This window comes from Amaranthus tricolor, chromosome 13, assembly GCF_026212465.1.
Source record: "Amaranthus tricolor cultivar Red isolate AtriRed21 chromosome 13, ASM2621246v1, whole genome shotgun sequence".
NCBI classification, from domain to species: Eukaryota; Viridiplantae; Streptophyta; class Magnoliopsida; order Caryophyllales; family Amaranthaceae; genus Amaranthus; species Amaranthus tricolor.
Window position 1 is genome coordinate 2,466,957 of NC_080059.1, and position 65,544 is coordinate 2,532,500.

The following is a 65,544-nucleotide window of genomic DNA, read 5'->3' on the forward strand; positions in this document are numbered from 1 at the left end:
TTTTATATGAAAGTTATTTGAGTGCTTTGTTGTGTCACATGGTTTTGCATAAAGGTCCTATGGCTATCTTCATGAAGCGTATATGTACAGGGTCTTTGTTTTATCTCATGACGATGGTTGCATGTTGTGTTTATTTGCTTAAAGCGGAGGCTTTGATAAAGCTATTTCTGTCTTCAATATGAAGATCTTTGTAAAACGACCAAAGATTTGTGGTCACTTATGAAGCAAACATTTCAGCTTTTATGCACGAGTGTTGCAGGTAGTGTGAGGTATTTCATGATGCATTTCGCGTTAGAAGTATGTTTTGGCTAATCAGGGAAAGCAACATTGTAATGTGGTAGTATGTTTTGTCGAGGAACTTAATGAGTACTTCAAATGTTGTCTCAATCTTTGTAGAGACAAAGGGGTTTTATTTAAGTTTTGGGACTCGGTTTATGGCGGAGATTTAGAAAATCATATTCAAGATATATAGACCGTTGTTACTTTGGGTAATGCGGTGTTTAGTTGGCTATCTTTTTTGCATGATGTGATGACCATGTCTATGTTTTGAAGCGGTTTTCTCTATGGTCACCGTGGAGACCTTAAAGAAGCAAAGTGATCGAGGGTCTCATAAGATTTTGTGTTCGAGTCTAGATTTGGCACGTGTGTTTTATAAAAAATCCCAAGTGTGTTTTGTTTGGTTCATTGGTAGACCAAACACAATGACATCAAATATCTCTTCATTGTAGATGATATCGAGATGGAGTGGTTGACTTTTTTGGTGATGAAAGCTACGAAAGACAATTCAGTATTTATTGCCAACCAACAAGTTCAAACTGTGTTGACTTAGTTGTGTTCTTTCACTTTAAAAATGGTCTTTTTAGATATTGGGCCGACCCATTTAAGTGGTCTTTATAAGACCACATAAGCTATGGAATGACCCATTTTCAATAACAAATACTTGTGTGAGATGGTCTCATTGTGAACTGCTCGCTGTATATATAAGCTGAATAGCTTAACTAAAATAATTATTAGTATATGAACTTCTTGTTTGAGGTCGTACTACCGAAAGACGGTCGTTTACTAGAGTAACTCATTTTCAATTTGGGGTTTTTTTTGGTTGTTTTCTATATTTGCGGTTGTTATCAATTTGGATTCAATTTTAATCTTAGAGTGGTCAATTTCAACTTAAATTATATAACTTTTAATGGATCAATTAGTACATTTTAAAGTGATAATTTTTGACCCTTAAAGTGTATAACCGTTGAATTATGACCTTTTTAAAATGATTAATTTTGATCTTAATGTGATCGATTTTCACCTTAAAAATATTTTAGTTAAATGATCAATTTCAACCTTAAAGTGATCAATTTAAAAATTATAATGCAGAATAATATATCATCATAATTCACAAGGGCTCTATTATATTCTTAAAGACTATATAATTTTAAAGTGGTAACCTTTAAGTAATAAATTATATATAATTAGTTATAACTCGTAAAGTCATTAATTTTAAATTGAACTTTTTTTTCTGAAGTAATTTTAAATTTAACTTAAAATTGATCAATTTAGCAATGATATATTGTAATAATTGAGATTGAACATAGTAAATTACTTTTATTCGAGAAGTGTCATCGTAAGATGGTACTCCTTTCAATTCAGCACTAACGTTTCATTTACTTTATGCACTCTATCTAATGCACTTATTCAATTCTTAATATCTCTAATTATCCATTATTAAAAATTATGGAAAGTTGATATGAATAATCCTTAAGACGGATCAAACAGGATTCCACATGACTATGTTTTAACTTGTAAATTAGTAATAAAATACAAATTAAGAGTAAAATATAAATAATATTCAAAAGGCAAATAGGACGTTAATGCTGAATTGGAGGGACTATCTTTTAAGACTTGCCGAAAACTCTCAAAGGAGAACTTGTGTTCGAGAATTTGTGTACAAACCCTTTAAACCCTAGTGAAACCCTAACAAATGTAATCTTGAGCTCTCTTTTTTTCTCTCTCTCTCTCACTCTCGGCCGCTTTATAAAACCCTAATCTCCCTATCTGTAACTTCAAGCTTACAGCCATGGTAGTTCTTCATCTTCTTCTTCTTCAGATTTCGATTCGATTAATCTTCATCTTCTATAATGTCGACATTTTAATCGTAATACTTTTTGATTACTTTTTGAATCAGGCGGATGTTGAAGGAGAGGTTGCGGCTACTGGAGTCCCAAAGAAGAGAACATTTAGGAAGTTCAGTTATAGAGGAATTGATCTGGATGCACTTCTTGATTTGAATACTGATGAACTCGTCAAGCTTTTCCCTGCACGAGTTCGCAGAAGGTTTAATCTTAATTTTTTGAATTTAACTGTCTTAATTTCTGTGTGGAGATTAGGGTTTTTGTTTTATTATAATGTTGAGGAATTTTAGGGGTTTTGAATGTAAATTTATTTGCATAGGTTGTCAAGAGGTTTGAAGCGTAAGCCTATGGCTCTAATCAAGAAACTACGCAAAGCGGTATACTTTCTACTCTAGTGCTTATTAATTTTTTCGACTAACAGATAATGAGATAAAGATATTTTTCTCATGGCTACTTAAGTTTATTTTTTCGACTATGAGTGTTGTGATAGGATTAATGGGATCAATTACAAGGTACTTGAGTTTTGGCGAGGAATATATTGTGGTTTGGTTATTCATTCTGTTGCATTTGTTTGATTTTGAATTGCGTTGTAGTGAAATGAAAAATGGAAGTGTTTTTAATAATAACCAATTGGTGTTGTTGGTAATACTGGATTTCTAGATTGGTGAAATTCCGATTGATATGTCTAATTATTGTGCCAAAAATATGAAGAATTAAGATTAGTGCTTTTGATTTTATGTTTAGATTGGAATTGAGTGAGATTGTGGGTTTTACAAAACTGCTCAACATAGAAGATTTTATTGTTTTATGATTGGTATTATAAAATGATAGGTTGTTATTTGTTGTTCTTTGTGTAGTATTAGGGTCTGAAATGATTTAGAGGTACCTAGGTACATTGTAGTTTGTTGATATGTGTGATTTGAGCAAGGTTGACAAGGTTGTTTATCTGCTTACTTTCAACATTTTATCCTCTTTCAAAATTTCTTAAATTGTTAAATTGGCTTTAAAATTTAACATTCCCTCTTCTCCCTTGGCTTTGATGATACAATGTGGATTTGATGGTAAACTATTAGATGATGGGTAGCATTTTGATTAGAATTGACTTTGCAGTGGTGACTCTAGGATTTACTGGAGGGAGCGATGTAAACTTTAACATCAACATCATGAAAAGGATTTTAGTTCAGGGGAGAGAAAAATTTCAAAATTTAGGGTATCCAAGCACTTTGGCGACAGTTACGTAGAGTTATAATTATTTTTGGACTAAATACGACCCTTATATACTCTATTTTCCATGCTTTTACATTGGTTGTGGCTGACCTATGTGCATAGGTACCTTTGCTTGAGCCCTGGAGATTCTGATTGATTTAAATTTTTGCTAATAAATGAGTCGGATTATGAGAATTGTTTGGTGAAACTTTAGCTAAGGTGTTAGGTGTCTTAAGGATGATTGTGTAATCATTAGCTAGCAAAGGTGGTTTCAGGAAGATTGTGTGATGGAGTTGGTGAGTTGGACAAGTATCATGTCAGGTACTGCTTAGGTGACAGATGGCTTATCGTGATTATGTTGGTGGCATTGTCTATGCTTCTGAAAGGATTTTTTTGGTTGCACATTTAGGGATAATCCTTGTTGATTTTTTTGGCTGTTAAGATTAAGATCTTAGGTTTTGGTATAGTTGTTTGTTGGTAGATTCCCGAGTGGTTAGTCATCTGTTTCTTGGTTTCCCATGAGCTCTTTTGAAATATGCTATTTTATTTTAGCTATTTTGTCAATCAAAATATCTTCTACAGTGTTAATTTTTTTGATTCTCATGCCTCAGACTTCTAAATTTCTTTAGGGAATGGTTTTGAAATTTCTTAAGGGCGTGGTATTTTTGTTGCTTGATGGTGTTCAGTAAAATTTTTTAAGACACCTTTGAACTTGTTCATAGCTTGGATTTGGTTTTTGTTCTTTTTGAAAAAATGTTCCTGTTTCCTTTTTGGCACTAATCCTTTTTGATTTTCTTGAATAGAAACGTGAAGCTGAACCTGGTGAGAAACCTGAACCTGTTAGGACCCACCTTCGCAATATGATCATTGTCCCTGAGATGATTGGTAGTGTCATTGGTGTTTACAATGGTAAGACCTTCAACCAGGTTGAAATCAAGCCTGAGATGATTGGCCATTACTTGGCAGAGTTTTCCATTTCTTACAAGCCTGTGAAGCACGGTAGACCAGGTATTGGTGCCACACACTCTTCAAGGTTCATTCCTCTAAAGTGAAGAGATTTTATCAAATATTCTCATCTTGTAGAATTCAACATTCTAGGTTTTTTGTCATTTTTGTGAGCCATGACTCTTCACGATCTTATGGGTTTTGCATAGTCTCGATTACATGTACTTTGTCTTTGACTATACTCAGTTTTGCAGATTAATTTAAGTTTTGTTGGACAATATGTTCTGTTGGCATCAATGTTTTGTGGAGTTCTTGAACTTGACTGACATTTCTGGGTGTAACTTTGATACCTTACCATAATGTGGATGGTGTGGCACGTTCTGACCCATTTTGTCTGTCTTATTGAATTTTGCTCTGAATTTCTAGATTGCCTCCTAATGTGCTTTGATACCTCACCATATATTTACTAATTTGCACAAAAGTTTTACAGAATTCTTGTACTCAGTTCGCTACTAGTGTAGTGCCATTAAGTTGGTGGTGTGGCACAGTCCACCCGCTTTTTTTGGTTGCTTTTAACGAATTTGCCTACCATGTTTGTTGTCCTAGACTGGTACTAAAAAACCTTGAAAATGCCGAAGATTGTATGTTTGTCTTGCTAGTATTGGACCCAATAATCCCAACTCGTCGAGTGTAGCAATTTTAACTGGGGAATGAATTGAATGGTCTGCAAATAAAACTGGGACATGGTGTTGAAACTACTTATATTCTTGCTACTAAATGAATGTAGCCGTGTAGATTGAGCCCCAATTAGAAAAAGAAACTAAATCCTTGATCTTGCTACGTATGTGAGAATGATGTGAAAATTTTATTTTTTTATTCCAAGTTCATGGGGTAGTGTTGCTCAAGATTCGACACTTACAGTTTAATTATTTTTACTTGCTCTAAATGTTAAAAAAGTGAGGAAGTAAATAATGGAACGTGTATTTTGTTGGTAGACTTTAAAAATTAGGATTGAAAATAAATACTATTTCTATTTCACACTTATTTGATTTTTACACTTTTCAATGTGCTATTTCAATTTCAAAAATCTTTAATCGTATATAATTTAAAATTTTTAAAAATTAATATAAACAAAAGTTGCATTGAGATTAAAAAAAAAACAAATTGAGATTGATAAATGTGTAGTATTAAAAATCCAAATGATATAGTTACTCTAATTTGAAGAAAATATAATCATACAATATTATAAAAGAATTGGAAAATTCTTCATGACTATTTTATAAAATTTTGCATTAATTATGATTTTAAGTATTAAAGGTAACTTTTCAAAAAGGTTTTTATTAGATCAAATTATTCAATTATACATCATATAATACTATAAAAAAATTAAAAAATTTTGCAAGGTGAATTTATAGAGTTGTGCATTAATTATGATTTTAAGTATTGAAAATAAGTTTTTAAAAGACTTTTATTAGATTAAATCATCCAATTATATAATACTATAAAAGAATCGGCGAATTGCAAATGAGGATCTTATAGACCTTTATCAAATAATATCATTTTTACAGATTAAAATATGATTGTGGAATGACATACAAAGCATGTTAACTATAATATACAATTGCATCTTTATTTAAAATTTTTATTTGTAGGTATTTTCATACTAACAAACTTCGTATATTGCACGAGGTTATGTACTAGTGTATGATAAAACGGTATAGGGCATTGGGAGTCGCACAATTCTCATATAAACATTAATTATTGTATAATTAGAGGCGATTTATCTTAATTTCAAACTCACTTGAGTTAATGTTTAAGTGAGTTAGATATACGCAATCGTACTCTTGTTAGTGATAAGACTAACAACAATATCGTTTTCGAATGAGTATTGACCTTTAGTAGCGAATATCATGTACAATGTTAACAATGTCGTTTTCAAATGAGTATTGACCTTTAGTAGCGAATATCATGTACAATGTTATGTACAATTTAATGAGTCATTTTTCTTTAATCTATTGTAATTTGGAATCAAAAAATTATACATCTTTGAACCCCATCAAAATAACAAATATAATATTATATGATTCAAAAATTATTTAGTTGCATGATTGAAATGAGAAATCCCATAATTTCATATGTAGTTATTTTTTTTAATTAAAACGTTTTTAAAATGAATTATCAGTCTATAATAATAAAAGCATAAGCATGGATCAACAATTTGAGTGAAAATTAATTTTAAAATTCTAACTTTAAATGTTTCAATTTTAAAAATCTTAATTTTGAGATATTATATCAAATTTCTATCTAAAAGACATTCTTTTATGTAAATTTCAATTTTAAAATATTATTTAAAATTCTTAACTTAAAAAAAAAAAAAAAAAAAACTCTTTATAGCCCGTTAAAATTGATAGCACCTACCTCTTATAGTTGTCATCAATATAACATATGATACCCTTAATTCTAAAGTTGAGATTTTTAGATAAAAGTACGAAGTTAAAATTTTTATAATTAAAATGCTTAAAATTAAAAATTAAATATTTATTTTTTCCTAATTTATAAGGTATTCGTACTTTCAAGATAAATCAACCAAAGTTAGGAGGATAGACGCCTTAAGTATAAGGTCTAATGCCCCTATTAAGGATTAACAGTCATTTTTAGCATTAGGTCAAAATTTAATTGATGTTGATTTCTCACTTTACTTCTACTCAATTGACTTGTAAAGATTAGTCAATACTCTTCTTGAACCAAACCTAATTGTTCAAGTCAGCCTTTCCTTACCTTCTAAGTTCTATACCTTCAACAAAGTAAACATGCTTGATGAACTAAGAAACAAAACATGTTAAAATGTCTCATTCCTTAACCAAGATAATGACAACATATGCATAATAATTATAGGTGTTCTTTCGAGTTATCAGATCAATTTCGAGTCTGATGTTTCGAATCGGTTCAAAATCGAGTCTTATGTTCACATTGATTTTTACATTTTTAAAAAATTCATTTTGAAGTCGGGTTCGATTCTAAGGTCGGGTAAATATCGGATTATCGGATCTGCTTTAAACAACTTTAATCATGGGCGTTTAGAACTCACATGTGTCTAAAGATAGAAAATTAAGGCTCCTAACCATAATCTAGAAAAAAAAGGGGATGAGAAGGAAACTAAGGATGCAATATCATTACTATAAGATGGGACCCATCTTTGAAGATTATAAGCAAAGTTCAAACAATTGATCAATGATAGAAGACAACTCATCTACACAAAAGTCAAAAATCAGATAAGATACAAGAATAGTTAAACAATATCCATCAATTTAAACACTTAAAAAGTCTAACCTCTCACCTTTTAAAACAAGCAAATCCTAACAAGATCAGCCTCCATACATGTTCAATCATGCTATTGTTGCCAAGTCTTCATAAAAGCCAAATTTGATGCCATAAATGGTTAAAACCAATAAACTTCCAGGAAATTTGGGGTAAGCAAAATACAACTAAAACTAAACTACTTATGATCAAAACAACCACTTTCGCAATGATGCGGTAATACGGATTGCTTGCGGTGTAATACCTATTCGGGGATCGATCATAGAACCCTTGCTAGTCAAACAGTTTGTTCGGACCATAAATTGATGTCAATAAAGATTCAAAGAATGAAAGAAAACTCGGAATGACTACAAGTTTTGAACCATATAAAACACCTTCCCAACTTTAATAGAGACAACATGTTATGGAAGATATTTTACATTTTAAACCCTAAAGCCTTGGAGCCTCCTCATACTATGATACCAATACAATATGCCTGCGCGCTCATCCCCCTAATTAAACGAAAAAATGCTCCCACATTACCAAAAGGCTATCCCTAAAATTTTCACTTGCCTGGATCAAAGGAACTATTTACAGGAGCAATTCACATCATTCTATCATGTTCCATAAAAGTCGAAGAGGTTTCTCAATGGCAAAACGCTTCATTGAATCATGTGTTTGCCGATTGTGATGGAAGGCGGGGGTGATTGTGCTCACCTTCATAAGTAACAATGAGCATTGATGGTTCTTCCAAGCACCTCTCAACATGCTTCCTAGCAGGGCATCCTCTTATACTGCTACACTTGTAGTAACCCCTGAAAATCATCAAAAAATAGTAAGAACTCTGTCTTTAGAGTACTATATAACTTTTGAGTCAATAGTGTTGAAAAAAAATAAAGAGGAACATCAAATGCCATATATAAGACATGATTGTGCTACCTCTTTACATCTCACAATGATACATTGGGAAATCTAGTTGTCAATCCAAAAGAAAATGGATCGTTACAGACAGGATATTCGGTGAACAAGAGGAATTACATCAGTGGGCAAGGTGTCTCAGCAACCCACAAGCCCATTTTGCAAACAATGTAAGTTATACTGTGGGAGTCTTTATAGAGAAAAATTCAACAGTAACATCACGCAATCATCCAAATGTCATTTGGCTCCCGTCAAGGCGGGGCTTAAGGGGGCAAACTTATACAGCCTTACACTTCTAATAACAAAATCATTGTTCAACGGTATGAACAATAAATTCAGCACCAACCCATCTTGAATTACAGATTGAAACAATTATTATCTCCTACATACTACTACATCAGTTAAAATTCGTGAATATGGTATTTGTTAGCTTTTTTGACTGATATCATCCAGAAAAAAGAAGTTAGACTAACAGAAAATTTGTGCAAAGTTAAAGTTTAAGAAGCCCAATCTACTAATTCTATAAGAAGTAAGCCGACAAGTGCAATTCTGAAGTAGATTAACTTTCAATAAAGCAATTAAGACCAACTTGATCCTAAACTGAGGAAACAAAAAAGCTTGTTTCAGAATAAAGTGAAGAGATCAATCTAGAATTCAACTGTACAAGGTATTGACATGAGAAATCCATCAAAGTTTACTTTAGTATAATTAAAGTTTGTCCTCTCTTTGAAGGGAATACGGATATGGATTGTCCGTCACCTTTGCTCACCCAGACCCTATTTTCAAGCGGGATATTGGGTTGATGATGATGATGATGCTGATATTTGATTCACATTGTTAACAAAACTTTAAGGGAATTGGAAACTGAAATGAGTCCATTACATTATAATGTAGCGAAGCGGAGTATCAAACAGAGCAAGAATATACCTAGGATGAGGCGAACCCTTAATTGGCTTTTGCCCATACTTTCTCCACGAGTATTCATCCGGAGGGATATCAGCCAGCTTGTTACTAATAGCAGGAACCTTGATTATTCTCTTTACCCTGTGCTTCCTACATCCGCCATAAATGAAACTATCATCAATAACATTTCAAAACCAATGTTTTGAATAATACAAAAGCAAGTAATAAGTTTATAGAGCTTAACCTCTTTTTGGAACAATGACATCTTCCACTGCTCCCACATTTCACACTTCCATCTTCACCTCTGCCAGAACACCTCTTCCTGTGCTGAGTCAATGAATGGTCTGATGACTGACTCACACTAAACAAATTAAACCCATTTCCATCCATATTCGCCACACTTCCATCGACACTCAACGAAGAAATAAACGATCTAGTCGAAGACATTGTCGGGGTACAACTAGAACTATCGAAATTCAAGTTAATCCCACTATTGCTCCTTCGATACAACATCTCAGCGTGTTGTTTTAACCGTTGTTGCTGATGAAATTGTTGAAGCTGAACCTTCTGTTGCTGAAACAACTGATAATGTGGCGACAAACTCGGCTGAGCAAGCTGAAGTTGGGTTTTCCCACCTGAGCTCATTTCTAGTGAGCGATTTCCCCCTAGAGACAAACAACTTTTCCCAGTTGTAGATCCATTTTCTTGGATCAAACTCTCATTCAAGTTGGTTTTGAGCCATTGAAGAGCCTTAACAGGTTGAGTACATGATTCAATCTTAGGGTCATTAGAACTCTCTAGTAAAATGTTTTGAGGAAAAGGGGTAGACCTATTTTTCTTTGTTATTCTAGCTCTTCCATGACCTAATCCATTGCTAAGAAGGGATACAACCCTCTTAAACTTGCTCACAGCGTGCTGAGTTTCAACTGCTAGATTCCTAAATTGGGTTTGTTCTTGTGGTTGAGATATAATACTAAGAACTCTATGACAACTCTCAACAGCTAATTTATTAGCTTCCTCAACTCCTTCCATTTTAGGGAGGTAAATAATGCAACAAAAATGGAAGCTTTAAACCCTAAACTCCCACCCCCAAGAACCCAGAAATAGTTCAACCATTATTAACACTAAAACTCCTCAAATCACAACTAAAATCAACAATCAGAGCTATAAGCACCCATTAAGCTTGAGAATTAAGGGTAATGAGTCAAATTTCAATTAGAATTCAACAGTTCAACTTTAAAGGGTAATACTTTCCTGAACATAAGACTGAAATAGATTTAACTGAAATGGGTAAGCTTAAAAATCAATTATGAAAATGACCCAGGTTTAGATCAAGGAAGTAACATGAAATTTTCAATTTTGTGAAGCGAAAAGTGAAGATGGAACTTGAAAAAAAATTAAAAGAACAGACCTTTGGAAAACTCAAACCCTAGATTCTTCATCCATGGTAATTTTCTTTCTTCAGGATTTGATGAAGATGTGAATGGGAAGACTTGAACTACAGAAACAAGACAGATTACCCTTTTTTTAGTCACTCATTTGAGTTAATTTGACCCCATAATAATATAAAAAAGAATCAAAGGGTAAGAAATGTCATGATTCATGAGGTAGGCAAAGGAAATTCTACACAAGAAGAGAGAGAAAGAGAAAAGAGAGAGAAATGAAAAAATAAGAAGGGTGTGATTTAAATAAACTTTGAAGGTGTTGAGAAAAAAGGTAATGAAACTGCAGACTGTGCGTACAGATTTTCAGGTGGACCCCTACTCATAGTGAAGACCTTTGTAATTTTGTAACTTTTATATTACACCCTTCCATTCAATTTATTATTTTGATATGTTATATTTAATTTGCATTATTTTTTTTAGTAATTTATTATTTTTTTTAATCTCATTCGTATATTTTCACATTCTTTTAATTTTATCAACATAATTTATACTCTCTTTTTATTTATTTCTACTTTTTTAACAATATTCATCTTTCTCTTTGATACAAATCAAGGAGTTCCTATCAAAATTAAATCAAAGAGAAAGTAAGAATTTTTAAGAAAATATAATAGTAGAAGTAATAAATAAAAAAGAAATAATAATAATTGTAGATGAAATTAAAAGAGTTAAAATGTGTAAATGAAATAAAAAAAAGTGATAAACATTGTGCAAAGACAAAAATAATACAAATTAAGTAGGACAAATAAAACAAATTGAGCGGAACAAAGGAAGAGTTCATTATTTAGGTTTTCAAAGCTGTCAAATTTATTCATTTAATGGTCAATATTTCTTATTATACTTAATGAAAAATTATTTAATGTTGATATTAAAACTTTTTATAGTGAGACAAATTAAATAAGGTATTACTCGAATATAATTTAGCTTATAGATTAAAAATAAAAAATTAAATTAAAAGTAAAAGATAAATAATATTTTAAAAAATATATGACGTTCTTATTAAATAAGATGGATTATTAAAATAGCATAGGCTAACCAAGGTATAGGGCAAAAACAGGAGTATGGATTATAAAGGGCAGGAGGACTAGGGATAAAAAAAACAAGTCACTACAAATGAAATTAGTAAAAGTTTCTCTATAAATTTGGTTCATATTGTTTTAGTAATTTTAGTGATTTATTTACTTACAATTATTAAGAAGAAATACGTGTTATTTTAGTATGCAATAATTTTAAAATATATTAAAAAGGTTGGTATTTTTACTTGACAAATACACTCAATGGAAATATCTACTATTATTAGGTTGATATATACTAAAATAATATGGACCAAGCCTATACAAGACTTTAATACCCACTCTTATATTCTCCAATTGAATAAAAATATTTATTATATAAGATTGTAATACTTCCTCCTATTTACCTCAATTACCTGCTCGTAATTGCTGATTTGATTTTGACTATAATAGTTGGAGCAATTTGTTGTAAATGAGCAAATTTATAATAGCACGTTAGTTCTACCATCTAATTTAACAAATACTAGCATTTATTTATTCGATAAACTGAAGTATTTCAGAAGCTATTTTATTAAAAACATGTAAAATTCCCCAAACCAATAATTCCTCTTGAGTGCCCTATACGACATATTAGATGCTGAACAATTTTTATATTATATCATAGAAAAATTATTCAGAATAACTCAATTATTTAGTAGTTTTCTTATAATAATCTCAATTTTTAATTAAAAATGAATAATCAAAACCACAAGGAATAGTGTGAATATATACGAGGTATATAACATTACATTTTTTTTAAAGTGCCTTTTTATTTAGAAAAATTGTTGTGAATAATCCAACCTATTTACCATTACCTGTCTATAATTCTACCTTTTGAAATTTTTTTAATAATCTAACCTTTGCTTTCAGTTTGTTGCAATGGACCCTTCAGAAAATGACCTACTATATCAGGTTACGTCTCATCTTCTCCTTTTTTATAATAATCCAACCTATTTCCCATTACCTGCCAATAATTCCACCATTTGAAATTTTCTTTAATAATACAACCTTTGCTTTTAATTAATTGCCAACGGACCCTTCAAGAAGCTAAATAAAATTGTTATTATTTGCCACGCTTATGAAGTTAACTATTACATAAATAGTAATTATCTTTACATACATATCCCATAAACTAGGAGTGTTCAAAAATTTTGATCCGCTTGAACCAACCCGTCGACCCATGTCCTAAATGGCGGGTCAGTTTTTCTAAAAATTAATATAATCTGGGTCATGTACCCAACCCGCTTGAACCAGGTTGAATCATGGGTCACAAAATACATTAAGTCGGGTACTATTATCTTTATCAAGTTGAAATTTACACGTAAAAATTTAATAATTAGTATAATTATAAAAATTAAATTATAGTCGTATGTTTTTCAGTTCCCTTCAAAGTATACTGCTCCTTTAAATCATTGACAAAGAGAAATTGAGTATTTAAAAAATTGTGGATTTTTTGTTAAAGAAATTAAAACGGGCTTAACATGATGGATGGGATAAGTTGAATTATTATAAAATAGTGGCAAATAGAAATTGAGTATTTAGCTTTTTGAAAGGTCTATTGGTAACAAAATGAAAACAAATATTATATTATTCAAGAAAAATTCAAAAGGTGAGATTATTGACATGTGATAGAAAATAGGTTAAATTATTTTTAAAAAAAAATAGGGAAGATCAGAGATAACCTGATATAATATGCCATTTTCTAGAGGGTTCATCGGTAACAAACTGAAAACAAATATTAAATCATTAAAAATTTTCAAAATATAAGATTACCGAGCAAAAAATAAATTGAATTATTCACAATAATTTTTATTTTTTTATACCAAATGTAATTCATTCGCTAAAAGTGGGGTCCACTTCGTAGGAGCCGTTGTGGAGTAAAAGCAGCCAATAGGACAATGACAGGGCGGATAACTAACGAGATTAAGCAGTACATGTAACCCGATGTTTGTTGACTGGTTCTGGTTAATCACATTTATTATTGAATACCACTTTTGCTAACGTACGCCACGGTCATCTTTATGAGTGACTGCACATGTAGGTCCCTACGTTAATGATATTCGTTGACTTATTGGCGTAATCGATCAACTGGAATATTGTTTTATAGTCTCGGTGCGTCACATTACTCACATACTTCTATGTGCAATATTCTCAAGTGTCATGTCACAGTTCCATTTTAATTCTCTCACCCTTTTTAAAATAGTCGCTACATAACGATTTTTTACACTACTTATTATCAAGGATTATTTTATCTATTGCAGTTAATGTGTAAGAAATAGAGTCAAGTAGAATCTTGTTTGAATCATCTAATCGCATCCATTCTCATTCAATCACGGCGGGGGAACAAGTCAAAATAGAAAAACTCACATTGAGTTTAGGGATAATCAGGCTCGAACTGATGACTTTCACCACATCAAGGACTTTCATAATATTAAGCTTTATAATTTTTAAATGTATATAGTTCAATATATAAAAAGTCAAATGTAATAAGTATAGTGAAACAAAAGAAATAATTTATTAATCATTAACTAAGATGTTTAATACTCTCTCTTTTCCTCTGATTTGTATTATTATATATGCTCCCTTTGTCCCTTTTAATTTATACTTCATTTCATACTTCCTCCGTTCGATTATACTTGCTACATTTGACTTTTTACGCAATTCAATGTGTTATTTTATTTATTTATGTGTTGAATACAACACATCTAAAAATTAAAAATTTAATTATATGAAAGTATGCGATTAGACGATTCAAACAAAATCCCACTTGAGTATATTTTTACTTATACATTAACCGCAATATATAAAATAAGCCTGAACGATAAATAGTGCCCTTAACTAAAATGTAGCAAGTGTTTCAGAACAGAGGAAGTATTAGTTTTTCTTATTTATTTTACATTATTTTCTTTCAGGTAGTGGTCCCACAGTAAATTTTTTTTTCTATTTCATATTTATTATCGTTCTCTAACCTAACCATTCCTTTTTATCATTATTTTTTTGTCTTATTCTCTAACTCAATTCCTATTTCTACTAAATTTCATCCAAAAAATATTAAGTGCATGCTCATAGGGACTGAGGGAGTCAAATTTATAAAACTCTCACATAAATAAATTTTATGGTACAAATTAGAGAGAAGGAATATATTTCTCTCCCTTTCTAATTAAATGAACATATATATACGTACCAAAATTTAAATTATGCTTTGAAATTAGCATGTGAAAAAGTGAGAAATTGATTTGTATTATTGAATCTGAAACATGTTAATTACAAATGTATAAGGGTCAAGGAGTACTCCTTATACAAGAGTTTTATGTAACAGAAAGGATAAACAAGAAATAGTTAGTTACACTGTGACAGCTTTGTAACAAACTTCACAATATCTAATAAACTAATAATCAATACAGCAACTAAAGATACATACTAGAACCTTTTCTTCTAGGGAATTATTATTCATCACCACTCTTTTAATTTTATCGTCACCCTTAATAAAATTATGAATTTGCTCTTAGACTTAAAACTTATTTAACAAATGTAAATCACACTTAATAACACTATTATCACTTAATAACATTATTATCGCGACTCTATATATATTGAATTTTCAGAGGCGTTCTTGTAGAATATACGAATTCAAATACGGTACTATCTCTCTAAAAACTCTCTAAAAACGTTCTTCGATTTTAAACAAGCTGTTAGTTGGAATCGATTAACTATGGCTAACGAAAGCGACTATGAATCGGATCCGGTACGTACTTTAATCGATTTGAATCAAAGTATTTTTTTTCAAAAAAAAGTCGCAAAAACTGGGCGAGTAGACCACGGTTCAGTCGCACAAAACGTGCGACTGAACCACGATCCAGTCGCACGTTTTGTGCGAACTGGTTTATTTTTTTATTTTTAATTTAATTTACATTATTATTGAAATTATTATTATTAATATTATTATTAATATTATTATAATATTATTATCATTAATAATATTATTAGTATTTTTTTATTATTGTTATTATTATTATTATTATTATTATTATTATTATTATTATTGTGAATGACCAATGCCTAATGTAGTGGCCATTGCTCTAATTGTGGTCCTCTTTTCAATTGGTACAACATTAAGCAAATTCATGTCAAACCCTCTTGGTTTCCTACCAACTCTTCCCCTTTTTCTACTATTAATATCAATTATAATGCCATTTGCATTGATGTTTTGGCTGATTCCCACAGCCTTGCTATTGTCCACCTAGATGTGTTATGTTGCAATGCAATTGTTTTAATTGTACCTCGTGGCAAACGTCTATTTGGTTCTTTAGACAAATTACTTAACTGTTGTACAATTAACTTTCTGGTCTGAACTGGTAGTTCCCTCTTACTACCTACTGGTTGCTGTCTTAATGTTTGCTGTTGGTTCGGTTCACACTACAAGAAAACTTGTTTTTAGCAACAGAAAAAGTCGTTGCTAAAGACCTGATTTCGTTGCTAAAAATGTTTTTTGCAACGAATTCCATTGTTGCGGGTACAGCCGTAGCTAAAGGTTTTAGCAACGACTATGGTGGTTGCAGAAGGTATCTGTTTTTTGCAACGAGATCTATTGTTGCAAAAAAAATGTCGTTGCAATTCCTTCAAACGTTTTTAGCAACAAAAAAGCTCGTTGCCAAATTTCCTGCATTTTTAGCTACAACTATTTTCGTTGTTAAATTTCTATTTTTCACAACAATTTAAGTTGTTGCAATACATGATAGTCAATCTTTTGCAACGACTTTACTGTAGGAAAAACAATAAAGTAAAATTTGTTATTAATGTTTTTAGCAACAACTATTACCGTTGCAAAAAACATACACATTTTTCGCAACTATTACCGTTGCAAAAAACCTGACACATTTTTCGCAACAACTATTACCGTTGCAAAAAACATACACATTTTTCGCAACAACTTTTACCGTTGCAAAAAACCTTAACATTTTTCGCAACAACTATTTATCTTTTGAAACAACCTACAATAAACTAGACAATTAAAATAATAAATAATTTAAAACCAACTAAACTAATATCACCGATTATCATTATATATTAATTCGTATCCCAAAATATCACACGTCCCAAATATTATCGTGTGTCAAAAATATACGTAATTCATATACATGTAACGGATTGGATAACCAATTTTCCAACATAATTCTCCAACCATACACAAGTTTTTATGCAAAAATTTACAAGTGATCCGCACTTTGAAAAAGTCCAAAAATATACAAGTGCACATATAGTTACTTCATAACCCAAAACATCGCGCATCCAAAATGCTTGTAGCTATCACCAACTTCGTCATTGAGTACAAAAAATTTCCAATGAAGATATGTTTCCCTACACCAAATAATTTTGTTAGTTATTAAGAATCAAATGATCCCCAATATTGAGTATTCACAATTAAACCATACCTACACTTTTTGTTGAGACATAATAAGCAAAGCATTTAGCATGATATTCACTAACAAAAGCATTACGTGTATAGGGAAAGCATTTAGAATTTACCATCAAATTCACAATTAGACTAAAATGCCAACCAGCTAATGCCATTGTAACTAAAACTACAACACAAGCCACCAATACTCCTAATTGGACTAAAATGCCAACCAGCTAATGCTATTGTAACTAAAACCACAACACAAGCCACCAATACTCCTAATTGGACTAAAATGCCAACCAGCTAATGCAATTGTAACTAAGAGGAAGAATGAGTAGCGAATTTGGTTTTAAGAGGAAGAATGAGTAGTGAAAAAAAGATCAATCCCTGACTTGAGCCCTGCAGACACTCATGATTATATTTTGTGATTTTGCAGAGGAGCTAATGCAACTGGAAATAAACGTGATAATGTGAATCACGAAAAGAGCTAATGCAGAAGAGTCAATTTTTACAAGGACTTACCAGTTGCAAGGTAACTCTGCTCACATACTCTTCTGGAGGCCATGAGCTTTTCTTGCAATGAAATATTGTTCCACTGACCATTTTCTCTTTCTCAAAATTTTGAAATCTCTTCGGTTTTCAGTCAAAAATAACTACCTGGAACACTCATTGAAAGTGCATTTAATGCAACACCAGCCAGCAAACCTGCCACGACCAAATTCCTTGGGAAGCTGAAGGCCTGATGCTTTCTCTATTAAAAAGTAACAGGAGCTTGCTTCATTGAATATTTAAAACAAAATTTACAGTTAATTTTAATGAAGGCACAATGCAATAATATTTACAGGCCATCCAAAAATCAACCTTCTACTTGATGCCTCTCCCCTAACAGCATACATTGATACAACGAAGCGAAACCCACAAGGTATCGATGACTAGGGGAAACAAAGAAATGATGTGTGATGCAGAAAATAGACAACCAGTACAATACCAATATGATAAGATAAATCGAGCCATTCTAGTTTTCCTTGATCATTCTTACGAGTGTACAGCTAAAAGATTGCAAAATGAGAATTCAGAAAATCCAGCATCAAGGGTAAACCCTAAAAGAAAACCCAGTAATTGAACAATTGTAGCAAAGCTAAAGATTACAAAATGATAATTCAGAATCCAAAAAACTTTCAGATAGAATATGAAGTTAAGAGATAGAGAATTACAGTGATGTAATCAACTCCACATCCAATTTTCTTTTCATATTCAGGATGGTAAGGAAGCAATCTCTCCAGAATTGTTCTCTCATGCTCAGCAGACAATCTATCTCCACTTTGATATCTATCACAATCAAAAAATACCCAGAATTCAGAACAATTATCAAATTTAATAGAAAAAACAAAGAATCAATGAAGCTTACTTTTCAGAATGAAGAATCAAGGAAAACCTTACACAGTGAAATCATAGGCCAAAAACTTACTTTCGCTTTAATCTTATCATCTAGAACTTCAATTTTGAAGTAACTCCATCAATTTTCCTTAGCATTACTTTGAAAGAATCTCACATTTCAAAACGCAAGTAATTAGAAAACGCAAGTAAATCCAGAAAAACGCAAGTAATTTCCAATACACATACATAAATCTTATTATAATTAGAACAAAGCCCAACAAAAAGGCGAAATCTTGTTCCTTCGCAGAGCCAAGACCGAAAATCCGTACAACCGAACATTTCAAACTGATGAAATACACATACATTAATCTGATAATTACAAAAAAGCCCAAGAAATTCAAAGAACAACCCATAAATTGAAATCAACAAGAAACAAGAACAACAAATTTAAAGAAAACGAAAGGCAAAAAAAAATTAAAACTACCTGTCGTGGGTTTAGAGGCGGCTGAAGGGCAGCGTAGCGGCAGCACCGGCGTGCAGAAGGCGGCTGAAAAAGCGGCAGAGGCTCCGATGTGCAGGCGGCAATGGCTTACCTCCGGTGTGCGGGATTAGGGCTTGTGAGGGAATCGGGTTTGTGAGGAAAGGGGTATGGGCGCCGTATGGATTCTGAAATTTTGAAGGGAGGGAATGGGATTATGAGGGATTGGGGTTTCAGTTTTGAGAGGGAAATGAAAAAAAATTATTAATATAAGGTTTTTTGCAACGACTTTATTGTATCTGTATATTCAAATATTTTTCGCAACAATATATACTGTTACGAATTATTTATTTAATTTTAGCAACAACATTGTTTGTTGCAAAAAATTGGGTTACACCGGAAAATTATTAAAAGGGGTGGGAAATTTTTTTTTTTTTTGGCAACGATTATTTAGCAACAACAACGGATTTTGCAACAACTTATATTTTTCGCAACGAAAAAAATTTAGTCGTTGCTAAAACTTGTTGCTAAAAACAAGTTTTCTTGTAGTGTCAGTTTCTGTTTCCTCTTGTGTTAATGATTGAATATGGCTTATGGGTTCCTCTAAACTCAAACTGACATCTATGGTTCCATAATTCTCACTTGTGTACTCATCATAAATGTCATATTCAGAATCTATATTAAGGTTTTCAAAGTAAGAAATAAATACCTCAATATCAGGATTAATGAATTTCTCTTCTTGAATTTGAACCTCAGCCATTGCTATTTTTGATTGCTTGTTGTTGGTTTTGTAGAATTGATGAAAGAAATAAGATTGGATCCAAATTCTTATGAACAATTTAAAAGGGGAGGACAACAAATGAATAAATTGAAATGAAGAAGTGTTGATCTAGTTTCATACACAGTTTGATCTATTTATAGACAGATCAAATGTGTTGAAAAATTAATGTTGACTTTTGTGTAAAAATGTTTACTTTTGCTGAAAATTTGTAATATTGAAGGGAATTCTAATATTTGGGTGGGAAAATCTTTTTTGGGGGGAAATGAAACTGAAATCTAACTTAATTTGAAATTATGTTTATTATCTATACTATTTTTCCTTTTTCTTTTAAAATTAACAACAATAAAATATTATATCCTATAAAGTGAACAGTAACCTACATTGTAGGTGATCAGAATCCTTAATATTTGTGCCCATGCTAATGTAGCATGTAATACAGAACAGAGGAAGTATATAAGAAATTTCAAGTCCAGTGGCAAACTTGTGATTTTTTAAAATTCAAAGGTAAATTCGTAATTTCATTAAGGGAGAATGGCAATAAAATAAAAAAGGTGACGATGTTTAAAGATTAGATTTGATGTACTGAACTTTTCTTTTGCTGAGATGTTAGCCAAGTACTGATACGCAGGTACTGATTGCATGTTTGTCGTCCTGGATGTTGTAGAGAAACAGGGTAAACATAACAAGAAAATAATGAACTATAATTGCTGATGACAATTAGGAAAAACCGATTTGACTTTTTTCTTCAAGAATGTCTTAGTCGAATTTTTACAATTATTTTAACCAAATCACTTGGACCCGCTTTTATCTAAATATTTTCTAATAATGTCCTAATGGTGTATGTCGAGCTTTATGAAAACAAAGCACCCAAACTTCAACGATGCTCCATACAAACATAACAAATATGATCATCATGGTATCAAATGTATCTCGTTCTTAAAAAACTATGATTAGAATTTGAGGAGAGAAAGAAAGTGACAACTTATACCACAAAGGAGAGCACGATCAAAAATTTCTTTAACTTAAAAAAATCCACAAATAAATCATAAAAAAAAATACAAGGCTTCAAACTGCCTAGATTCTTGCTGGTTTTATTGGTATTTTATATATGCTTTCATAGTTTTAATAAGAAGCTTAATATACTTGCTCTCATAATTTAGTTTCCATTAGTCTAACTTGTATGAACTGCACCTACAAAAGCTCTCTAATTTCGAAACATCTATAAAACTGTCGACATATATTTATAACATAGTTAGAAAATTACACTTGACTTAAAAGATATTAGGTTTCCACTTACAAACTTAATACAATAGCACTTTGTAAGAAAATTAGTTGAAATAATTTGTTTTTTCAATCATCCATTATTTGTGGACGTTATATATGTAGAATCAATTAATTAAACCTAAAAAAATTTAATGCCGATTTATATTTTGACAAAACATTAAACAAGAACAAGCTTGTAATATGGTATGGTTATGAACACTAGATCATGGGCTCATCGCTTATTATTTAAAAATTCAAAAATGGATCATTTTTCTGTTTATCCTAAAATCCAACTCTTAGAGTGACATTATGCAAAAGGGCCATCTAACTTTATCCATATTTAAAATTTTAAATATACCAAATAAAGTAAAAAATCTAGAATTTTATTTAAATTTGTTGGACCTTAGCAATGGTACATTTTGACATATAAGTTAGAGGGGTCTATATTCATATTTAAACATAGGCCAATATTAGAACTTCTAATTTTTAGTTAGAAACTATATTCATAACAACCAAACACATATTTATTATTGTAAGGCGTATTTGGATTTACACTTTGAATAGTGTTTACTTGTACAAGTATTTGTTTTACTGAATATTGTAATTTTTAGCATTTTAAAAATAGAAATAGTGGGTTAAGATTTTTTCTATATTTATAGTTATAATCGAACAGTTATCATAACAATTATTTTTAAATTTCAGCGTAAATTTAATTTTTATTTATACAGTTATTTATATATTCATATATCTAAGAACTATGATTGTAATTTGTATAACTATAGGCTACAACCTCAATTACCGACATCTATAGTTACTTAAATCCTTTACAACTACCCACACAATTATGAACTATGTATATATTATTAGCCAAATAATAATAATAATAATAATAATAATAATAATAATAATAATAATAATAATATTGTGTATTGTGACACAAAGTAAAAAAAGTTACTTATTTTATTGAATACAATTACCTCTATAATATGGAAATTTTGATATTTATAATTTAATCTTTTTCCTTTAATTTATTTTTAATAATCTATTTTTTATCTTTAGTATGTTGTTCGCATATGTTTTTAATTTATATTAATTCAACTTTTGTCTTTAGTTTGCCACTAATGTAACTTATACTTCTCTAATAGTATAGTGACAGAAAACTAAGGACAAAAAATAAAATGTGAAAAAAATAATTAACTTATTAAATTCAAATAAAAAATTATTTATAATGGATGGAAAAAGTTATTATTAATTTCTATCTTTTCACCCTAATTTTACTGATTTCACTTCTAAAAAATATCGTGATTATAGTTTTTGGGCGGTGTTGCTTTTCTTAGGCCGAACAATTGTTGACGCCGCCTCATTAAAACCAGATCGTACTCTACGTCGCCGGACCATTGCTCGCTGCCGCCGGTGCTCTTCTTCTCCTTATTTGCTTTACTCTGGTACTCTCTGCTTTCTTTTAGATCTGAATTTTTGTGCCTAATTTCTTCTTAATTCTTATATTGGTTTCTTTTAGTTTAACAATTTCATTTCGTGTAACCTAAAAGTATTTCTTTTTGGAGCAATTTTTTTTTTGTTAAGTTTTATTCGATTTCCATTCGATTGGGTCTAATTAATTAGGGTTAAAGATGCTTCTTGTTTATGTTGCGCTGGGGAGTCCTAATTACCCTTCTGGCTGAACTGGATACGCGATTCTATGAGTTTTTGGTTGAGTTTTAATTGATTGCTGTATTCAATTCGGTCGAATTTCATTAGCTTTCTTTTATGTTAAGCTGGTGAATGGTGGCTTACCTTAGGAGTTGCGTACTGTCAGATTGAATTGGATATGATATTGCTATCTGTCAATCAAGGTGATTATTGATAATAGTGAATTGGCTATAATTGATTGTTTAAATTCTTGTGAGGTTTAAGTATTTTGGTTATTGATATTAGGGATTATGTTAAATTAATTGGACTTTTGCTGACTTGTGAGTTGTGGATTCTATTGTGCTCTCTGAATGTGAATTGGGTATACCGTGAAATGAAAGGCTAATGACCTCTCTACAATGAAAAACGAGAAGAAAATTCAAGAGAAAATAGAGTATAAATCAATGGATATAAAACGAACAATGCCAAAACACAAAGATTTTTAATGAGGTATCTTAGATATCTCCTCCCTAAACAAGATTATATTTTACTAACTAATCAACATTACGTTAATGAAATAACCCTTAGAAGCCTTGAGAACAACCTCTCATGCTCAAAGATTTCACCTTTAATGAAGATCACACATAATCTAATACAAAGCGCTCTAGGTTTTCCAAACCCCTTTTCCCTTGTATTAGCCTCCACACTCTATTCCCAATATTGATTTAGTTTCTTATATAGATCCCGAAATCAGAGTAATAAACCCTAGGAAAAATAGAGAACTTGCCTCCAAGGATCATGCAAAACGGAAAGTTGATATTGGGCCTGCACTGATGTGTTCGAACGAGCACTATATGTGCTCAAACGAGCACAATTCCAATTCCATTTACAGTCTTGTTCTGTTGGCTACCTCGTTCAAGGTACCTTCTTACCCTTCCTTGCCTCGTTCAAGATATAAACCAAGACTCTTGTTGTCCACCTTCTTGTCTTGTTGTTCAAGGCACTCTATATGCACCTCCTTGATCACCTCATAAAGTAATCCAAACCTAAACCTCCCATACTTCTCTCACACCCAACTTCCTCCTCCATTATGCAAGCCATGGAATGGGTTATGAGATGATCAAATTTATCTTCTATGCAAGGGAAATTGGCACTTGCACTAACATTCCATATACAACTTTTTGTAATTGGTGAATTTGAGGTTACATAGGATAGTTGGAGATTTGATCATTTGTAAATTTGACTGATTTTGGCACAAAATGACTTTGTGTTGAAGTTAGTAGCAAATTCATTAGGACATTCAAGAATTTGTATTTTGTGATAGGCTCTTACTTAGGATTTTGGAATTTTAGGTTTAAATCACATGCTAAATGATCTTTGATTCAAGTCTAAATAGCAAACGGAGAAGACTGACGATTACTGAATCAATGGATGCGGATTTAGCTATGGCTAAGTTAAAAGCTGCGAAGGAAAAATATGGAAGGGAAATCCGTGTATTTGAGACGGTAACAACATCTCAAGAACCATCAGAAGTAGCAAAAAATGAGGAAACTGATGAGTTTTATGAGTTTACTCCAGAGGATTACTACCGCCTCATGTCGACCAAGAAAGAAGACAAGTACTTAAAGACGAGAAAAATACGAGAAGCCGAGGCGGCAGCACGCAGGTCAAGATTTACCAAAGCTGTTATTAGGATTCGGTTTCCTGATGGTTACACATTGGAGGGTACATTTCACCCTTCAGAGTCACTACAGAGCATATTTGATCTTCTGAAGAAAGTGCTCGCTAGACCGGAACTTCCTCATTACCTATATACTACTCCACCAAAGAAGCTGGTTAAGGACACGAGTCAAGATTTCTTTGCTGCTGGTTTTATCCCGGGTGCAATTGTGCATTTTTCATATGACATGCCGAAAGATGCTGCTGCTGATTCTGTTCCCTATCTTCTTGAAGATGTCATTTCTTTGAAGGGCTTGGATCATATACCTGAAGCAAAGACAGAACCCACCGAGTCTACCTCCCAAAGTATAACAAATGATCCGCCTGTTGTGACCGAGCAGCGCAAACCAGTCGACAAAAAGGCAGCCAAGCCAAAGTGGTTAAAAATGTGATTTGAGTGTGTTGTGTTGCTATCTTTAGCCTCTATGCTGGTTTCAACTTGTTTCACTTTGGTTCATTTGTGAAATGTAATTATGGGCTTGATTTCAGAGGTTCAAACTTTCAGCTGTCTATTACATTACCTCTGATTAACCATCTTAGTAACTACAAAAATTTTATTATCTCAATCGTTGTGCTTTCACTTCGCCATTTATAAATTGTTTTGGAAATCTTCCATTGATAAGTTTTATGAAAGCAATAGCTTGTTCAATTCAAACATGGCTTGCTTCCTTCTAAACAATATGACATATGAAAAGTAAAAATAAGAGATACAAGTAACAAGGAGCTGCCTGATATTATTGGTTGATTTTTGACTTTAAAGTGTTTTGGTAAACAATTTTAAAGATACTTGAGATGCTGACTACTAAGCCAAAGTTAAATAGCCACTAAAACGTATTTTTCATTTACTTTTGGTATTTTGACCAATATTATCATCATCATTATCCTCCACAGTATATTCTGCTCATAGAAAATTAAGGGTAGGGTTTGGGTAGGAAAAACAGCGGCAACTTATACCCATAAAGGAGAGCACGGCTAAAGAAGTCCCCCGGCTCGAGGAAGATAAAGAGACGTGATTACACGTGCAAGATAACTTAAAGGCCTATAAAAAAGTAGAACCACTACAAAAGAAAACAAAGAACTAATAGAAAGGAAACGATAAGAGCAAGAGGTTAAGGATACTAAAAGGTAAACTAAGCGGACATCAGTAATCTAATACATGGATATGGCATCTCCAACTGCTCGTATCCCTAGTTAGGTCCGCAGAGAGGTTTAACTCATGCAAGTAAACTCTTATTTGCTCATCTCAAATTCTCCTGGGTCTTCCTCGACTTCTCTTACCCTCTACTATAATGCTTTCTACCCTCCTCACAGGGGTGTCGAAAGTCTTTCTCTGCACATGACCAAACAACCTCAATCTATTCTCGTGCATTTTTCTAGATATAGAGGCTACCCCTAGTTTGTTCCTAAACTCTTGGTTCCTAATTCGATCCATCAATGTGTCCCCACACATCCACCTAATCATACGCATTTCTTTAACTTTCATCTTATGTTCGAAAATCTTCTTTACAGGCCAACATTCGGTCCCACATAGTAGAGCAGGTCTGATTGCCGCCCGGTAGAATTTTCCTTTTAACTTGTTTGGGAATTTCCTATAGCATGACACTGCGGTGGCTGCTCGCTACTTGAGCCAACCCGCATGTATACGATGATTTACATTCCCGTCAATCTCCCCATTCCTTTGAATGATCGAACCCAAATACTTGTATTTGGTTATACTCTTAACAACTGTTTCATCGATGGACATCTCTGGTTCACCAACCTTTTCTATAATAAATGTGTTATATGATTTTGTATCGGTAGTGAGAAATACATTTATCGTAATAAAATTGATCTTAGAGATCGATGCTGGTAACACATAAATGACAAGCCATTGGCATGACACGATCTGTCTCGTGTTGAGGCACAACATACCTGATATGACCTTACTCGTGTAGAGGCACAACATGAAATAAGATACAAAATACTAGGTTATGAGAATGTTGTGAACCATTTTTGAAGTCTAGCATGGCCTGATAGGCAACCTACTTTTTGACAGGAATTTAAGTTTTAATATTTATTAATTAATATTTCTAGCTTTTTAGAAATATTAACACCTTTTATATGTTTTAATGTTTAATAGGTCTAGTTTTCAAAAAGTTTTTAACACTTTATTTTCTTGTTATTCAATGAATTATTTAACTTTTAACATCTTTAGTTGTGAACATTTAAAATTTATAACAATTGATATTATGAAAATATATGCAATTAGTTATAAACAATATTTCACTTGCTGCTCATTTGTTTAGTGGTATTAAATGGTGGTAATGGGAATGACTTATAATGTAAAATTTCATCAAAAGTTCCATATCATTCCCATAGTAATAAAAAATTTTGATCACAAAAAATTTTTTTTGTTTACAAATTTCTATTACCACCTAATACCACCTCTCATTGTGGTACTGCATTGGAATGGATTTTATAAAGAAAATGAGATGATTGAAGTTGGACAAACATGTCCATCAAGGTAGCCAAGAAATTTTTCAACTAAAAGTACACTAATTTTTCATTCCTATTACCATCGTTTATCACCATCTACCAAACGGGCAGTTGAGGAATTCAAATTCTATAAAAGACACTATCTATTTGTATCTCTTCTCACAAAATCTTGTAACTCTGGCTTCTATTAATCTTATATAAATTTATAGTTTCTCAAAAAAAGAAAAAATTAAATATCTTTAAATATGAATTATAAGCAATAAAAAAACTAAGTATGGATATTACGGTTTTACTGTTATGATTTCAAATCAAGTCTTAAAATAACATGGCTTATAGTTTCAAACCAAACCAAAACCTATTTTTCAGACTATAAACCGAACAAAATTGATTATTATTTGTATTATTTTGATTTGCAGTTAAACCAACTTTATTAACCTTTAATTTAACCATGTATCAAGATTATTAGTTTTTATGGAGTATTATTTCTTTGATTGCCTTTTTTACATTGTGTCCACACAAAATATAATCATTACTCTAAAACTTACTTTTAGATCGTCTTTAACCCTAACTCTCGTGTTAGGTTCAAACTAGTAGTACACTTAACAAGTGATACATCAATCCCTTCCCTACCACCTGCACAAAACGCCATGCAAAATTTGATGATGACCACCAAACATCCCATTCACAATTCACAAATTTGCAGTGTCACATTTAAGATCATTAACCATTCTTTTCAGTTTTCTAATCCTCTCATTTTTTTTTCACCTTAACCTTACCCACTTTTTTCCAATCAACATATTTTCCACCGCCTAAATTCCAGCTTCTTCAACTATTATGCTTCTTTTTATCAATACCCAATTGTTCATTTGATTGAAATTAAGTCCAAAATGTCCTTAAAAAACATTACTTTAGTTTCTTGTAGTTGGGTATTGTTCAATTCTGAGGGGGACAGCAAAATTTTGGATTTGGATAAGTATTCTATTCTAAAACGTTTGGGAATCCATGCCAGAGATTTGAGGATTTTGGATCCTTTATTGTCATACCCATCAACTATTTTAGGTAGAGAACGAGCTATCATTATAAACTTGGAGGTATTGTTTGTTACAATTTGTGTAATTTCGAAGTTTTTTTTATTTTTTTTAATAATTTTGTTAAGCTTTTTTGGAGTTAATTTTGACTCTTGTTTATGGGTTTTGTGTTTTTCAGCATATCAAGGCTATTATCACAGCAGAGGAGGTAATCCTTTTCTTATTATTGCTAGGACTCATTTAACATGATTCGCTAGCTAACTCGCCTTTTAAATTTGCAATTGGCTTAAATTTGTGTAAGAATAGTCCAAAACCAATCCTAATTTACTTTTCGATTCGCGAGAAGATTAACGAATATGTGCGCTGGCCGAGGCCATTCTAGTAGATGACCTAGGCCATTGATTAAATATAATTGTGTAACATGTAGAAGTAACACATAAGAATAACAAATGATTTGGTTCAGTACAAATATAAAGATAGAGTTTTCGGCCCATTCTATACTAGTATGCTGGATTCGCCACCTAGCAATCCTACCATAATTGTATAAATGATTAATTTGGGAAATATTTTTTTCTATTTTTGTTATTTATTATGAAAACACTACTTATTATTGCTATTATAATGCTGGGTTAGGTTTGGCTTAGGGACCCATTAGATGAAAATGTGATACCTGTGGTTGAGGAGTTACAAAGAAGGTTGGCTGTTAAAGGTGCCCTTTTTGAAGGTTTTGCAGATGAGGATGAACAAGCTGCTGGTAATTGAAAGTTGTTGACAGTTATTTTTGTTTTTCTTTTGATTTCTTGTGAAACAAACGGTATATGATGACAATTATTGATGATTTTAGACACATTAACAGTAATTAATGAAAGTTACCACTGATGTATATTTATATTTAATATTGATTAGCCCCAGGTATCTTATATATTCTAACACAACCCCTCACATGAGAGCCCTTTGGAATAGAAGTGTGGATGCAGCACATGCTATCTTCATACACGGCGCTAAATATTCCACTTTAATTGAGAGGTGGTTGAGATTCGAACTCGTGACTTGTTGTCACGTTGGCTTCTGAAACCATGGCAAGAAACCAACTCAACCAAAAGCTTAAGCTGATGGTTGAGGCCTCAGAATATGTGATATACTTTAACATTGACTTCACGACTGTTGTAGAGACTAATAGCATATTTGATAGTTTTGAAAGTTTTGATTACTAATGGGTAGAGAATATACTAAAACATAGATTTCCCATTCGAATTTCGGGCACTTGAAGTCATGCTAGAAGCGATCTGTAGCTATCTCGATGCTCGTACCACAGAGTTGGAAACTGCAGCCTATCCTGCTTTAGATGAGCTTACATCTAAGGTAAGCTCACTACCAAGCTCTGCTTAATGCAAAGTTTAATGTGTACTTGAAGTTTAAGATCCTTAATGAGTTTGTATGATAGGGTTACCTATGGCTAATTTCATATGCATTTTGTGATGCGGTTTTCCTAACTAGAGAATTGTGTCTTTGCAAAACTGGTATGATAGATTAGCAGCCGAAATTTGGATAGAGTTCGTAAATTGAAGAGTGCAATGACAAGGTTGACAAATCGGGTCCAAAAGGTGTGGTGCTTGAAAATACCCATTGAAGCTTGAAATAATACGAGCAAATGATCATAATATTATTTAGGAAAAATTACCTGAAAGTATCTAATAATTTATTTTTTTTCAGAAAGTACCTACTAAAAAAGTTTTGCCAAAAAATACGTAACAATTTTTTTTTTCGAAAGAGTACCAAGTAGCGACTTCTGTTAGTTGACCATTATCTTTTTGCTTTGACTTGCGCATGACTTGCACGTTAGCTTGTTGACTGGCTTATTTCCCACCAAATATTCGTCCTCCTCTCACTCCTTCACCCTTCTCTCCTCTTTTTACATTGTTCGTAATTTTAAACCAAAAAATTGAAGCTTAAATCGATTGTAGCAAAACAAAAGATGACGGTCAACTAACAGCAGTCGTTAGTTGGTGCTCTTTGGAAAAGAAAAAATGTTAGTTACGTATTTTTGGCAAAACTTTTTTTTATTCAGTACTTTTTGAATTTTTTTTTATTAGGTACTTTCTGGTAATTTTTCCTATTATTTAAGCACTTCTTTAATATATTCTGCAACTTGATTGGATGCTAGGTTAGGGATGAACTTGAACAGTTTCTAGATGACGATGAAGATATGGGAGATCTTTACCTTACGAGAAAATTATCAAGTCATTCTTCTCCTGTAAGCATCTCTTATGCACCAAACTGGTGTCCCGTCTCACCGACTGTTCAATCAAAGGTATCCAGAACAAGTCGAGCAAGTGGAATATCTATTCACGAGGAAAACGATGTCGAGGAACTTGAGATGCTACTAGAAGTATGGATATTACACTCATTATTAAAAATTATCTCGTAGTTAAAAATGTAGAATTAACCTTAGATTACGTGTTTGTCGAAAACCATTTCAGGCTTATTTTATGCAAATTGACAGCACAATGAACAAGCTGACCACTGTAAGTCGAGGTCGTTTTATTAATCTTGTCCGTGTTTATCATTTGACGTGCAATGATTCACGACTCTGCTATGAATTTCACCGTTCCAGCTCCGTGAATATATCGATGATACAGAGGACTACATTAACATACAAGTAAGGAATTGAGGAAAATCAAATTAGTCTTGGACGGAATCTACTTCCGAAAAGAACATGTTTATTTGTTTGAGTTTGCACAAATACTGATTAATCACCTTCCGATGCTGCAGCTGGACAATCACAGAAATCAGCTGATTCAGGTATCGACATTCCCGGAAAAGTCCCTTAAATATTGGTCATTTTGGAGTGAGCATTCTTTAAGTATCGAGTTATTTATCAGGATCCTCGATATATATTGGATATTTTCCGTGTTTGATTTGATGCAGTTAGAGCTTTTCCTTAGTTCCGGGACTCTTTGCTTGTCTGTGTATTCCTTGGTAGCTGCAGTATTCGGAATGAATATCCCGTACACATGGAGGGAGAACCATGAATACTTATTCAAATGGGTGAGTTATACTCCTATTAAAAAGTATTTAGCTATGTACTTGGTAGTTGGCATTGTTTTTTTCCTCTGGCTGATAAAATAATAAGGAAAAATAGACATTAATAATCCAACTTTTCATCCATCTGCTGTGAATAGCCCCACCATTGGTTATTTTCTAATAATCTAACATTTGCCGTACATTTGCCCATAACATACCATACTACTAATAATAGGTAATAATAAGGTATGCTGCCAGCAAACTTGAACAAATGTTGGATTATTCACAGCGAATTAAGGGCAAATATTGAAGGTGGGGATCATTCCCAGCGAAAGAGCAAAATGTTGGATTATTAATGTCAATTTTTCCTAAAAATAATGAAACCGTACACATGTATCAGGTTGTCATCCTAGCAGGAATGGCAAGTGCATCAGTATTCATATGGATAATGACTTATGCTGGTCATAAAGGTCTTATTGGGATTTGAACAAAAAAAATAAGTAACCGACTGCCCGGAAAATCAAAGGGTGCCATTCGAACAAGTGTGTATCAACTTTCATCGGATTGAAGGATCACGAAAATCTGTAAGCTGTAGAGATAATGTATAGAGCGGCATCATGAACTAGACTAATTACGTTTTCATGTCCTTGATAAGAACTTGCATTATGTATGTTTGCAATCATATGTTCAGTCATCAATGATAACAGTAACCCCTATATCACCATTCGAATTGTCACGATAACTTTATCGTTTTGGCCAACTTTGGTACACAGCCGAAGAAAAACAACGCTCCCTTCCGTAAATTTAGAGATTGTATGAGAATATTACTGGCAAGCTCGTCTAGTGTTCTTTTGGGTAAGATTGCGAGTCTGCTTCTCTCGTTTCTCTTTGTTGTATGGTTAATGGCAGGACTTTCGATATCAGGTGATCAAATTGTGCAAAACAATGGCAAGATGGCTTCATTTGTTAGTTTTTCTTGCATAATGGTCGGCCTGGGAAGAACCGGGTAAATATTCTTGTAAAATTGTTAAGCATTGAACACAACATGTAAGAGTGATAATTTATAGCTAAATTATACATCCGTTTGAGTACCACATGTAAAGATCATACATCCGTTTTTTAGATCATCAAACACACCAGTGGTCTAGTGTTAGAATAGTCCAGATTTGTACTTTTAGACCCCTAACATTTTTAATCCTGTAATCAACAATTCTAGCTTAAAAATAGGCATGGTTGGTCTGATCAAAAGCATAGCATACGCAAGGAAAATAACCTTCTTTTTTCTTGATGCTGAGAATTTGATCCATATGACATGTTGCGGTCGTCATATTGTCAAATATCGACCTAAATTGTGAAATATCGTCACATAAATGCCGTTTTTTACACCTTTATGACTTACGATGTGGTTAATACCATTACGGTAAATTTGAAAACCTTCAAGATGCAACCTTATTTTTGCACTATGATCCATACTTCGATGATTCACCAAAATTAGTCATTTCAAAGCTGTAAGTGTATATTGGGTTGATTTCACTGTGAGGCCATCTCATTTAAAAATTTGTGTATAAGCAATTAACAGGTGACATTTATTAAACAGGCCAAACACAGATACACAACTACTTTAGTAAATTGTTTTAAAGGTATTGGTCCATTTAGCCCAGGCCCTAGTCTACTCTTGGCCCAAATAAGGGACCTATTCTCATTTAATCCATTACTTAAGTTTGATCGGCTTATACTTGTAAAATTATTTTTGAATAAAACATCTCACGTTTAATTTGCCTTAATCATGTAGTAAGTTGTTATTACATAATACAACTAAATTCTATGTTATTTTTTAATTGTAATATTTTCTTCAAAAGACTTGTATAATAAGAAAAAATATCACTATAAGAATAACGTATTCGCCATATTATAAAGATTTTCAAATTGCACAATATTTTTGTAGCTCCTTTGAATATGAGCTACCGACCCTAAAATACACATTAGTAAATCTAAACATTCCTCCAAAAAATTAAATCCACTTATATAAAACATCTTTTATATTAGAAAAGAAAGAAAAAGAAAAAGGAAGTACCTATTTTTATAATTTTATATTGTTATTTTTTCTTAGACGGTTCTATTGATTATTTTTTCACTTTATCTCATTAAGTTTAAATTGATAGTTCGGACTTATACTATATATTCTAATAATATTTGATTCTTTATTACTTAGTTACTTTAGTGTAAAATAATATGCACAAGTTTGCAGTATTTGAAATAATAAATAAAGTATAAAAATGAATTTTTAAGGCACTTTAATAATCGACCCCTATGTGTTAAAGCGCTTTGCACATGCTAATTGACGACTATAACCTTGCATAAAAACTCTTACACTAAAAATTTAATTGTTATATTCTTAATAGGACAAAAGAAAAAAATATCGTAAACTTGCCATCATCATTGAAGGCTATATCATTTTATTTGAACCATCTCTTGCCATTATTACAACCTCACCCTCTCCATCTACATCTACATCTACAGTCTACACAGAATTAGTATTAGTTTTTTTTATTAATTATAAAAAGTGGTAATATTATTAAGAATAACTATTCAAAAAAAATCTCTTTGTACTTTGGAAAGTAGAACACATGCCAATGCTGAACCAATTGGTACTATAAAATGCTGATTAATTCATGTTATTTGGTAACATATGCGTACAATCATAACCTACCATTATATGGAGCAATGCTAAAATTACTGGGTTTGGGACCCTCTACTTTTTTAGTCATATACTTGTCTAACATCTCTAAATTTGTTACACTATATTTGAAAAATTGTAGAAATATCAAAATGATAGAAAAATATTTGTATTTACGGGTGTAATTCCATATATAGCATACAATGGTACCAATTCTATCAATTATCATATACTCCCTCCGAACCAATTTAGATGTCCCATTTACTTAGGCATGGTTATTAAGAATGATGTGGGGTCCATTAAAAAGGGTAAATAGTGAAGGGTAGTTAGGTAAGTAAGGTATATGGGGGTATATTCGTAATTACGTGTGTGAACTAAGGGTATTTAGGTAAAAAAAGATTGACAAAAATAGAAATAGGACAACTAAAAAGACTTTGCCAAATAAGAAAATAGGACAATTAAATTAGTTCGGAGGGAAGTATAATATATTTGCACTAGCTTTATTGAAATAAGGTTGTCTATCAAGCATCAATATAGATTCCATCACAGACTAGGTCAATCCCGAATGCATAAGTATATAATACTTCTCCTCCATTAAAAAAAGCAATGTTAACGATTCTTGACTATCCATCTCAGTTAACATAATCTTAGTTCTCATGTTATATATATATATATATATATATATATATATATATATATATATATATATATATATATATATATATATATATATATATATATGGTTTTGACATATATAATTTTTCTCTATAAAACTAAATGAAGTATAAAGATTGAGTTTATGCCCAGAAAGTCAATTAGTGCACATACCAATTAATAGAAGTATAATTTATAATTTAATGTTCTTAATGACATAGATTTGCTAAAGACTTAGTTTCTCTTCGTATTTTGATTTTATCTCATAGACTATTTCAATCTATTCTATTGAGTTTGTTCCATTACTAATCTGACTAAAATTTACATTTTTTTTCCTACCATCCTGCTCAAGAAAATAAATTTACCTAAAATACTCGTATATCTATTTTTTTAATCTTTGTGTCATCTACTAATCAGCAATCTTAAGGACAAATGAGTAGTATTTGATACTCTCAAAAATTTATTGATAATATTTTAAGTCTTTACAACTTTAATTTGGGCCAACAGAAAAGCTGTTGGTTGAGGTTTAACGGTCAATCGATTTCCCAGAGCCCAAAATATGTCATTATCAAATATCATTCCAATTTCCACCCCACCATCAAAATTTCTTCACTTATAATCTTAAAGCTTCCATATTTCTCTGTCTTCCCTCTTCCTCCTTTTTCGCTCATCTCGATCCATCTTTCATCATTCATACAAGGTACCCTCTTTTTCTCTTTTCCTATTTTATATTTTCTTCCAAAATTATATCTTTCCTTGAAAAAAGTTTGCATTTATTTGATAAGAATCTGATTGATTGTATGAGAATAATCAGGATTCTTACCTTTTTAATTTGATCATTCCTGATACTACAGCTTTGTGGGCATTCTAAAAAGAATTATCTTTGATAATTCTATTTATTTTCTGGGTATTGTTTGAAAATTTCCAATGGTAATATATGAGTAAATGGGTATTGTGTAATATTGACTTTTTGCACTTTTGATGAATTGGGTATGTATCAAAATGTTATTTTGATGGGTGTTATTGAGGTGGGTATTAATGGCATTTGGGTGTTTGTGTTAAGAAATTCAATTATTGGTAAAGTAATTAATTGCTTAATGTAATTGTAGGTACAAATTTTTGATAAAACTGGTATATGGAATGTGAATTTTGGCATTTTTGGTGGTTTTAGGGCCTAAATTTGAGATGGGATCATCAATTTTGATCTTAAAACCTTGGAGATTAACTAGAATTTGTGGTTCATTGTAAGAACCCTTGTAATATGGAACATATGGCTACAAAAGGAGCCTTCTCAATCAAAGTGGATAGTAATTTACATGGTTTTGCCTATGCATTGAAAACAGCTGCTTGTGAGTGGCTATTGCTGTTTCTTTTGCTACTTGACGCGGCCTTTTCGTATTTCTTAACAAAATTTGCCGAGTATTGTGAGTTGCAATTGCCTTGCATATTGTGCTCTAGGCTTGATCATATTTTGGGAAAAGAAAAGCCTGATTTCTATAGAAATCTTCTTTGTAGTAACCATAAATTGGAGATATCATCTTTGGTTTCGTGTCATAACCATGGTAAGCTTGTTGATGTTCATGAGATGTGTGAGGAGTGTCTATTGTCATTTGCAAAGAATGTATCAAGTGAGGAAACATACAGAATTTTAGTGGGTAAATTGGGTTCAGATTGTTTTCAAAAACCATTACTTAGTCTGAATTTGGGTTCTAGCTCTTTAATTACAAAGATTTGTTCTTGTTGTTTTAAGCCATGGAGATCTAGGCCAAATGTGCAAAAGCTGGTTCAGTCAAAACCAGAACCTTTAGTTGTTTCTAAACCTGATATCCCTATACCAAAATCACCTGGACTGAGATCTGTTAATCACCTAGAGGGTGGGAGGAGGAGGAGGAGGGATCGGTTTTCAGGGTCGACTACACCTCTTGTCCATGGAAGCACCGATTTTGATTCATTGTCTCATGTGGGATACACCGAGGTAAAGATCAGTTCAGACTCGGACTCAGATTTCCCATTTTCTGACGATGATGACATTATCTCTGTCCCTCGGAACCAAAGAAAGGATGAATTCATATCCCAACAGGGTTCTAAGTTCATCCCAAAGAGGCAATACGACGATGTTTTTCCTTCTGTACAATTCCTGAAACCAATATCTGCCATTAGCAATCATATTGTTCCGAATCTTGAGCCTGAAAAAGGTGAAACTACCACTCCAACATGTTCTGTATCTAATGGTGATATAAGGCAGGGTCTTGGTGAAATCAAGTGGTCACAAGCTATCAAGAAAACGGGTTCTGCACCATCCGAGTTTGTGTCATTGGATGATATTCCTCTCTCGTCTAGTGCTCCGAAGGGTTCACTTGCTGCACCAGTAGGTGAGGGTGAAAAAGATTCTCTATCACAGAAGTTTAGTGCTTCTGATTATTCAGATTTTATTTCTCATAAACCTCCTTTACTATCCAGAAATATGCAACTGTCTGTTAGAGCATCAAAGGAGAAGTGTAAGTTCATATTTGCCCATTCCTGTCCATTTTGTGTATTTTGATCTTTATTTTTCCCTTTATGTATTACAGCATAATGAAATCTGTACCTTAGAGTTTAGCCACCAAAGTATTAAAGTTTACAGGTTTAGGCCAAAAGCACATAGCTCCGACCACTAAACCTAAAATTCTAACCGCCAAAATAGTCGGAATTCTGTGTTTTGGCTTGAACCTGTAAACTTTGATATTTTGGTGGCCGTAATTCACAATAAATAAATATTAAGGCTTTAATTCGCAAAAGTGTTAAACTTTAAGACTGTGCATGATCTTAGATTAGCCTCTTAGGTATTTTGCCTAATTTACTGTCTAATGTACAGTTTATACTTTATTTATAGTTTTATACCCCCTTCTTGATTTGTTATTTGTTGTAATAAAACTACATTCAGATATCGAAATTAAGGAAATTGGCGATAAGCGACATGCATCTGCCATGAATAATTGGGAATCCATTGATTTGAATAGCACCTCAACTGATTCTATAAATAAAGATGGTGCTTTCTTGTTTACTAATAGTTCTTCCGTTGGCACAAGAGACCATGCCTTGGATACTCCTAAAGACGTCAAAGTTTCGAGTCCCTTATCAGAACAACTTGGCACGAGAGCTTGTAATGGTATTGGACCATCTGAGGAACCAACTTCATCGAAAATATCAGACCCTCAAACAGATTCATCATCTACCGATAAAAATCACACTGTGCACGCTGATGAACACACTAACAAGCCACAAAAGACCGAGAGTCCTAGTTCCGATGAATCTCAGATGCCTCCAAAACCCCCAACAATGGAAAGGTCTAACTCCCTTGAATCGCTAGAAGAAAGCGTTGGGGAAATCGAAGGTGAAAGTATTGTTGATAAGTTGAGAAGACAGGTTGAATACGATAAGGAACTCATTAGAAGTCTGAATAAGGAGCTGGATGAAGAAAGAAATGCAGCCGCCATTGCTGCTAATCAAGCCTTGGCTATGATTACTAAGTTGCAAGAGGAAAAGGCGGCTCTTAACATGGAGGCACTTCAATATCTGAGGATGATGGAAGAGCAAGCTGAGTACGATGTGGATGCGCTCGAAAAGGCTAACGACATGATTGCTGAAAAGGAGAAAGAAATACAAGACTTGGAAACCGAGCTTGATTATTTTAGAATAAAGTATCCAGAAGACTTTCCAGAAATGAACAAGGAAATTTTGTTCGAACAGGATGATGCACAAGGTTCATACATTGAAGACCTTGAAAACGAGAAGTCTTAGTAACGAAATTCAATTTAAACTGCACATCCTTAAATGTCCAACGGGGTCTGGAAGCTCGCAGGGTATAACTTTTTCTTCTTTTGGTTCTCATTCCTTGATTCTTTACCTATTTTTCAATGTTAGGTGGAAAACGAAATGAGATACAATTTAGTTATTTTTTAAAGAATGTCATTTATTCCAGACCCTAATCATAGTTTTCTATGAGCGGAATACACTGGGTATGATGATGATGATTAAAGAATGTCATTTATTCCAGACCCGGATCATAGTTTTCTATGAGCGGATATATTGAAAGAATGTCATTTATGCTTTCAAATTTCAATATATATATTGGATACTATATCAATCTGTTATATGTCAAAATGATTAAGCTACGTAAAGATATTATTGTTAATTGTTATGTATATTCGGAGTTTGCTATCAAGGGTCAATCAGAAACAACATCTTTGTTATCATTAATAAGGGTAAAGTTATGAATATCTGACCCCCAAATCTCGTCTAGGTGGGGAGCCATTAATGGAAATTTGTTGACTGATATTCAGTTTTTGCTGCAAACAGATCCTTGCTAGAAGCGATAGGAGTGAAATGTCGAAAGCATCAGCTTGGAGTTGTCTTCAAGAAAGAGAGGAGGCCGTGCCACTTTTCACCATGTATTTAGAGGCTGAGATCGATTACCACGATAAAGGTTTTTAGATAAGGTATCTGTTCAATACCCGATAAAAAACACTTAAATCGAAGTCAGCATAACCCTGTGCTAGGCTGCTAGCCTCTTGCAGCCTTATGTTTTTCGGGGGGTGTTATCGTCTTGCTTGGTTTCTTCTCTGAAGCAGCGGCTACATTTCTTGTAGATATTCTCTGAACCGAATGATATCAGACTGTAAATTGGTTTGCAATTTTTTGTGATATGTTTTTGATTGATTCTCGAGGTTGAATCCAACGAGCCAACTCACACTTGCTTGCGGCTGCCTATGAAATTTAGGCCGAGTTGATTGTGTCTGTTTTGTAATCCTTTTACAGCCTAGAAATACAACTGTTTTCCTGCTATAAATACTTGTTATCTCAGTCTGTTATTGCTGCCCAAGCATGTACATACATACATACATACTGATAAGTGCAATTAAATTGCACTTATTATTATCATTTATACGCTCTTTTTGGGTGTTTAGTGGCGTTTTAGGATCATGTGGCTAATTTGTGGGAAAATAAGTGAATCGAGCCTTTGAATTTATTGAGCTTCACAATGTAAAGATCAAATCACTACGTTTTGCAAAGAATGTGTCTCCAGAAGGTAAAAGCTGAGTCGACTGAGGTGGGACCTTGAGCCTCGACGACTCGGCAGTGATAAGAAAGATCAAGAGTTTTTTTCAGTGATAAAAGCCGACTCGGTTGTGGGTGAGAAAAGATGACCGCCGACTCGACGGTATATGCTGGATCAAATGACATTTTCCAGAAGCTACAGCCGACTCGGCCGAGGATGCACAATCGAGAACGCCGACTTGGCGGGTTGCCCGGTTCAGTAGTATAAATAACCCCTAATGATTAGGCTTCTTCTTCTCCCTTTCCTTCATTAGTATAAATAACCCCTAATGACTGATTAGGCTTCTTCTTCTCCCTTTCCTTCCATTAGACTTAATTACTTTTTCCATGAGTTTACTTTAAATTTCAGCTTTTAATTTAGTTTTTCATTAAGTGCATCATTAATCTTCCTTTAAGCATTGTAAATTTTCTTTAGTATTTAATTTTCTTAATCTTTAATTTCTTGTATTAGTTTTAATTTTAATTTAGTGAACTTTAATTATTGTCATTAATCTTTCTTCAATAAAACTTGTTATTGTTCTTCATTTATTGCTTTTTGATTTAATTTTGGTGTTCTTGGTATTTAATTATTGATTTTCTTGAATTTGTCATTTATTTCATTCTTAGTCATGTCTAACATCATCTTAGGGTTTGTTTTTATTGCTTTTATCATGATTAGTAAGTAAATTCATTTTCTAGGGTTAGAGTTTGAACCTATAATTCAAGTATGATTTGATTATTAAATGTGTCTATGAAATTAGGATTAATGTGATTGAATTGTGCCATTAACCCTAACTTAAATATGCTTTGTTGGACTAGTCAATAGAACTAGTGTGTGAGATTAGGATCAACATTGCTTTAGGGTAAATTAGGATCAACTATTGTTTTACACTATAAATAGTGTGTTTTTAAATTAAGAGGCCAAATTTTAATACTTTAATCGGACTTCTAAAATATCGAAAATGGCTCCGCTTAGACATGTGCCTAGGCTGCCCATGTGTTGGCCAGGTCCACTTCCAAACATGAAATGGGAGAAATAGAGAATTTTAAAAAAATTTAAGCGAAAAAATAAAAAAAATGAAGCAAATAAGCGAAAATCTAAACTTTTCCCAAAAGTAAGCGTCCGAACCCCAAAGCTGTGCTTTGGAGCTATTCGCAGTTAGTAACTGCGAACAGCTATAAAAGACAAAAGAGCTGTTCGCAGTTACTAACTGCGAACAATTATAAAAGACAAAAGAGCTGTTCGCAGTTAGTAACTGCGAACAGTCTGTTTTGTCTTTTATATCTGTTCGCAGTTACTAACTGCGGACAGCTAATTAATTTTTTTTTCCTTTATTTTTGAGTTGTTGTTTGTTGTAATTGCACTAGAGACATTAGAATAGGTAATTACAAGTCGATGTATTTTTAAGGCGACATGATTCATCGCCAAAACTCCGATCATTCATAAGTCAAAGTTTGGGGCTTATGATAAAGTAATTAAACATGTATATACAACAAAATATACACAAATGTTTGAAATATACAAGTCAATTAAAATATATATATATATGTACATAGTCGAACCAAATACACAAAAGGTAATCGTTAACGCTCACGAACCCTCATCTACCTTATCCAACTGAGTTGGTCTCCTTCGCCTCCTACGATAGAAAGAGGCGTTCGCGTGACGCTCTGGTAGTGGAGGGGACTGGTACTGTGATGGCTGTGATGGCCCAGCCTGCGAGGTCCCCGCAGCGTCAACGGGATATGAATGATCAATCTCCTCCAAATGGTAGTCATAAGAAGGAGAGCATGCCATGTGCGTATGGGAGATAGTCGGTGAGTGTTGTGCAGCGACTTCCGGTATGAAGTGCTGGAACTGCGAGCCGACGAGCATGCCATGCGCAATCTCCCTCACCGACTCCTCCTGGCTGTACCGAATCACGTTTGCCGCACCTTGTGCCTGCAATTAATATTTAGATGATGTAACATTTTATTATTTAATTGGCAACTTAATCAAATAAATGCAAATGAAGACTTACAAATTGGGTCATCGTAGGCGCAGCAGGTGCGTAATGTGCTGCTTCCAAGATGGCACGTGGTGTCATCCATCGGCGCGTGATGGAAAGGAACCACGGCATATAGTCAGGTGTAGTAGGTGCGCCGACAACATCGATCGGCGCACCTTGTGCCAGCAGCTCAAGTCTATGATCCCAACGAGCGATGTGGCGCCCGTTGATCTCCATCCAGTTAGCCCCAGCTTGATTTCTTCGCGAAATTAGGTGCAGCCGGGGTTCAGTGTCACAAGGCGGTGGAATGCCCTGTACCAACCCATATTGGCGCATTACGCGCTCTGGTAGATGTACTTCGACAATGTCGAAGCATATGAGTGGCACAGAAGCCCTCCACGCCCCGGAATGAATCCCCGAGTGTTCGGGTACAGCTGCGTAGGCTTCCGCTGGGTATGGGTCCCACAAAAACTAAAATACATGTTATGAAAAAGGTAAGTGATATGTTGATTAAATTGTACTAATGTTAATGAGTACTGAAATGTTTACTTGGTTGGGTCGTAGTAGGTCTAATTGATCTCGGTAGAATCCAAGACCGCTTCCGGTGTGCTTGCGCGTCCGGCGGGCAAAATTCCACCTCGAACCGTACGCAACATCTGGGCCTGGTTGTGGTGGAGGAGCAGTATCACCACGACCAACGGTTCTGTAAGGTTGGCCGATAAGAATATGCTCCCACGCCCACAGCTAACGATCGCAAATGTTATTAATATGTTATTAACCAAATGTGGATGAGAATGAAATATTATTGTTATTACCTGTAATATGACTAGTGGTCCTGCAATCTCTTTGACGTTCTTATGGGCAGCACCACAAAGCCTCCTGTACAAGTATCCTAGGGCTGCGGAGCCCCAGCTATACTCGGCGATGCGCTCCCACGGGTCGTCAAGTAATGTTAAGTATAGGAGCTGTATTTGGTTGCTTGTTTTATCGGCAAACAACACAGCACCTATCAATATTGAAGTATAAATAAGTTACTTGTATGTACGCAATAGTAAAATGTAAATCATAACTATCGTTAACTAACCTGGGCATCCCAAAGAGGAGTACTCCTGTGCTCATGCTGCATGGTTAACACACTAGGGTCTAGGGGTCCTGGAGCTGCTGGATCCATCTCCTCTACTGCTGTGTTCGTGTTAGTTTTAGTTAATATTACTATTATGTAATAATATAAAATATATATAACATATTACCTTCAGTTACAGATTATTATTGTAGAATAATATATATAACATATTACCTTGAGTTACAAGTTCTAGTGTTATGACCTTCGCTCCCACAACGACGACAATTAGATCGATATGGTCTAGCCTCATCCATTTCGTTGAGAAATCTCTTAGACTTAGGCCTTCCTTTACCCCGAATTTGATCGGGATCGTGTCTAAGTTCAAAGCCCGTGTATTGCGGCCATGACCTCTTATCGATCATTGGCATGAAGTAATGTTCGTATGTACTTGCATAACTTTGACTAGTATAGCACGGATCCACGAACCTCCCAAATGAAAGGTGTCGTTTCATGCACACAGCAAGTATGTGTGAACAAGGAAGGTGGTATATCTCAAGTTTGTTACATGTGCACTTCCCTTGATTTAAGTGAACTTGTTGAATCTTCCCCCCCTTGGACGATCCTCTAGTACCCCTCCCGGTCTTAACTTCAAATACGCCACTACTGTAATCAAATGCGATTATCTCATGAAAATTTGCCTTTTCAGTATTTTTATTGATAATTCTAGTGGCATGCGCCGTGTACATGTGTCCTCCAAGTAACCATGCGCTTGCACGTTCACGCCTTTGAACAAAATAATCGTTAACCCGATAGAAGGTGAATTCAACTAGTGTTGTCAAAGGTAAGAAACGTACACCCTTCATCACATAGTTGAAAACTTCAGCTAAGTTCGTGTTAGTAACGCCATACCTATGACCTCCATCATGACATAATGACCACTTAGACATATCACCCACGTCATCAATCCAAAAAATTGCCTCTCGTTTTGCAGTCGCAATTGCCTTTAGACCATTCATTAACTTAACTTGTTGTCTTTGCTCAGCTGTTTTACCAAACAACTTCTTCAACCGAACATTACCCATAGCACGATTAAAGTTGCTAAGCAAATGGCGTAAGCAAAACCTATGAAAAGCATTAGGTGGTTGCCACTCCGGCTCTTCCATGGTTGCTAAAATACCAGCGTGTCTATCAGAAATAACGCATAGCCCCATCCTCTGTGTGACATGCTTATGAATACAGGACATGAACCAGGACCACGCACTTATGTTCTCCTTCTCTACCAATGCGAAGGCTAATGGAAAGATTCCCTTATCACCATCTTGGGCAATGGCAGTCAATAAGGTATGTCGATATTTACCATACAAGTGTGTGCCGTCAATGGCAATAAGAGATTTACAATAATTGAAGCCTTCAATGCAAGGTTTAAAGGCCCAAAAGACACGTTGGAAAGTCCTAATATTAGGTCTCACATATACACCAATGTCATTGTCCTCCTTAAAATACCACTCAAATACTAACCCCGGGTTGGAATGTTGCAAAGCTTCTAAAAAGCGTGGAAGGAGTGAGTAAGAACCTTCCCATGTCCCGTAAATGGATAACAAAGCTTGTTGCTTTGCACACCACGCTCTCTTATAATTCACATCCACACCAAAGCGATCTTTAACCATCTGACGAACGACAGATACCTTAATGGATGGGTCTTTAGCAACACAATTTCTAATAACATTGTTAATGACAGAAGATGTTAGGTGAATGCGTCCAGCCGACACATTGTCACTACCCAATACACAAGAACCGTGCTTACCCTTATAGGTAACAATACGCCATGAAGATATATTAGAGTCAAACGTAGCTCTAAGTTTCCACGAACAACCCCGCTTGCACTTCAAGGAAAGGACAGTTTGGTTCGAGGTCTCCGTTTTGTACTCCACATTTCTCCCAATATGATACACTCTGATAGCTTCCAACAACGATTCCTTGTTATCAAACATCATACCCTTCTCAAACTCTCCCTGTTCGGTGTATGTGGTATCACAAGCCCAAGTCCTCCATGAGTTGTCCTCCGCATACTCGTTTAAAGGTGGACAGAGGGCATAAGGTGTAGGAGGAATGATTGTAGGAATGTTGCCTAGAGTCATGTCATTTGCTAGCGCATCCTCATCGACATCCACATCGTCCTCAGAAGGATCGTCAATGAGCTCATTACTCTCATTTCCATCATCCCAAGGTCCCATCTCAGCAATTTCTCCTAAGTTAACCATTGAATCAATTGGAACTTGATTCGTAGGGGGTTGAGAAACGACGGGATTTACAGTTTCCTGAGTTACTATAGGCATAGGGGTAGGAGTAGGATTAGAAGCAACTACATTCTCTAATGGTACTTCTTCTACGTATAACTCCAAAGAGGGAATTTGGGTGTACTTTGAATGCTCCCACATCGCATCTATAGCCTCATCATCCTCAACAGGAATTGCAATAAATTCTCCACTCAAGGCATATTTAAAGCTTATATTTACGGTACTTCTAGTAGGGTCCAATCCAATCTTAGAAGATATAAAACGTCTAAAGTGATTCAAATCCATGTTCGAATTGCAAGCAAACAACTTACGTCTTCCCCCAACATAATTACTTTGCCATTATTTTCTCTAATACAACCATTCCAAAAACATACTATAGTGACGCGAAATGATGTCATTTTCTACATTAACACAAAGAAAATCAACATCAACATCAACTCATGCCCATACAAGTACATTATATTCATTTGATTATAATCTTTTTTGGTCTACAAATTATTCAAATCCATAATGTAGCTAAGTTCATACATATATAATACACATAATCCAAATAATAAATCAATTCATAAGTTCACAAACAACATTTCTAATACCAACATCAACATCAACATTTTCTAATAATATTCAACTAATACAACAACATTACTTCAAAATCCAACATAAAGCTATAAAAACAATTAGAAATTACCTTCAATGCTTATGGATGATTAAGATTAGTCTTGATTTAACAACTACAAACCTACATTTGAAAAAATAAACAAATTTGGTTAAAACCCTAAAATCCAAATATACACCAAAAAAACACAAAAAAATTTACCTTTGCGCAAGCTATAGTATCCCACACTAATTTTGAAGTGCCAAATTGAAAGAGGATTGCACGATTTGATGGAATGAATCAAAGGTTTTAGAGGGAGAAGGTGGAAATGTCGAGAGAGGTAGGGTTTGAGAAATGGGATTTTGCGAAAAACAGAAACTGATCTGAATTTGTATATCAGGTCTGTGCGCAGTTACTAACTGCGAACAGCTCTTTTGTCTTTTATAGCTGTTCGCAGTTAGTAACTGCGAACAGCTTCAAAGCACAACTTTGGGGTTCGGACGCTTACTTTTGGGAAAACTTTAAATTTTCGCTTATTTGCTTAATTTTTTTTATTTTTTCGCTCAAATTTTTCTAAAATTCAGAAATAGATACCAGGCTGTCTCAGTAGCACGTAGTATAAGAACTTGAACAAATGGACGCTGATTTCTGCTGGCATTCCACGCCCCCAAAGCGTGGGCCTTGATTCATGCATAGACAGGGCTTATATATTTATGTGGACTTCTACTACCTAACATGCTCCTGGATATACACACTAACACACAGATTGAGGCATGGATTTCTTGATGAATAGGCAAGGGTGCCCAGGTAATAATTCTACAGCTAGTCTCTTAAGAGACTTTTTTTATGAAATATGCCTCTTAAGTTTAGCCTATTAAAATTATAAGAATTTGTGATATATAATTATATCCTTATTATAAATTTTTAACTCTATACAAATATTATTAGGAGTGTTTTAAGTTGTTTATGGAGATGTTTGGTAAATTTACGTACTACCTATTGGAGTTTGTGAGAGAAAAAGTGGGCTAATAAGCCAAAAGCAAAAAAAAAAAAACTAGAGTAATTCTTATATTTTAGATTAAAAGTCAGCTTTTTAGCTGACTTAAAAATCATTTACGAAATGTTTTTTTACTGTTTGACCAACAAACAAGTTAAAAACCAAAAAGCTAATATAAAAGCGAAATAATAATGGTTAAACCAGTCGGAAAACGCAGTTACGAGCCCTTTAGACTGTACATTGTGTAAACTTCCGATTTGTGACCATACATGACAAAGAACTACAAACGGTTAAACCAGCCGGAAGCTGACAGACGACAAATGTCTCTTCCTTGATTGGAACTTAAGACCTCATGGAAAGAAGATGTTCGTCTAACTAATTGAGCTACCCGGCCCATTCTGGGCTATTTTTATATTTTTAGTATTTACAGTTGTCGTGTATTTCCTACTATATTTATTATTTTAATATTTTTTAGTGTTTGTATTACCCCTACGTTTCTCACCTAGTTTACAACTTCATAAACTAATATATTTGTTATCTATCTCATTATTACTCAAAAACTCATAAACATAGGAATTTCTTCTTTATTTTATACTAGTATATATAAATTTATTAGTATAAAATATATAAAAATATAAATTTTAAAAATAGTAATACACATACATGAATTTGTTAAAAGCAAAAATTTAATATTGATTTTTTTAAAATATCATTTATCAAATATATCTCATTTCCATTCAATTAAACATTTAAAATTTAGGTTAAATATATTGAATTTCCATAATAAGTTATATTATAAAAAAATCAGATTCTAAATTACATAAATATTGTTACGTAAATAACTATTATTTCACTAAAATAATTTTATTTTAAGATTTGTGATTTCTAATCTTTTTGGAAGTAGGTATGAGTTGTTTTAATATGTGAAATAATTAATTAATGATAGGGAAGCAAGAATGGCCAGAACTTGTGGGAGAATATGGGTACAAGGCAGCTGCAATAATCGAAAGAGAAAACCCAAACGTACGCAGCATCGTTAAGCACGAACACAGCGCTTTTACTAAGGATTTAAGATGTGATCGTGTTTGGGTTATTGTCGACTCTACTGGAGTTGTGGTTCGAACCCCTCGTGTTACATAAGCAGCCTCATAACAATCATTTCCTTAGTTTTTAAAAGCTTGGCGATGCAATATTTGTTCAATAAAATCATTAACTTTTAGAAACGTAAGGAAGTAATGGGCCGGGGTGAAGTGAAACTACAATAAACTTAGCTTATCTATCGTTGAACATAGCTAGAATTAATAAAACGTACGTGCATGTTATGAACTTTTATTAGTCAATAAATTAAGTACATTTATGTTATGTTCTGTAATAAGATTGTTATTTGTGCACGGTAATATATTGTTGGTTTATGCATGCATCTTATCCCACATTGAAAAAAAAAATAAAAGACAAATAAAAGATGATATGTGAAATTTAGTTAAAAGAGATCATATATATAACTATAAGAATTTATATATGAGTTGATTTCTAATATTGTTATTTTTTATAAAGTTTTTTGCCAATTACAATCATACAGTCATCGAGTTTAAGTTTTTTATAAATAATAGCTTGGAATTTTTTTTTGCAAACAATATTCAGATGAGATGACCTGTTAAATGACTATTGACTAAGATATCGGCCTTTAATTTGACTTTTAATTTAATTTCACTTAATTCACCTAATTACCTCAATCATACCCCTCTTTCTCAATCTCTCCCTCCTCTCCAATCACCACCATTTCCCCACTTCAACACCTCCACCACCACCTACACATTTGATATTATGAAAATACATGGAACAAATAAATCAAGATCTCATATGACTATATTTTTTTTCGTATGATTGCCGAAGTAAGTAAATTACCATAACATGTGTTAAAGTAGATTTGGTGTAAGTAATATAAGACGGAGGAATATGGGCAGCATACGTTGGAGGATGAAGAACCCGAGTGACAAAGGTTTTATCCTTGAGTCTCCAACCGTCAACCACCAATTCACGAGGGCATTATCCTAAATCCATATTTTTTTGAAGTTGCTACTCTTGCACGTCACTTAAATACCCTTTGCCCTTGGGAATCACATGATCCATAGTTTGTGTTTTTAACTATTCCACCTGTATCTCGTGTTCCAAAGGATAAACACAAGCAAAATGGAGTTGATAACACCAAGTTTAATTCCCCTCAATTATTTATTGGAGTAAAGACTGAATTTTTGAAACCCTAGCTATACATGAACATCACCCAATCCCAGAATTAATAACCTTTTGTTCAAATTATGTTGTAGTTTTTGCTGATTTTGAAGAAACTTCAATCCCTTTTCTCAGGTAAATCTTTTTAAACAATTGTTTGTCTAGCTTTGTAGAGATGATTTTGGGCTAAAATTTGCTAATTGCTTACTGGATTTTAATTATGCTACAAATTTAGAGATACCCAGATTAAAAAATGTGGATTTCTTTAGGTTAGAATGAAGTAAGAGAGACCCAATTAGTAATTAATCTTTACTTTTGAGATTTTGAATCTTGGTAAGTTTCAATGGAAGTAAAATGTGAGTTTAAAATGGAGGATAAGGTTATTCTAAAATCTGTGGTGGGAGTTGAATCATGTGAGTTTTTGATATCTAGAGTTTATAAAGAATTTCTTCATGAATTTAGACCAACAAGTTGTAAACTGAATCTTCAGCAAGGGCTTTGCCAAATTGTTGATAATTAGACCAACAAGTTGTAAAAGAGAACTCTTGAGAAGCTAAATGCTTGTTTTTGTGATCAGAGCAGGATGATTTTGTTGCAAAATTGGATAGTGTATCAGATATAGAGATGTTGTACCTTATTTCAATGTATTATTGGTTCTTTTTAGACTCTTCTTTGGGTCCTGCTAAATGTTTTGCTAGTGGGAAACCGATTTGGGTATCCGATGGTAAAGGGTGTTCGGATCACTACCAGTTGCGAGCACATTTAGCTAACTCGGCTAGATTTCAGACCGTTGTGTTTGTACCTGTGAAGAATGGAGTATTGGAGTTGGGTTCTATTTGAATGGTCTTGGAAGAGCAGGATTTGATGCAGATGGCGAAGCATATATTTGGTGAACCTCGTCTTGTGCAGGCTAAGGCGGTTCCTAGAATTTTTGGGGGTGAGCTTAGCCTTAGTGTACCTAGACCACAGTCGAACAACTTGAATCTTACCCAAAAAATTGGAAAATCATGCTACGTTTTCTGAAGAGTCTCGTGTTGGTGGAAGTAATGCGAGTGATGTGCGTGCCTATGGATCATCGTCTAAATGTGGGGGTTTGGAGCAAACTAAAGAAGAAGTATCGAAAGCTAGTGAGCCAAAACCGAGAAAAAGAGGTAGAAAACCGGCTAATTGACGAGAAGAGCCATTGAACCATGTTAAGTGGAAAGACAAAGACGAGAGAAGCTTAATCAACGATTCTATGCATTGAGAGCCGTTGTTCCCAACATTTCCAAAATGGACTAGGCGTCACTGCTCGGTGATGCTATATCTTATATCACTGATCTCCAAATGAAAGTTAGGATGCTTGAAGCTGAAAAACAGCTGGCTAATCCTGTGCATAAACACATAGCTATCCCCGAGATTGATTTTCAGACGAGGCAAGACGATTCACTTGTGCACGTCAGTTTCCCTTTGGATCTTCATCCTGCTTCACGGGTTGTAAAGACACTCCGGGAAATCAAATTACAGCTCCGGAAGCTAATGTTTCGACAACAGATAATACGATTGTTCACACGTTCACGATCCAAACACAGAATGGATTTGCCGAGAATCTGAAGGAGAAGCTGCAGACCACTTTTTCGAACTGATTGAATGGACTAGTATTCCTCCTGGAGTCGGGATAAAGGCGATATTTTTGTCTCGAGAAATTCAGCCTTATACAGGACTAGTCCTTAAATGAAGGACCTTACTGCAAATAGACAGTAAAACAGTCTATAACTGACTTGTGGGTGAGATATGAAGATGTAACTTGATTATGAAATGTAAATGCTGTTGGAATTTAACAATTATCTTCAAAGAAATTTCTTTTTCATTTAGTAATGTGTTCTATTTTTTGTTATTTTCCGAGTTTGCTATTCTGAAGCTCGTTTCGAAATGATTTGATTATAACTCTTGATCATACAGAATACGTTTTCTTGTATAATCGGTGTAAAAACCGCGATGGCAATGATTCTGCAGGTACAGAGAAAAGATCGTTTCACTCATCCGAAAAACATTTGTGATATTTTAGGTATATCTAATGGTACAAATTTTATGTAGTATTTTTGAATGGAGAAGATGATGAAAGATACATGCATCATGTCTTGTGAAGGTATAACCATGCCTTAGTTGTGCAGGGTTTTACTTGTTGGTAACATGTTATGATCTGTGAAACCAAACAATTGAGTTTGTTAAGCAAACATGCACATATGAATGTTCGATCCATCATATAGTGCCATAGTGGTATCTTGAAATCTATACTGATGTATTATAGAGTTAATTTTCATGAAATATATATTATTTTCATTGTAATGAAGTATTCGTTATTAAGTAATTTTTTTTTTTATTGCATTATGAATTTTGCAAATTAAATAATAACTAGAGTAGAATAAGCATGATTATGATAATGATTTTTGTTCGGTAATAATTTTTAGTTAAGTTGTGTTAAATTTTCATTTTTATCTATATTATTTAATATCAAGTGGAATTTTATTTAGAGACACATGAAATTTGAGTCGGGTTAGACTTTAACATAATTTTTTTTATCATTTCATAGCTACAAATCATATCATGTTCGGCTATGAGCGAGCCATGCCTAGATATATATTGATCCAGCATATGCTCATATCCAACTAGGGATGCAAACGGGGCGGGGCGGGGCGGGGATTGGAATTTCCATCCCCATCCCCATCTGTTAATGCAATATCCATCCCCGTCCCCATCCCCACGGTGGGTATAATTTTTTTCCCCGTCCCCTCACCGATGGGTTTGTACCTAAAATCATCCCCGCCCCACCACCCATCTAGGTATCCATCCCCGTCTAATACCCATTTTTCCCGCCCCACCACCTGTCAAATCCCCGCTTAATACCCATTTGTGCCACATATTTATATTCAATCATTTGGGTCTTAGAACCCATAATACATATCCAAACTCCAAAGTCTCAAACAAACACACATCCAAGGTCTTATTACATATTTTTTTAATACTTATATTAACCGAAATGTTACAAGTACAATGTAACATAGTACTTCCTCCGTTCCATTATACTTGCTACATTTGACTTTTTATGCAATCCAATGTGTTATTTTGTACATTTTATATGTTGACTTATGCACTTCTAAAAATTATAAAAAGTTAATATTATGAAAGTATACGATTAGACGATTCGAAGAAGATTCCACTTAACTATATTTTTACTTGCATATTAGCCACAATATACAAAATAAGCTTGAACGATGAATAGTGCCCAAAACAAAATGTAACAAGTATTTCAGAACGGAGGAAGTATGAAGCAACTTTTGCCGCCACAATTAATGTTCACTACTAGAGTTTGCAGTACCGTACCGATACTTTTAGAAATTTGTTGAACTACATATTCTTATAGTGTACAGTTGTCTCTTTTTTGATCCACATCTGACCGACCAGCAGCAAATAGTTACTATTCTTGTACGAGTAAAAAGCCAGCAATTCATGCTCCATTTTCAAAAACAAATAGAGCGAACGTGTTTTAAACATATATCATGATTTGATATTTATTTGATTTTATAATTAAATTTAATTTTAATTTAATTTTAAAAATATATTTATAATTATTGGTAAAATCAATATGGATACAAAAATTAATTATAAACTGACCGTAAACACCTAATTTGAAATCAACCCAATAAATACCTATTATTTACATAATTTTGTGCGTAAATCAATGCTTACTGTTAGAATGTTAGTTACAATATTTGTAATATGAACATAGAACAGATCATGCTTTCCCCCTCCTTTTTGTGACTAATAATAATTTAAACAATGTGATTGTGTTCAATCTAACCGTGTATCATATATTTGATCTATTCCACACTGTTTATTTTATTTTTAAACTTTTCAATTCAAGCACCCTTTTAGTTTTTATTGTCAACCACTTCTTTCAAAAGTCAAAGCTATCTTTTCCCATTTGTTCTTATACTTCAACTACTATATAGTACAATTCCATGCACTATATATATACACCATGACTACACATAATCTACTTGCATTTTCATTCTTTAACCATTATAAAGAAGCAAAAGAAAAACCACACATTTAATCGAAATTCGATCTTAATTCATCGCGTTTTGAGTTTAATTCTGCTTTTAACAACATAAGTGGTTTCTGTTTAGACGGGATTTGATAGAATTTTCTAGTGATGGATTTTTTGCAACGATTGTCAAGAAGGGGTAACTATGTAACGTTCATGATAATGGTAGTAATTTTGTCTACAAGTTTTATTGAAATTGAAGCAATGAGGCCTTTAAAGGAAGACCAATTAGCAAGGCAAAACTGGTTGTTTTTAGAATCATTGCCTAAGCACAACTCAGCATCGCCATCGCATACAGGTCCTAGTTCGTGCACATACATACCCAAGAGTAGCAAGGGACGTTGCACCATGGAGATCAAAGTTGCCGGAATCGGCAAGGGTTTGGGTCCGGTGGTTGCTCCACCGGTCTCAGTTAAGAATGACATTCAAGTTGTGCGTTCTAGTAAGTCTATTGTAAAAAATGATCAAGTTTTGCATAGGGTTTAAAGTGAAGGGAACTTTTTTTTTTTGGCTCTTGGAGTCAAATTTTGGTCAACAATTGTGAACAATAAGTGATTCAATTCTTTTTGAATTTTTCCCTAGCTTGGTGACAAGTTGGTTGGGGGGTGTTGGTGAATGATGTGATCCTTGTAGTTGTATATTAGTAGTTGTGTCTATACTATAAATGGAAACATGATGTATAGGCTTTTAAGGAAAATTGATTATTAATATCACATTCTTTTGTTGATTTCGTGAATAATTTCAACAATTAATAATACGTTAATATTTAAATATTTCAGTGTTTTACTTATAAATTATTTGACTTTTAAATGTTATATTATAAAAAATATTTTAATTAAATAAGATAAACTCTATACTATAAAGATCTTATTTTAAATTTCTTTTCATGGAAAACATGATAAGTTCGTCATTATTCCAAGGATTGACTATGTTGTTAAATATTTTGATTTTTTTGTTAGTCTTTGATTCAAAAGTTTACTTTAAGAAAAAGTATTTTCAAAACAAATTAGCTATTATTACTTTTATTTTTTCACTAGAAAAAATTACTCTAAATATTTTAATATTTTATTAATTTTCATATATAATTTTAACTTTTAATAAAATATAAATAATTCTAGTTTATTTTGAGGGGGTGTTTGATAAGAGTATGTACACCCGAGTGACATTTGACTCGTAAAACATGTTATTTGCAAAAGAAACAAAACATAATAAACAAAGTTTAATTTTAATAAGATTGAAATTAAAATTAATTAAATAAGTAGTTTTATTATTTAGATATTTTTTATTTAGTTTCAAATTTTCAATATTTATGAAATTTTATTTTATTTTTTCTTTTTTATGGCTATTAACAATTAACATTTGGACAACAATATTATTTGGTACGTGAAAGTTGAATTATTCTAAGCTATAATTTATACTCCCTCCGTTCTTTTTTGATCTTCCACATAACTATAACGGGTAGTTTCAAAAGTTCTTCCACTTTAGAATACTTTCTATTTTTAAAAAGTTTTTATCCCACTTTTACCCCTTAAAATCCCTCCTTTTCTTTTATTTATAATTATTTTCTCTCACATACTTTCAATACAATCATTACTTCACACTACTATTTAATTAAAATAATACTCACTACAACATCATACTTTCAATACAATTATTACTTTACACTACTATTTGATTAAAATAATACCCACTACAACCCAAAGATTCTATCTTCCTTAATATGTGTGAAAAACCCAAAGTAAAAGATCAAAAAAGAACGAAGAGAATATTTAATAGCTTAGAAATTATTACTATCAGTCAATATTTTGAAATTTTAAAAGAGGAAAATAATTACTAAGTTATTTTGACCAATATGTCATTAACTACTCATATCTGTTCAAGAAAAACTATTATTTTAAAGGAAAACTAAACAACGACTTAAATTTTGGTGTAAATGGATCTAAATGTGAGATTACAAATTATATATTGATTATTACATTTTAATAAAAAAATTTAAATTTGACAAAGATAATTTATACTTTTATCATTATTTAACTACTAAACTTATTTTTATATATCTCTATACTAACAACTTCATATATCGCATGTGTTTCTAATTTTTATTATAGTTTCTTTATACTAATAAGTTTACAAAAAATAGTTTCAATCTATTTTTATTATACTAAATGTTAGAAAAAATAACCCACATGTAATTCGATATCGAATAATTAAAAGGAGATTGACTAACATATAAACTTAATGGCTATCCTCTTATAACCAATTAGTTTTACGATGGAACCTCATCCGTTTTATATGCAGTCAACTTTGCATGTTGTATGAAAATGTTGAAACTTAGGAGCAAAACTAATTAGTAATACAAAATTGTTAGAAAAATATCATAATTTTTATAATTACACAGGGTCTTCATTGAATTTGTTAATTTTTACTCCATCCACTACTACAAAAAAGGGAAAAGAGAACGCCTCAAATATGCCTAAGAGAACTCCTCAGGAGCGTTCTCCATGTCACAGTTCTCTTAGCCTAAGATAACGCCCCTTTTTTAGTGTTTTCTTAAGTAAAATAAAAGAGAACATGTGGAACAAATAGGCGTTCTCATTTCTTCACATTAAAGAAAACTTGCACCTTATGGAGGTGTTCTCTTTGCTATTTGTAAAAAAATCTGCCACCCACCAAAGAGAACACCTGCTTTAGGGAGGTATTCTCTTTTTCCTTACCAAAGAAAACTAGCAATTACTGGAGGTGTTCTCTTTGCCCCTGCCAATAACTACTAATAAAAAGCCGTACAATTGCAATTTTCTTTTATTTTTAAACCACCATTTATATGACAAAAGACCTATATTAATAAATAACAATACCAATACGATATAATTTGTACTAATCCATATATACCATTAAATATACGCGTTCATACATGCTATACCAACAGCAAAAATTATAAACCATTTCATCATATAATTAGACTAGAATTCAACTATTTAATTATCTTATTCCAAAAGTCAAATGTCATCAAAATTCTTCATGAATTCTAATCTTTAATAATTTCCATTGATATGATCTTATAACACATCATTTAAATCTTCTGCTTCCTTCTCCAATTTTTGTTGCCTATATTTAACAACGTAAGAAATCCATAAATCTCGAACTTGATCAATTATCCCTAATGAGTAATATTTAGAGGTGGTGTGTATTTAATTAATTTGTTGTATTTATAGGCACTGGTATATTAGTATTTTTCCAGCTGCATAAAAATAAAGACTTGAGACTTGGACCATGAAAAGGTCAAGGAATTTGATGCATATACTTTTGTTATTTGAGAAATGGTAAAAGAATTTAAGTTTCAAGTACACGTAAATAGTGGGTTTGACTATACCCTTAATAAAGATGCTAGCTCTTGCATACAGACATTCTTTGTCGTGAAATTTAGAGACAACAACAAACATGTACAAGTATTAATGTATTACAATATACTATACTTGCAATAATTTAGTTGTGTATATTAATCGTTTAAGTTTATTTTATATATTGTGATTAATGTGTAAGTAAAAATATAATAAAATAGGATCTTGTTTGAATCGTTTAATCGCATAATTTCATAATGTATAAGTATAATTTAACATATAAATGAATAAAAAAACACATTAGATTGCGTAAAAAGTCAAATATAGCAAATATAATAGAACAAAGGAAATATATCTATATGTATATGCTGACATTCATTTACTTCATACTACTACTTTTATAGTCAACGTGTCGTCAAGTTCATACAAGGGCTTAAATTCAAAAAATGAATAATATAATTTTAATATGTTGATTTTAAAATGGGTATAACATTCAACAATTAAAAATGAGTAATTAAGGTATGAAAGTGAATGTTTGTGTTCTCTTTATGACAAGGCACATGTTTAATTTGAGTATATCCCACCTTTCGCACTATTTTTTAAATTATACAATGGTAATAATTGCATTCTCTTAATAATTGTAATTAAATCTATAAATTTATTTTCCCACCTCATTTCAATCAGGGATGATCATGGATCAGGACGGATCTGGGTAGGTTCCAATTAAATTCGGATCCAAGACCCATTAATTTATGGTGGATCTAAATCCAGAACGAACCCCTAGAGTATGAAAATTTCGGACCCGAACCCTTAGAGTATGCAAATTTTGGATCTAAGCCCAAACCCTTTGGGTCTGGTAGGTTTAGAGTCCTAAGTCCTAGCTAGGGGGTGTTTGGTAATTAGCTATTAGCTGTTAGCTGTTGGTTTTTTTAGTTGGCTTGTTTGAGCAGCTGAAAATGTTGATGTTTTTGTTTGGCTTTTAAGCTAACTGAAAAAGCCAGTTGTTTATGGAGATGTTTGGTAAATTTAGGCATTAGGTGTTGGCTATTTATTAGAGAAAAAGTGGGTCCATATGAATGGCCAATATAAAAAACTAACTGAAGTAACTTTTTAATTTTAGCTTAAAAGCTAGCTTTTCAGATGGTTTAAGAGTTGTTTACCAAATACTTTTGTTGGCTGTTTGACCAACCCACAAGCCAAAAGCCAACTACCAAACACCCCCAGATCTCGATTTAATTTTTCATATTTAAAATTTTTTTAAAGGTTTTATTAGTACTAAAATGGGTCATTAGGTTGTATGTATAAGTCTAAATTCAATCCTAATGAATGTATAAATTAAATAAATTTAGATCCAATTTAAAATTGTTTTGGGTTGTAAAATAGGTGGGGTCTGAAACAGGTCTAGCGGGGTCAAATTCTTAAATGGGTCCAGAAAAAGAATCTGATCAGTCAAATCTAGGATTGAAAATCCTAAATTTAGATGCAAATTCATTTATTTTTTTAGATTCAAAATTAGACCTGAATATTGGATCTCAAAAATTTAACCCAGACCCTTAAAAATAAGGGAAGTCTGAGGTGAGTTGAATAGATCCTTGGACCAATTACCATTTCTATTCTCAACTAGTAATTTCTTCGTCCACTTATGTTTTATTTATTCTATTCTTCAATAGTAAACTAATTTTGCATCTAAAAAAGCTGCAATTTAATAAGTATGATATCAGAGTATTAGAGAAACCCAACAGAAGTACCAAAGCAATAAGCATGCATACTAATAATTAATGATTAATTTTTGCTTATTGGCTGGGAAAATGATTTTAAAGTGGAACGCCCAATTATTTTACTCCTTTTATTGAACTTAAATGGTCTTATTTATTTTAATTTTAACATTATTTATCAATTTTTTTTAATTTGTATTTTACTCTTAATTTAAAAGTTGATATGTAGTCAATTAAGATTTTTTTTCAATCTTATTAATGCAAATTTTATTAAAATTAATTTTTTTATAATTTTAAATTATGTATAATTAGAGATTTTAAATTTATTGAAACTTGATACACTGAACAGAAAACAAGAATGAAGAAAAGCAATTGTTATTACTGTGATGTGTTTCTTACACTTTATTACAATAGGACAACAAAGTTTGTTTTCAAGACAGCTAGTTTGTTAATGCAAATGTCTTATTTCCTTTATAGGTAATTTAACCCTAATGATCTCATTTATATATTATACTTTCTCTGTTCTGATATTGTTGCTACATTTGCATGGACACGGAAATTAAAAAAAGTGATTGACCTATATTGTAGCTGATTGTTTATTTTATAGAATATATTATTTTATTATTATTAATTGAAAAAGAGAAAAAAAATAGGTTGTTAGGTTACTTTATAGAGTATAGTATAGTATTTTATTATAGAGTATAGAGTATAGAGTAGGATAAAAATAGGGGTAGGTAGAACTTTCAATGATTGTTTTATTACTAAAAACGGAAATGTAGCAAGTAATATGAAATTGCCAAAAATAGAAAATAGCAGGTATTATGGAACGGAGGAAGTATCTGTTTATTGTAACATTTCTCACAAATTTCAAATAGGATATTGCTTTTGATTGAAGGGAGTATTTTTTAGAAATTTTTTTTGGGAGATATTGATACATTATCATAATCATAATTTAAAAATATTGATACTGTTTCGAAGTATTTCAAGATACATGTTGATATTGCATCATATTTTTAAAGGATACTTATGCGGTCTCATATGTTTAAAGATTGTGATACATTGGAAATGACTCTTAACTAAATGGACCATCAAGTAACGTTATACTACTATTTCATATTACCTTTTGTAATTTTAAAAAAAAATTATTTGTGAATGTCCATCTTTTAGTACAACAACTTTCAAATAAAAAGAATATATTCTCATAATTTATATTAGTTATTTTTTAACTTTTGTATGGGCACATCTTAAGGCTGTCTTTGATATTTCAAAGGCCCTGAGTAAAATATAAATTATGGGCCCCAAAATCTAATATTACGCTCTATCAATTTAATTTTGCTACATAATACACAAAAGTCTTAATTTTAATTTTAACCATATAGAAAAAATATGAGCCCTCTTAAATCGAGGCCCTGAGCAATAGCTCATGCTGCTCCCCCATGTTGCCGGCCCTGGCATATCTCAACAGTAAGATCACCTCATACAACAATTTATGAAAAAACTAAAATTGTTCTAAAATTAAAATCAATTTTTGAAAACAACTGTAGTTGAATATATAATAGCTTTAGTACGTACCAATATAGAAAAAAATAATAAAAAATTATAATAAGTTAGTTTAGCTAGTATATCAAAAAGATCTCAGCAACTTGTTAAAGATATCATATCTTGGGGCATCAACCATCAGCTTGAGTTTTTGGTTGAGTTGGTTCTATGACATAGTATCAGAAGCCAGCGTAACAAGAGGTCACGGTATCTAGTCTCAACCATCCCTTATTTAAAGAGGAATATATATTTAGTGCCAGGTATGAGGAGGTTATGTGCTTCATCCACATTTCTAGCCACAAAGGCTCTTGTGTGAAGATGCGTGTCAAAGTATATAAAATATCTTGGGACCTCAACCATCAACTTAAGTTTTTAGTTGAGTTAATTTCTTGACACAACTCAACTATCAGTTCAAATAACTTACCTTTACAAAATATATTATATCTATTCAAATATTATTAAATAAGGAATATATATTGAGAAGAGGAAGGATATAAATAAATTATATATGTATTAAAATATTATTTTCATGAAATAACTTAATAATAATTAATTGGAAAAGATTCAGTAAAAATATCTGATTATCGTATATAGTATATAAAAATGTAGGTCTAACCCATAAGATTATGTTAATCCAAAAAGATTCATATTATTATAAATACATTGATTATATTTCTCTTTCTTTAAAATTATATCAAAAACATTACATATATACTTACAAAACCAAGTTTTTTTTTTCTACCCATAATATTATACATTGATTCATCATAAAAATACATACAATAAAACCATCAAAATGAACTTCCTAATTAAAGTAATGAAGCCTTTCATAATCTTAATATTGTTGCTTATTAGCTTTCAAGTTAATATGCAACATGCAAATTGTTTTAGGGTTCGAAAATGGAGCTTACATGATAATCATGATGTGGTGAAAGGGACTAAAAATAAGGCTAAAGTTTTGTTTAAAATAAAATCTACAAGAAGTCCAACTCCTCGATCCATCAAGCCACAATCACAGATGCAACATTCCTGGTGGGTGTAACCATGCATGATACGAACAAGTGAATTTCATTTATTTGTTTTTAAATTTCTAGGATGTACTGTACACATTAAATGTGTTACTTTTTAAATTAATTAAATTTAATAAATACAACTTTATTATTCCTATAAGATTTTATAGACAAATTAGAGCTTGCAATACTATTATCTTCCTACAATTTTACTCTGTATTATTAGTATCTTCGACTTGCTTATTATACATTTATTTGTAATTGATACAGTGTAGGATTTAAATTTACCACATTGTATTTGACAAAATAGCTGGTCAAGTAATTTTAGTTAATTTAGTACAAATAGATAGTTAGTTGATCAAATCATCTAATGCAACGTTTGGTAAACTAGCCGGTTGAACGAGCTCATTGTTATGATTCAATCAATTTACAATAAGTTGCTCCCACCAACGTGTTCAATATCAACTAACTGTACTGGTTGATAAAATAAACTAGTCAAATAACCCATTTTAATCAATTATAAGTTCTCAATTGTTTGCCAAGTATCAAAAAGTCTTTGTATCCTGATTTTACTCTATATCATTCTATTATTTTAGTAAGTCATTTTAGACATAACTCCACCTATAAACATTGACTTGACTAAAGGATTATTTTACCCATTCAAATAGACGGTCAAAACTCAAAACTATATCGTTATAAAATATTTTTGCATCGTTATGCTAGTATTTCATGATTACACAATAACTAAAAGAATAATTTCAAATTCCAATATATATTTCTTTGTTACATATATATTTAATAAAAAAATAAACAAATATTATTTATAATACCTAATTAAATAATTGTCTTTAGTCATATATATATATATATATATATATATATATATATATATATATATATATATATATATATATATATATATATATGTATATATAATATAACAGTCAAGGTAATAAAGTATAAAATCATTCTTTGCATATACAGTTGAGGCCATAAGGCTGATTTTATTTACATAGTCAAACAAGTAATTATTTATTACGTGAACAAACCGGAATGTTGCAAGTAAGATTGGACCCTGAAGGAGGCGACGGAGAATTAGTACTAAAAACTTGTAAGAAAAGCTTAACCTTCTCTTGTATCCACTTGCGAACCTCTTGATCATCTTGATGATCATTAACTTTGTGATGATCAAGAAAGCTTTGTTTAAGAACCCTAGTGCAATTTGCATGTTGTATCATAACATTAAAGCTTAGCAACAATACTAAGATTATCAAAGGTTTAGTGAGATTAAGGAGAGTGTTCATAATGTTAATTACAGGAACTTTTTTTCAGGATTACAGATTAGGCCGAATAAAGGGGATCAAGTTAGGTGAGAATCAAACCTAAGATTTTTCTGAAAAACTGGTGCTTTAGTTTGTTTTACAATTGAGACAATATTTGATTATATTATAGAAAGTTTATTGACTACGTATAATGTTGTATGATTGATCGAGGGAAAGGGATCAGTTAAGTGAGGATTGAACTCAGAACTTTATCTGGAAATATTACTTTGTTTTTCAACTGAAATAAAATCTGATGTATTTTTTTATAGAAAGTTTATTGACGTAGTTAATAGAGCTTAAAAGATAATAAAAATTGTATGTTGAATATAAATGCAATAAAACAACATTTAATTTGGGTTATGGTGTAATTTAGAAAGTGTTGCATTGATTATATTTATAGGTTTTATAGTTCCTGCTGCATGGGATCTTTGAGACTAAGTAAAAGGATTGAACTTTCAAAAAAGGCCGGGGTGTAACGCTGGTGGTTTAACATTTTTGCATTAAAAAATATAGTTGGTGTAATGGGACATATTATTTTCTTTGTCTCCAAATGTTGGAACATGTGGAATTATAAATTGCATACAATAATATATATTATCGGCCTATTTGGTAGGTGGTAATAAATATTGGTAATAGAAATGAAAATTAATTTAATTCCAGTTGAAAATTTTCTTAGTTATCTTGATGGTCATGCTTGTCCAACCTCAGTCATCTCATTTTCTTCATAAAATTCATTTCAATGCATTACCATTGGAAGAAGTGGTAATGGAAATTTATAAACAAAAAGTTTTTTTGTGGTCAAAGTTTCATCATCATGGTAATGAGATGGAATTTTTGATGAAATTTTATATTATAAATCATTCCAATTACCACCATTTAATACCACTAATCACAAATGGGTCGTGTTTCAATATAATTAACACATAAACATGTGCAATTTAATTTAACTAGTATGCAAAAACTTAAGATTAATTCACTAAAATTCATAGTCGCTTCTCCACTCTCGAATCAAATTCGGTATAAGTCTTGTAATTATGAACTTAAATCACATTAAAATAATGGGTATCTTTCGATTTGAACAATATAATTAAATGAATTAAAACATATTATGAGGCTTTAATTATTAATTTAAGCTTTTGGTTGAGTTGATTTCTTGACATGGTATCAGAAGCCAACGTGTCAAGAGGTCACATGTTCGAATCTTAATCACCTCTTATTTAAAATGGAATATTTAGCGTTAGATATAAGGATAACATGTAATGCATCCACAATTCTAACCCAAAAGTAGGGCAAGCCCTAGGCAAGGGCCCATGAAAAAATAAGACAAAAATTGCCTTTAGCGAGGTTTTAAACGTGAGTCCTCATGTAATTAAGTTGGGTACTTAACCACTAAACCAAAGTACTTTTAATGATAAATATTATCTTATTTAGTAATTATAGAATTATAAATATATGATTATCAATCAAAAAGTGGGATTAAGTCTAATTATTAAAATTAAATTAGTAATTAATACCTTTTTTTGGCAATTACTTTTTCTATGATTAATCCTTTATTCATTTAAATTATTTATTTTTATTTTTTTATATGTTATTTTTTTTTTGTAATGTAGTACTTTTGTTTTTATTTGATTGGTTTTATCTTTGTTGGTTTTAAGCAAATTAAATTTGTAGGTGTTAAATATTTTTTATTCATTTTTAATGATAAATAGAGTTCTTTTTGTGGATTTTTATGTGATTCTTTTACAATGATTGTCTACGTTTGATCTTTTTGTTAGAAATTTTTTTGTCAAAGCTGGACAATAAAAAATGAAAGAAAGGAGTATATAAAATGTATAATTTCCTCCCTGTAGGGTTAAGGGGATTTTAAGTTTTGCAACCAGATTATTTAAATCCTAGATCAACTTTTAATGTTGCAAGTATTAGAGGAGTTTTAGGATGATTGTCTTGTCCTAGTTAAAATAATGTAGTATTTTTATTAAATTAACTTTTACTTTTCAATAATTAGTGTTGAAATATTTTATTAATTCAGGCACTACTATTAGTGATTCATATAAAAAAAATCGTATTTGAATTTTGTATTTTGTATTGGTGTGTAAAAAATTATTCGATATTATAAATATTTTTTATTAATCAATAATTTTATATAGTTTGGGCTTATTATATATTTTTCATTCCGGGCCCCTAAAATATCAAGGCCAGCCCTGCGGCCAAAGGGCTCTCGTATAGAGGAGCGTGTTATATTAAATAATATATCATAAGGCCTTAACCAACAACTTAAACTTTAATGGTGTTTGTTCATTAACAATTTAGGCTATTTACTAGGTTCAAGATTCAATATGAAATTTCACTTCAGTCCTTTTTCTAATTTTTGAATAACCAAAGGGTTATGAGTTTGAAAAAAATAAATACATTAAAAAGTAATTTTTAAATAAAAGTCAATTACATTAAAAAAATGCTGACATAGAGGGGCATTGTCGTTGTCACCAAATATAGAAACAAGTACAAGTGTATCGAGTACGTTTGCTTCGCCAAGTAGACTCAAAATGGTAATATGTTTCCAGCATGAGAATTATGATTATTAACTAGACTGACCTGTGTCCCGCGTCTCGTGTACACATTAGAAAATCTCACTCCAAACTAAACATTCAAATAATATTCATTATGAGTTCAAAAATTTTAAAAAGTTATTTTCTCTGTTTTACCGATATTTTTCACGTTTAGAATATTTTATTTTGAAGAGAGAAATTTGATTACAATTTTCAAGACATATATAAATGATAAAATATATTCATGTGAGATCTCGTAAGATTCGTCTTAATGTATACTTTTTTATTATATATTTTTTATAATTTTTTTGACGTGTATTTAGAGATATTAAGACTCAAAATTTACTTTGAAAACTGAGTAAAAAGTAAAGGAAGAACATTTAAAAACAGAGGAAAATAATATTTAGAAAATATATATTAAAACAAATCTATCAAAATTTCTTATAAATATGTTTTTTCATATAAATCGATGAAAATCATAGTTAAAATTTAGACTAAAATTCATAAATTTTATTTCAGAATATATTATGAAAATCAAGGGAGTATATTATTTTGACCTTATTTGATTGACATTAATTATTACAAAAATTTAGACTTTCTAGAAAATGTTTAAATAGTTTGTATTATTCAAAATTAAATTGTTATTTACTTCAACTTATAGGAATTTTCAAATATATTTTTGTAGTACCTAGTTAAATAATCCTTCATTTAATTGTATATATTTCTTATATATTTTACTTTGCTTGACGTAGTTGACCTGATGATCAAAGATATATCATACAGCAAGTCTCAATCATTTAAATCGTCAATAATTTACACAAAACAATACTTAATTATTTGGTTATGGTGTAATTTAGGAGTGTTGGATTTATAATTTATTGTATTTGTAGTGTCGTTTTAGGCTGATTTTTTTCGACTAAAATAATTGACCATCAAAGAGTTAGGGATTTTGACTAACTTGTAATTTTGTGTATAGATTTTCTGAAAATTAGTAATTATTTATTGATTTTCAAGCAAAGCCGCGGTTTGGTTTGTCATTGTATTAAATACTGTTGATGTAATCGGACATTAATCTACACTCTTTGTCTCCAAATATACAAACATGTTGAATTTTATATTGTAAGGCACTACAAATAACTATTGAATAGCGATTAGAAAAAAAGTGAGGGAAAGTGTTGATTGCCAATAGTAAACGAGGGCGATGGCAAGGCGAGGAACACAATGGACGCCAGGTGGAAAAAGTTATTGGCGACGGACAAATTGGTTGCTAGTTAGTCGCCAGAGGCAGTATGTTTTTTTTTATTTTATTTTAATCTTTTGCGAACACAGAGCGACGAGCAAACTGGTCGCCAT

General features: G+C 32.2%; 6 protein-coding genes and 1 pseudogene across 11 annotated transcripts in view; 6 read left to right on the top strand and 1 right to left on the bottom strand.

Annotated features, from left to right (window-relative positions):
• Positions 1-37, top strand: part of LOC130798577 (40S ribosomal protein S15-4-like) — a 4,017-nt gene extending 3,980 nt beyond the window's left edge. The window contains exon 4 of the mRNA XM_057661622.1: positions 1-37. This exon is cut by the window's left edge and continues 383 nt beyond it. The gene's annotated coding sequence lies outside the window, so the exon portion shown is untranslated.
• A 1,877-nt stretch (positions 38-1,914) lies between these two features.
• On the top strand, positions 1,915-4,660 carry LOC130798578 (40S ribosomal protein S15-4-like). The gene is made up of 4 exons (XM_057661623.1): positions 1,915-2,071; positions 2,177-2,325; positions 2,443-2,500; positions 4,133-4,660. The coding sequence occupies exons 1-4, from the start codon at positions 2,069-2,071 to the stop codon at positions 4,379-4,381; spliced, it is 459 nt and encodes a 152-aa protein (XP_057517606.1). The 5' UTR covers positions 1,915-2,068; the 3' UTR covers positions 4,382-4,660.
• Positions 4,661-6,682: 2,022 nt separating this feature from the next.
• LOC130798579 (probable WRKY transcription factor 21) lies at positions 6,683-11,068 on the bottom strand. The gene is made up of 3 exons (XM_057661624.1): positions 9,637-11,068; positions 9,417-9,542; positions 6,683-8,386 (listed from the first exon to the last, which is right to left on the bottom strand). Exons 1-3 carry the CDS (start codon positions 10,422-10,424, stop codon positions 8,242-8,244), a joined length of 1,059 nt encoding a protein of 352 aa, XP_057517607.1. The 5' UTR covers positions 10,425-11,068; the 3' UTR covers positions 6,683-8,241.
• An 11,388-nt stretch (positions 11,069-22,456) lies between these two features.
• Positions 22,457-25,127, top strand: LOC130798582 (plant UBX domain-containing protein 1). Of its 2 annotated transcripts, none has more exons than XM_057661631.1 (2): positions 22,457-22,628; positions 24,165-25,127. In XM_057661631.1, exon 2 carries the CDS (start codon positions 24,183-24,185, stop codon positions 24,921-24,923), a length of 741 nt encoding a protein of 246 aa, XP_057517614.1. In that variant the 5' UTR covers positions 22,457-22,628; positions 24,165-24,182; the 3' UTR covers positions 24,924-25,127. The 2 variants fall into 2 exon arrangements, with proteins under 2 accessions (XP_057517614.1, XP_057517616.1); XM_057661633.1 differs by having other exon boundaries at positions 24,200-25,127.
• A 2,412-nt stretch (positions 25,128-27,539) lies between these two features.
• LOC130798580 (magnesium transporter MRS2-I-like) lies at positions 27,540-31,800 on the top strand. Of its 5 annotated transcripts, none has more exons than XM_057661629.1 (11): positions 27,540-28,097; positions 28,213-28,242; positions 28,668-28,788; positions 29,275-29,396; positions 29,564-29,638; positions 30,199-30,423; positions 30,515-30,559; positions 30,649-30,693; positions 30,807-30,836; positions 30,963-31,082; positions 31,459-31,800. In XM_057661629.1, the coding sequence occupies exons 1-11, from the start codon at positions 27,894-27,896 to the stop codon at positions 31,543-31,545; spliced, it is 1,104 nt and encodes a 367-aa protein (XP_057517612.1). In that variant the 5' UTR covers positions 27,540-27,893; the 3' UTR covers positions 31,546-31,800. The 5 variants fall into 5 exon arrangements, with proteins under 5 accessions (XP_057517612.1, XP_057517613.1, XP_057517609.1 ...); XM_057661630.1 differs by having other exon boundaries at positions 27,541-28,097; positions 31,294-31,800; XM_057661626.1 differs by having other exon boundaries at positions 27,541-28,097; positions 30,807-31,082; positions 31,294-31,800.
• A 3,152-nt stretch (positions 31,801-34,952) lies between these two features.
• LOC130798583 (myosin-binding protein 1-like) lies at positions 34,953-39,217 on the top strand. Its single transcript, XM_057661634.1, has 4 exons — positions 34,953-35,089; positions 35,499-36,887; positions 37,313-38,231; positions 38,728-39,217. The coding sequence occupies exons 2-3, from the start codon at positions 35,651-35,653 to the stop codon at positions 38,167-38,169; spliced, it is 2,094 nt and encodes a 697-aa protein (XP_057517617.1). The 5' UTR covers positions 34,953-35,089; positions 35,499-35,650; the 3' UTR covers positions 38,170-38,231; positions 38,728-39,217.
• An 8,769-nt stretch (positions 39,218-47,986) lies between these two features.
• LOC130798584 (transcription factor MTB3-like) lies at positions 47,987-50,487 on the top strand (annotated as a pseudogene).
• The last annotated feature ends 15,057 nt before the right edge of the window (positions 50,488-65,544 follow it).

What these genes read in the sequence shown, in the direction of transcription:
- LOC130798578 (XM_057661623.1), top strand. An exon ending in CCTGCACGAGTTCGCAGAAG is followed by an intron (nt 2,326 to 2,442) that starts GTTTAATCTTAA and finishes TTATTTGCATAG; the next exon opens with GTTGTCAAGAGGTTTGAAGC. An exon ending in TCAAGAAACTACGCAAAGCG is followed by an intron (nt 2,501 to 4,132) that starts GTATACTTTCTA and finishes TTTCTTGAATAG; the next exon opens with AAACGTGAAGCTGAACCTGG.
- LOC130798579 (XM_057661624.1), bottom strand. Translation starts at nt 10,424, where the DNA reads ATGGAAGGAGTTGAGGAAGCTAATAAATTAGCTGTTGAGAGTTGTCAT. An exon ending in TGTCATTGTTCCAAAAAGAG is followed by an intron (nt 9,543 to 9,636) that starts GTTAAGCTCTAT and finishes TGGCGGATGTAG; the next exon opens with GAAGCACAGGGTAAAGAGAA. An exon ending in AAGGGTTCGCCTCATCCTAG is followed by an intron (nt 8,387 to 9,416) that starts GTATATTCTTGC and finishes GATGATTTTCAG; the next exon opens with GGGTTACTACAAGTGTAGCA.
- LOC130798582 (XM_057661631.1), top strand. Translation starts at nt 24,183, where the DNA reads ATGATCTTTGATTCAAGTCTAAATAGCAAACGGAGAAGACTGACGATT.
- LOC130798580 (XM_057661625.1), top strand. Translation starts at nt 27,894, where the DNA reads ATGTCCTTAAAAAACATTACTTTAGTTTCTTGTAGTTGGGTATTGTTC. An exon ending in TGAGGATGAACAAGCTGCTG is followed by an intron (nt 28,789 to 29,274) that starts GTAATTGAAAGT and finishes ACTAAAACATAG; the next exon opens with ATTTCCCATTCGAATTTCGG. An exon ending in ATGAATACTTATTCAAATGG is followed by an intron (nt 31,083 to 31,458) that starts GTGAGTTATACT and finishes CACATGTATCAG; the next exon opens with GTTGTCATCCTAGCAGGAAT.
- LOC130798583 (XM_057661634.1), top strand. Translation starts at nt 35,651, where the DNA reads ATGGAACATATGGCTACAAAAGGAGCCTTCTCAATCAAAGTGGATAGT. An exon ending in TAGAGCATCAAAGGAGAAGT is followed by an intron (nt 36,888 to 37,312) that starts GTAAGTTCATAT and finishes AACTACATTCAG; the next exon opens with ATATCGAAATTAAGGAAATT.